Source organism: Nuphar pumila, chromosome 2 (genome assembly GCF_984573655.1).
Source record: "Nuphar pumila chromosome 2, dmNupPumi1.hap1.1, whole genome shotgun sequence".
Lineage (NCBI taxonomy): Eukaryota > Viridiplantae > Streptophyta > Magnoliopsida > Nymphaeales > Nymphaeaceae > Nuphar > Nuphar pumila.
This window is the reverse complement of record NC_143250.1, coordinates 101,464,242-101,519,633: the sequence shown is the minus strand read 5'-3', so window position 1 is coordinate 101,519,633 and position 55,392 is coordinate 101,464,242. Positions and strand designations below refer to the sequence as shown.

Genomic DNA, 55,392 nt, shown 5'->3' with positions numbered 1-55,392 from the left:
CGACGACATAATATCCATCGCTACTTAGCGACGGATATTATTCTGTCGCAAAATATGTCAGAACTTAGTGACAGATATTATTCCATCGCTAATTAGCGTCAGTGTTGGCGACAGAATTATTCCATCGTGAATCCGTCGCTAATTTTCGATGTAAAACGCCCATCTAGGGCACAAAATTATGTTTGCTCTCTCTCTCTCTCTCTTATCCGCACTGCTCGCCCCGAGCACCTACCGCTCTCCGACGACCGCCCCGGCCACCTCCCGCTCTCCAACGATCGCCCCGACCACCTCCCGCTATCTGGCGACTGCCCCATCCACCTTCCGCTATCCAACGACCACCCCGACGATCTCCGCACCTGCTCTTCCGCCGACCACCCCCGTGGTGCTCTCTGACGACCGCCCCAACCATCTCTGCCCCACCTTTTTCGCCGACTGCCTCCGCTCTCTGGCGACCCATCGATAGGAAAGTACGCCAATGAACTCGCCTCCCGTACCCGTGCCTCCCCTCTATCCCTCTTTCTAACTTGTCAGCAGGGGACCCGCCCCCCTATCGCTGTTATTTTTCGGTAGGGGATTCGCCCCCTGCCATTGTTTAAGCAAGGGCGGCATGAGATCGCCCCCCCCCCCCCCCCTACCGCTATTATTTTTCGGCAGGGGGCGGACCACCACCCTTGATTAAGCAAGGGCGGCAGGGGACCCCCCTTGTCGCTGTTATTTTTTGGCAAGGGATGCCGCTGTTATTTTTCGGCAGGGGAGCGGACTCCTGCCCTTGTTTAAGCAGGGGCAGCAGGGGATCCGCCGCCCCCTGTCGTTATTTTCTGACAGGGGGGGGACCCCCTGCCCTTGTTTAAGCAAAGGCGACAGGGGATCTGCCCCCCTGCCGCTGGTATTTTCTGGCAAGGGGGCCGCCCCTGCCCTTGTTTAACCAAGGGCAGCAGGGGATCCGCCCCCCTACCGATGGTATTTTTTGGCAGGGGGGCGGAGCGCCTCTGCCCTTGTTTAAGCAAGGGCGACAAAAGGATCTGCCCCCCTGCTGTTTTGTTTGCTCGTCCGGCAGGGGCGGGAGCCCCCTGTCGCTGGTATTTTCCAGCGGCAGGGGGATCTGCCTGCAGGGGGTGGTGTCCCCCTGCACTTGTTACTTGTTTAAGCAACAACGACAAGGGGATCCTCCCTCCCTGCCGTTATGTTTGCTCAGCCGGCAGGGGGCCTCACACCCTTGCCGCTGGTACTTTTCGGTAGGTGTCTCCCACCCCCTGCTCTTGTTTAAGCAATAACGGCAGGAGGATCCGTCCCTTACTGTTGTGTTTGCTTTGTCGGACTGGTACTTTCTTGTGTCTTTATTTTTGGCGAGCAAGAGTAATGTGCATTGCAGGTGCGTAACAGAGCAAAATGCGTGATGCTTAATGCTAAGCATCACATGCAACTTAAATTGCTATGCAAAAATAAATAAGCAAAATGCAAATCGGGTAAATACCCGTGGTGAGTAAGTGATGCAAGCGTATCACATGTTATTTAATTTCTTGGATGCAACACTTTTCTGTTCACACACTCACTTAGTTGTAGATAACTAAGACGGCTTTGATGGAGTTTGGAGATCATGCTGAACATGATTTTATTATATGAAAATGGAAGTGTTCTTATTTTGAAGTTCGGATTTCATGCTAGGCATGGTAGTAGTTAGCGGGATATTGAAGTGTGTTTGCTGCAGGTACATGTTTGACATTGTTTTGATATGAATGATTTGAATGTATTGCAATGTTTGATGTGACTGTATTCATGCTTGCATGTGAAATTGTGCAATGTATTGCAATGTTAATTTCCATTTGATTATGCCTTCCATATAAAATTGTATTATGAAAATATGCTTCAAATGAATGTATTATTTTATGGAATGTGTTTTCATATTTCTAAATATCCTCGTAATGTGTATAAATATGATGTGATGGTGTTACACACGAAAATATTGAATTATCAATACATGCATAATAGTTCATGGAATTGCATTTTATGTTAAACATGTTTGTGGTATAGAGGGGAAGAAAATTTATGCATTAACTGGAACAAAAAAATTGCTCACAAACAATCACCAAACAAGAATTAATAGATTAATTAGATATTTTTTCATTATAGCATTATTATGATTTTTTTTAACTGGTGATGATAATATCTGTAACATTATAGGACAAAATGGCTATGAACCGTGAATGGATGTACCGTAGGATAGTTGATAATGAAATATCACATGAATATATGGATAGTGTTGTCAGTTTTATTGAATTTGCAATGACAAGTATCGGTACAGTGGATCCCACCGGTCAGATCAGATGCCTCTGCATGATGTGTAAGAACAATTGATTCATAAAACCTTATGGCGTTAGACATCACCTATACATGAAGGGTTTTGTTAGTGGTTATCAGAATTGGATGCTTCATGGTAAAGAATTTTGGAATAATTTTGATGCAAGGGTAGATGTGGTGCTCAATAATCCATATGTGGATTTGATATTTGATGTCGTAGGACCAGAAATGAAAACTGCTATGGCACATAGTGATGCACTAACTGGGGTAGAGGAAGAAGCAACAAACGATGCAACTAGTAGATTTTATGACTTACTTAGATATGTTGATAAGCCACTGTGGAATGGTTGAAAGAGTCACACTATCTTGTCTGCAGTTCTTCAACTACTGAATTTGAAGTCAGAGTATAATTTAAGTCAATCATGTTTTGACTATATGTGCACTATTGTGAAGAATATGTTGCCCAAAGATGAGAAATTGCCAGAAAATCTCTACTGTGCGAAGGTTATGGTCAACGCTTTAGGTATGGGGTATCAAAAGATAGATGCTTGTTCAAATCACTGCATATTGTATTTCAAAGATCAAGAAAATAGCAAATCATGTCCGTCATGTGGGCATTCTCGGTTAAAGTCAAAGACAAGGGGAAATAGTAGTACAAGGACAAAAGAAGTGTCATACAAGTCACTCCGCTATTTTCTTCACACCTAGATTGCAACGACTGTATATGTCTTCAAGGACAACTAAACAAATGATATGGCATACAAATAAAGTTCGACATGATGAAGACAATATCACACATCTTGTTGACGTGGAAGCTTGGAGGCACTTTTATCGTATTCATCAGAACTTCGTAATGGAAGTGAGAAATGTTAGGGTAGGTTTATTTACAGATGAATTTAATCCATTTGGGGGTAGATCAACCCCATAGTCATGTTGACCGATATTTGTCACCCCATACAACCTTCCTCCAAGCTTGTGTATGAAGCGTCAAAATCTTTTCTTGTCTCTATTGATCTATGGTCCAACTTCTCCAGGCCAAAATCTTGATGTATATTTAAGGCCATTGATTGATGAACTGAAAATATTGTGGGATGACGATGTTCTCATGTACGATGCTCACAAAAAATAAAACTTCACTATGAAGGTTGTTGTTCTATGGACAATCAATGACTTCTTTTCATATGGTATGTTATCCGGTTGAAGCACACATGGGAGGTTGGCATGTCTGTACTGCATGGAGGATACAAAATCTTTTAGATTGACGCATGGAAGGAAGACGTGTTGGTTTGATTATCATCGTTGATTTCTACCCAGCGACCATCCGTTCTGATGTCAAAGGAATATGTTTCAAGCAGGCACAACTGAAATGAAAGGTCCACCCACAAGGTTGTCTGGCATAGAGATTTTAAAAAGATTGCAATACTTTCCATGTGGACTAACAGATGCCCGTAGTCTGACGCCCTTTCTTTGATTTGGGAAGAATCACAATTGGATAAAGAAATCTATATTTTGAGAACTACCATATTGGCCGACCTTATTGATACGACATAATTTGGATGTGATGCATGTGAAGAAAAATGTATTTGATAATTTGTTTAATACAGTAATGAATGTGAAAGGAAAAATGAAGGATAATCCAAATGCCCGTATGGATTTAAAAGTAATATGTAAAAGACCAGAATTGGAACTCAAAGAGTACAATGGCAAAGTATTGAAACCAAAGGCAAGGTATGTGCTTGGACCAGATCAAGTAAAGCAGGTATGTCAATGGTTGAGACAATTGAGATTTCCAGATGGATACGTCTTTAATATTGCTCGGGCTGTGAAGATAGACGAGAGACAATTATATGGGTTGAGAAGCCATGATTGTCATGTCATTATGCAATGGTTGATACCCTAGCATTCCATGATACGCTAGACAAACCTATATGGGGGGTATTGTTCAAGTTGAGTAGATTTTTTAGAACATTATGCACATCAGAAGTCGTAGCATCTGAGGTAAAGAATCTCGAAGATTCTGTCATCACTACTATTTGTCAGCTAGAGAAGATATTTCTGCCAACATTTTTTGATGTTATAGAATATGTGATCATACATTTGTCATATGAACTAAGGGTTGGTGGTCCTGTACAATATCGGTGGATGTACCCATTTAAAAGGTATATATATTTTTATATATTTTTCTTCAATTGTATTGATAAATTTATTATAATCCGAGGTGTATATTATTGATAGATGCATGTCTGACCTCAAAAAAAAGGTTCAGAATAAAGCAAGAGTAGAAGGCTCTATTTGTGAGGCGTACACTTTAGAAAAGATTTTAAAATTTTCATCTATGTACTTTGAACCTCACATTCCAACACGTTACACATGCCCACCTCATAATAATGATGGAGAACAATTTATTGTAGCTGACAAATTATTGATATTTCAAACACTTGGGCATGCATTTGGTAGTTGTCGGTCAAGACTCTTGGAAGATTGAGAGCAAGATGCAACACAAATCTATATCCTTTTTAATTGCTCAGCAATCGACCCATACATCGAGTAAGTATACTTAATATGTAACACTAAGTTCTATACGTGCGTACATGGTTTGGTAATATAAATATTTGTTAAGTGCAGACGATTTGATTTGGAGTTGCGAAGAAAACTTTCACATCTCATTGATGCAGAAGTACAGAAAGAACGGGAAAATAAGTTTGTGGCATGGTTGAAAGAGTTGGTAAGGATGATGACATACATTCTTTTCGTGTAAACAACAATAAGTTACTTAATTGGTCATGATCACAGTCATTGTTTATACTTGTAGGTCCGTCATGGTGATGTTAAAGATCAAGGAATATGTGATTTACAAAATGGTCTGACCAAAGTTGTTAAATGTTACAATGGGTACATCGTAAATGGTTATAGATTCCATACAAAAGACTACGACGTCAACAAGTCAACGATGAATAGTGACATGTGCATCAAGGGTAGCAGCTACGGTGAAAATGAACATGACTACTATGGTGTTATAGAAGAAATAATGAAGTTGACTTACTTAAGCACAAATAATAGTGTAACTTTATTCAAGTGTCATTGGTTTGATGATCCCACAACAACAAGAGTCGACAAAGCCTCAGGCATTATGGAGGTGAATCATAAATCAAGGCTTGGAACATATGAATCATTCATATTAGCCTCGCAAGCTCAACAAGTTTACTATACTTCATATCCGAGTACAAGGAAGTCAGATAAAAATGAATGGTGGACAGTTTGTAAGGTGAAGTCTAAACTATACCCCGAATATGATCAGTTACAGGAAGACAAGTTAACTGAAGAGAGTGATTACTATCAATCAGATGGTATGTATGACTTCTCTTATGGTCACGATGTCCCACATGGTCTGCATGTCACATCTCCATTATTCGATGACACATGTATGGAAGAATGTGATCCAAATGATATACCAAGTGGATGGGCACCCAATATAGAAGAAGACAAAGAGGACGAAGATGAGGAAGAAGAAGAATATGAAAGTGAAACAAATGATGAAGAAGCATACTCCATCTAGTGAAACACATGCTTGAGTGCTATGAATGATTTGAATGTATTGACATGTTTGATGAGATAGTAGTTAGCGAAATGCAGGTACATGTTTAACATTGATATGCTATGAATGATTTGAATGTATTGCCACGTTTAATGTGATTGTTATTCATGCTTGCATGAATATATTTTTGATTTGAATATGTATCCATGAAATTGCATATCGTGTAACTGATTTAAATAACATTTTTATTTGTTAGAATATGGTTCATGGAGGTCATAGTGGTCGAGGACCAAGTGGAGGCCGTGGGACATCATTAGGTAAATGTCTTTGTGTTTTATTTAAATATAGGCATTCATAATGTTCTTGCTTATATGTTGATATAAATATTGTTACTTGTTAATCATCTTTATAGGATCTCAGCTCAGTGATAGGCAGACTCAACCCTCATCTTCACGCAATGCTTCGATAGGTATATCATTTAAATAATTATATACTTGATTAGTTTAAATGTGCATTGTGTGAATTTCTAACTCATTATTCTGTAGGTGATGTTTTGCCCACTACAAGAAAAATGTTAATTAGCGACAAACATTTGCGACAGATTTTTTCCGTCGCAAATTTACGACGGATTAGCGAGAGAAAACTATATGTCGCTAACATTTGAAATATTTGCAAAATTAGCGACGGAAATATCTCCCTCGCTAATTCTGTCGCTGATCAGTGACGGAATTAGCGAGGGAATTTTTTCGTCGCCAAACACTGCAAGGAAAATGCTAATTAGCGACGGAATTAGCGAGAGAATTTTTTCGTCGCTAATCCGTCGCTAATTAGCAATGAAAAAATTCTCTCGCTAATTTTGTCGCTAATTTTTTATTTAAACAGTCCCATCAAAGGCGCAAAAATTTTCCTCTCTCCCCGTTCAAAATTTAAACCATCCCATAACTGGCTCTACTGCTTCCTCTCTCTCTCTCTCTCATGGACATGCTTGGCTTAATCCTCTCTACGATGAAGCATGCTGGAGTCTGTGCTTGGCTTAATCCTCTCTGCTACGAAGCTTGCCGGAGTCTTGGTCACCATCACTGTGGCAGCCAACATCTTGCCATTTCGGCGTTACCGAAAAAGGTATCTCCGACCAATCTAACCACCATTTTATGAATCGTCGGATACGCTCACCATTTTTTATATTAACTCTGAAGGTAACAACAAGAAGCGAAAATTCGAACTTCGATCAATTTAGTTCCTTCTTAGTTTGTGTATGGTACTTCTTTATGTGCTTCCTTTTTTCACTGTTATTGCAGTTGAAGAAAACAAATTTTTCTTTGGATTAGCCACGGCCCCTGCACATGTTGAGGATGAGCTAAATGATGCTTGGCTTCAGTTCGCAGAGGAACGCGATTGTGTGGAGGAGTCTTGGTCACCATCACTGTGGCAGCCAACATCCTATCATTTCAGCGTTATCGAAAAAGGTATCTCCGACCAATCCGACCATCGTTTGATGAATCGTCGGATACGCTCGCCATTTTTTATATTAACTCTGAAGGTAACAACAAGAAGTGAAAATTCGAACTTTGATCAATTTAGTTCCTTCTTAGTTTGTGTATGGTACTTCTTTATGTGCTTTCTTTTTTCACTGTTATTGCAGTTGAAGAAAACAAAATTTCCTTTGGATTAGCCACGTCCCCTGCACATGTTGAGGACGAGCTAAATGATGCTTGGCTTCAGTTCGCAGAGGAACGCGATTGTGTGGAGGCAGGATCTACTCAGAGCTCTCAACAAGTTGATGCATTAATGGCTTATGCATGAAGTGATGGTGGATCTCAGCATGGAGCATTGGGAACTCATGAAAATAAGAATAAGAGGAGGAAGCCTTTGAAGATTTTGATGGAGGCCGGAGAACGCGCCAGAGAGCGCACCGATTCTGTGCAAAAGACCCCGCAGTGGCGGGCCGCTCGAGTGCAACACATGTGTGGTGCGGTACAAGTTCGGCCTATTGCTGCCGAAATACCACTCGGTAGGGAGCAATTTTTAAATTTTTTTTTTAACTTTAGCGACGGATATTATCCATTGCGACGGATATTATCCATTGCTAATTTAAAAAAGTGACAGACTCACAACAGATCATATCCGTCGCTAATCCATCACAAATTTGCGATGAAAGTAGCGACAGATAAGTTATGTCGCTACTTAGCGACAAAAATTTTGTGATGAAAGCTATTTGTCGCTAATCCGACAGTAATCCATCGCTAAACTGTTTAGCGACGAATTAGCGTTGGATTACTAATGGATTTAGGTCATTGCTAATCCACAGGTTTCTTGTAGTGGCCTACACATGACCCACCTACACCAGCTATTCATACACATTATGAGACAACGCCAGATGCAGGGTCTTCTCAGTGTGACACACGATGATTCATTTAAATAGTGTATATCGATAGTCGATTGTAAGTATTTCATTATCACTTGTCCAATATTTATCTTATAAATAGTGTATATCGACAGTCCATTGTTAATGTGTATCAATTCATGTGCAATGCGAGGTTCGAGCAACAAGAAGTAATACGAGAAATTAGAAAGTCACTACTGCAGTATCTTCTAGGACCGGTCCCGCAATGGAAAGAGTACCCGACGGAGGTGTTGGACAGATTAATGTCCTCATTCATGGTATGCAATTGTTTATCATAACTAATGTGTTTCATATTTAATTTTTTGTTATACTCATGTGTACTAACTTTATGAAAGTATTTGTAGGCTTCTCATCGCTTTGCGACTGCGAACAAGGAGAAAGACACAAGAGTAGTATGGCAGAAGGTAGTTGCCAATCGATTTGCCGATATGTTGCACAATATGAAGACTGCAGCAAAAAAAACAACTGGTGAGATAGATGATCCACTGCAGTGGAAGGTCCATAGGCCTTCTACTATCAGAAGAGATTATTGGGAGGGCATGTGCGACAAGTGGATAAGCAATGAATTTCAAAACTGCTCAACAAAGGCTGCACAAAACCGAGCGAAGATGCCCAATGCCCATTTACACACAGGTGAATCTAGGACTTTTGGAAGCCACCAGAAAAAAATGGTAACTCATCAATATATACATATATTATCAAATTTATAAGTATTTCTGCATACTTATTAATTGATTTTTTTATCATTTAACATTACAGGAAGCAACAAAAGGAGACACTGTGTCTTACAAGGATGTGTTTGTTGAAACACATCAACATAAAAGTATGAGAGATTTTGTATCAGAGAAGGCGAGGGTGACATCGGTATGTATTTATTGTATTAATAAACATTATAATATACAAGTTACTATGAATTACGTTATCATAAATATTATAATTCTTAATTCTTAATTCATATTCTAATCATTACTTTGTAGGAGTCATACGAGCAACAAATGATAGAGCGATATGATGATGACTCTACTCAGCATCCGTCTTTTGATCCTACAGCATGGGTGACTGCAACCGGTGAACCTAAAAAGGGTTGTGTGTTCGGGTTTGGGAGTAACATGAACACCACAACAGTCATTGCCTCCTGCAGCTTTGGCTCTCAGAGTTCTCCCTCCAGCATCAACTCCCAATGTCTGATTGACCCTGTTATGTCTTGGGATAGTGTCTGTCAGCGTCTTATGTTCAAAATGCAGTACTTTTTAAATGAAGTCATTCTCAACATTGTCCATAATGAGTTGTGCAACTTTTTTTGGTATAGGAAAACTTCGTCTACATTCAACATGAGCTTCGGTGCTCATCAGGTATAAAGATTCATGCCATTTGTTTCATGTCGTTAGATTTCAAGCTAGTATATGCATGATTGCCTCACTATGATTTTTTTTTACACCTTTAGAACACATATATGCATGATTGATTCACTATACAATTTTTATGACACTCTTATAACACGTATATGCATCATTGAATCACTATGAAAGTTTTTTTACAACCTTACAACACATATATGCATGATTTTATCACTATAAAATTTTCTAAGTGTCTTATAACACATATATGCATGATTGAATCACTATGAAAGTTTTTTGACAACCTTAGAATACATACAAACATGCTTTCATCACTATGACAACTTTAGAACACATATGAGCATGATATTAACATATATGAAAGTTTTTAATGCCTTATAACACATATATGCATGATTGAATCACTATAAATTTTTTTTACTGCCTTAGAACATGATACACATGATTGAATCACATATAAAGTTTTTTTACTGCCTTAGAACACATATGAGCATAATTGAATCACTATGAAAGTTTTTTGACAGCCTTATAACACATATGAGCATGATATTAGCATATATCAAAGTTTTTTTACTGCTTTATAACACATATACGCACAATTGAATCAATATAAAAGTTTTTTGACAACCTTAGAACACATATATGCATGATTGAATCAATATAAAAGTTTTTTGACAACCTTAGAACATATATATGCATGATTGAATCACTATGAAAGTTTTTTGACAACCTTAGAAGACATATAAGTATGCGTGAATCACTGTGACATTTTTTTTTTCAGTCTTAGAACACATATCTGAATTCTGTTAATGTCCTTCAGTTTATTGCTAGTCTATGTGTCATTCAACCATTTACTTTGTTGCATTAGATTAGGTGCATTGCATATAATTTGTTTCATTATATTTTGTTTATAAATACTAACATTTTGGTTCTTTTATAGGATGTTGGAGATGATCAGCGTAGAGGAGCTGATGGAGGCATGGAGGGAGAGGCAGATCAAGAAAATGAAGAGGATGATGCCTAGAATCTTGTCAAGGATTAGATTCATGTATTTAATTTGTTTGACGTACTTGTAACTAATTATAACTTGGCAAGGATTGTATTTGGTTGTTAAAGTTGTTTAACTTAGAACTTGTGTTAAATTTGTTTCACCTGTATATGTATTTTTTATGTGTACTTTGTTTTTTATAAGGAGGTTATATGAATTGTATAACGAGAAATTTTCTTAAGTTTCAGAATATTTCAAAAAAAATTTATTTTTTTTTTAAAATTAACAGTGGATTAGTGACGGATATTATCCGTCGCCAATTTAAATCAGTCATTGGTTTACAATGGAATTTAAGTTGTCGCTAATGTCCGTCGTTAAATTGGCGATGAACGTTAGCGACAGATACATATCCCTCGTTACAAAGTAGCAACAAATTAAATTCTGTTGTATAACCAAATCAGTCTCTATTTAACGACGGATTCGTGACAGACATGATTCACTGCTAATTCGTCGCTAAGTAGCGATGAATTGGCGACAGATAAATTCTGCCGCAATTTAGCGACTAATGTTATGCGACAGACGCTATCTATCGCTAAACCATCGCTAATCCGTCGCTAAACACATTAACGATGGATTTTATGACAAATTAGCGACATATAGCATCCGTCGCTAATACACATTTTTCTTGTAGTGTAAAGGCCCATCACACTTTTGAAGTGTCAATTTTTTTCAACAAACTTCTCTTGCTAAGAATCACATAAGAGGCAATGGAGGAGAAAGTTCACAAATGTATGAGGTAATTCGGGTGCAAAGGTCAAGACATTCGCAAATGTGGAAGCATACAAGATGACATTATCAAATGTGTGGGAGAAAATTCATATATACAAGAGGAAATTCTCATATTTGGATACTTGAGAAGGAAGTTCGCATATAAGAGGAAACTCACATATGCTAAGGGTGAAAAGGTCCTTTTACAGTAAAAAAAATAGCGGTTTTGGACATGGACGGATTTTCAAAAATTATAGGTTTTTTTAGAAAACACATCATTTTTTCCATACAATATGATCATTTTTTATTTTCTTATATGAATAAATACCAATACATTTATATTTATATTTATTAAACTTATCAGATTATTATTTTTAACAATACATAAAATACTATATTAATATTCATTGTTAGTCTTCACATTTATCTTTAGATTATCTTTTTCAAAATTTTATTTTCTCAAAAAGTTGTCTTATTAAAGCACTTGATATGTCCTCCTCTTAAAAGGATGGCCTCATTACTTTTCCTATGGCGGTAAAAAAAATTGTAAGGGTGGTGATAAGAATGAGTATGATGATTACATAGCATGCATTACTTGCTAATAAAGTTAGGTTTGGGAGTCAGGTTTTGAGATGGAAACACCATTTTTATGTGTTGCCAAAATTTGGTTTTGCCAAAACACGGTATCGAGGATGGAGTTGCAAAACGTCTTTCATTGAATGGCGTTAAGAGGCAAATTGGTTCCACTCATTCCCTATGTTGCCCTTATATTCATACCCTTGTTGGGATTTTAATCAAATTGGACTCCATTGATGTGATCTACGTCATTCAAGTAGTGAATATTAAGTTGTCACTTAAATTGCTGTCTTGTGCAACATTTTTTGGTGATTCAAAAATCAATGGTTGACAAAACACAAAATCTAGTGATTAAAAAAAAAACCATATGTTTTTGTCAAAAAAAAATACAATCCAAGGGCCGATTCTTATTAATTAAATCGACTATGCTGAATCCATGTCTGAGGTCTGACTTGATCAAAACAACTTGCATCATAAAATTTAAGAGGGTACGATAGGGGATGAGTGGAACCAGACTCTTAAAAGGGAGAGTGGATCCTGTAAAATGCTGGGTGAGATTGCAGCGTTTACAACCACAAAACCCACCCCACTGTAATTGTTTCTCACCCCACTGTAATTGCTAATCTCATCCAGTGTTTTACAGGATCCACTCTCCTTAAAAGGTGGTGTTAGCTAGGGTCGTCATCCCAACTCAGTATTTTGGAAACACCACTGCTCTCAAACAGCAGAGAGCTTGGGAGCACTAAGGAAAACAGCAAAGCACCTTTCATTTAAGGCTCCTAAAGCGGGTAATATATTTGTATGTGCAATCAATTTAGGTTTTTTTTTCTCACATCTAACACCAAAAATGTGATCTACATGTTTTATTTAGTGGGAACTGACTTTTGGGTCATCAGATTCAGAATCTGATGTGTATACAAGTTTTTCTCACAATCCAAAAATCAATGGTTATAAAGGTATCGTTTTTTCCCGGATCATAAAAACATATTTTTGGGTAGAAAAAACACTACCCAAGATTTGATTCCTAATAAATCGAGCATACTAAACACATCTATGAGTTTAAATTTAGTCAAAAACAACTCGCATGATGATATTCCAACTCGATTGCATGTACAATCGTTTGTAGCAAATATAAATCCCCTAAAGAGAGCCTAAATGGTTGTCTTTTTTTTTTTTCATTCTGAAATGCTAATGTTGCTATCTCATAGATGGAAATGGTTGGTGATGATCATGATCGCAGCAGCGTATTGTGAGGTATGGTGTAAAAAGGGAAGTAAACAAAGCTGTCATGAGGCTGTCAAAAGGTTGTGTTTCCCATGGACCAGTGTTTACGCAAACCCGTCCAAATAAAAACCAACTGGGTTTGGGTACTCGACCCTAATCATATTTGTTCAAGAAAATGAATATGAAATCCAACCTGTATAATTTAAAGGTATTTAAAAGGCATGTTTCACTATAAAATACATGTAAAATAGGAGAGCAGATCAGGTGATCTGCCAAATCACTTTAAGGAAAGTGATTTTGCATCCTCACCCTCCACAAATTGCACAAAGACCGTGGATACTGGTGCGATGAGCAATGTACGGTGAAGATGTCAAAATCACTTTCTTAAATCTCTCGTAAAATTGGGCCAGCCAGATTGGGTCGAGTATCTGGAAAAAAATTTGTCTAAAACCCGACCTGCACGTTAATGGGGTCGGGTTCGGGTTGACCCAAATAAATTTTCTGGCAAAAAGCTTTCATGCCCAAACCCGAGTATTCGGGTCGGGTTGAATATATGCACAAAGCGACCCGTTGACAGTTTGACCTCTGCCGACACAAAGTTGTTCTTGATCAGATTGACTCATTCAACTTGAATATAGCATTAGTGACACAACGCCTATCTCTTCTAAATTTATTCTCTCTGTCCTGTGCTTGTGGTCCTACAAGTTGTTATTAAGAGAGAGAGAGAGTAGTTGGACTTGTGAATTTCCCATGCAAAAGTAACTCCTTTTTAGAATCTTATTTCACTTTATCGTTAAACATACATCACATCTAAACGAGTAAAAGTTGGCCAGGGTAACAATTATGGGTGAAAACGGGTCGGATCTTTCTAGATCGGAATTCGAATATGAAATAAAAACAACAGATTGAAACTCGAATCTGGATCTGAATCAGATCCGATGAGTTAAGGGTGAACCTGAATCCCAAATACAAGTGATAATACTGGACCCAGAAGAAATACAAGAGAAAAAAGGTTATTTGCATGTAAAAAAAGGCAAAATAGATCAGATTTTGATTTGGATCAATTTCAGATCCGAAATAAAATATCAACTCGAATCTGAAAGCAATCCTATTGAACAGATTTGAATCTGACCCGAACGCACATTAGGATTTTACTTAAAAAGGATCCAAATCTGAAAATAGTAATATGGACAGCTCGGACAAGATATTTAACCATGTCTGATCCATATGCAGCCCTAGTAACAATATGATTTGAGACGTTGAAGTTACAAAGCCCCTCTTGCTCGTGATTAATGCATGAATACTGAAAATGCTCCAACTGTTTTTAAGGGGGGACAGGGGTGAGTATTGAATGCCCTTTTCAAGTTGCACTCACTAGATCAAAAAATGGCTTATAAAAGGGACACTTCCCTAGCATATAAAACTGGAGCTTCAATTCTTTCTTGGTAATTAGCTTAGTCCTGCTCTTCCAGCACCTAAAGAAACTATGCCTCCACCGGACTGTCTTGTGCTGGTGCTGGTCGTTCTGTCCCTTGTTCATGTTGGTGCAAGGACTATCCCCGATGGTGGGAGCATTGTAGACAGTGTTCAGAAAGATGCATTCGGCCAAGAGCTCCACCAGCGACCTCGTCATGGACATTGGCCGTATGGCCCTCCTGACTACGGATACAACCCGAGGCCTTGCCGGTTTGGTGGATGGGGGCGGCATTGCGATAAATATGGTCGCGGCAGATACGGTGGTTATGGAGGTGGTCCCGGTGGTGGATACGGTGGTTATGGAGGTGGTCCCGGTGGTGAATACGGCCAGGGTGGTGGAGGTGCCGGCAGTGGTGGAAGTTTTGGAGGAGGCAATGGAGGTGGTTTTGGTGCAGGAGGTGGTGCTGGGGGTGGCATTGGTGGCGGTGGTGGGTTTGGAGGCGGAGGTGGTGGTGGTACTGGAAGTGGCATTGGTGGTGGTGTTGGTGCTGGTGGTTCTGGTGTAGGTGGTGGAGGATTTGGAGGTGGAGGTGGTGGAGGATCCGGACAAGGAGGGGGATTTGGTGCTGGTGGTGGCGTAGGTGGTGGAGCCGGTGGTGGAGCAGGTGGAGGATTTGGTGTTGGTAGTGGAGGAGGGTTTAGTGGTGGAGGTGGCTTGGGTGGTGGTGCAGGTATTGGTGGGGGATTTGGCATTGGTGTAGGAGTGAATGTTGGATTTGGTGGCGGAGTTGGTGGAGGAGCCGGAGATGGTGCTGGAGCTGGAGTTGGTGGAGGAGCCGGAGGTGGAGTTGGTGGTGGTGGACGATAAATGAAGGAGATAGTTCAAGCATTGTCTCAACAACAACATTATGGCTTGTAGTAAGGATGTGAGAGTGAAAAACAATGTTGTGATTCTATGTAGGTTTGTGTCTACCATGCCGCAAAGTCTTGTTTGGAGATTTATGTTGAGAACTGCATAAAATAAGCAACTTTTTCTGTTTGTTTTTTTTACTCAGATAAACCGCTCCAGGCGCAGAGACCTAGCGGCCCTGGCTCAACCTGTTTTACTTGTGATATCTGTCCATGTCAGATTAAAACTCCGAGGGCTAACAACTCGACCCCAATGAGTCGCCAAGCTTCTATTAAGCACAGACTAAGCCCATTTTTAGCTTAGAGTTAGCCCTAGGGTTGTCTGGGTAAGGTTTGACTCAGATCCCACCCATACCATATGGTTAGCGTTTGGCCACAAAGAAGATGGTTTGATTAAAATTTAGGACGGATCCTAAGGGCCCAATTATTATATAGATCCAGGTATGGTTTGTAAAATTTCATACAAGACTCGGATCTGGTTCAAGTTCCAACTAAGATCAATGATTTTTTTTAATATAAAAAAGAAAAAAATTATTTTACCATGCATGGACCGGGTCTTCTTCATGTAATTCTTATAGGACTCAGGTGTGGTTTTCTTATGGTGGATCCAATCGAAGACAGGTTCAGCCCTGGTTTCAGTACCACAAAGTCAAATCCGGGTTTAAACCCATCTGGGATCGACCCATTGAGTATTATTGTTGTTGTTTTGTGAATCAAGCTCCATAAATATGATCTATATCATTTAAAACATGTTTTAGAACATCTTAACATAAGCATATATATTAAAGGTTTCAAAATTCAATGTCCAATATGTAAAAAAATTCACAATGAGGAAATCGTGTTTTGACCTCAAACTACTCTACAAAAAGTGCATTCTCTAGCAAATGCAAATGGACTATGTTGAGCACATTGATTCTTTATTAAAAGCCTACTTTTCGAAGATCTCTCCCCTCTCTTCGGAATCTAACATCAATTGCAATGATTTGATAGGTGATTCCTTGGGATAAATGGATGGGCTCTCCCTGGAAACGTATAAGAAGTTTTCTCTTCGTACGGCTCGAGAAAGAATGATTCAATCTTATGAATATAAATCGATAATCCATGAAATCATGAATCTATGAGGTCAGCTTGATAAAATAAAACTCAAACATATGAATTTCACCAAAAGAGTAGGTACTCTAAGAGTGTAGTAGATATTTTTCCTTATTTAAGTATCATAATTACTCTGCTTCTTCGCCTCTACCTCTTAATCAACCTATCCATGCCCACATAAACATGCATATTTAGATCATGAAGGTCGCAACCTTTTTTCAGGCAGGCTAGCTCATAGTTGTCTGAGAAGGGTACGATAAATGGTACTAGTACTGGTACTGGTATGGGTACGTGAAGCTCTCAAAAGTTTGGGGTACGTTTTGATTGAAACTAACTAAAAAAATGTTGGTACGAGTTTCTAATAAGCTTTGATACAAGGTTCTGGTAAGTGGTTTTCTTGAAAATTATATATCAGCATTTATGTTATAAGAATAATTATATATTATATTATGACAAAAGAAATGCATGCTAAGAAAAACAAAAGAACTAAAAATCAAAATATCACCTAGTTTCAAAATAACTATAGCAATGAGCCAATGTAGCAAAAATACTAAAAGTAATATGTTTTAAGACAATAACTAAAATAAAGAAAAACAGGGAATAATTTCAAGCTAATGATATAAGGGTTGTCATTTAAACCTGCATCACACAATTGTTTAACTGGCTTATGCATCTTTGAGTATGGTTCACTTGTATAAGAAACTAGTTTCCTACATTCTTAGGGACGAGTTTCATATGCATTTAAAAACGAGTTTTTTGGTGTTTCTGAAACTGGTTTCAATATTTTTAAAACCAGTTTAGTATCAATACCATGTAATAGTACACCTCAGGGCCACAGAATGCATAAACACCCATCCCAGCGCCCAGATTCCAAACAGGCCCTAAACATTCTTAATCAACCTCTCAAAGTTCGTTAGATATTAATAGAATTGGGAGTTGGCGCATATTTATAAGCAACATGCAGTAGCTTTTAGAGGTGAGCCACGAAAGGTAGGTTGGTCGTGGGGCCCTACTTAGGGTTTTCTTGATTGGGTAAGGGTTTATCGTCATAAAAAAATATAAAAAAAAACACAGGGACAACACATGAATTCTTTTGTGGGAGTTATTTTTGCAAATATGGTGTAGACGTGTTCAACGGGGTTGATTTGCTAAATACTCAGATCAGTATGCAATTGTTTTGCAAACTTGATCGTCAAGATGTATTCAACATGGTCAATTTACTAAATACTGTCATTTTAGGTTATTTTTCTTTGATAAAAAATGGACACTCGCACGTATAATCATTAATTTTATATTAATCAATAATAAAATTGTATTTAAAATTTTAAGAAATAACAAAAATATACCTTTTTTTTTAGAGAAAACAAAAATATACTCTTTAAAAAGTAAGAAAAGCTCGTCCTCAATGTCTTATTTTGCAAAAAACCTTCAGAACACCCGTGTCAAATTATCGTCACGAGTCGGGTCGCACCCGTATCTCTGTGAATAGCCCAGTGAGCTCTCAAAACAAAGCCTCCAAAACCCTACCCCTACCCCCTCTTTCTCTCTCTCTTCTGCTTCGAAGGCCAGTTTCTCTCTCTCTCTCTCTCTGTCTCTCCTGGTTCCAAGGCTAGCTTTAGAAAATGGGGGACGTCGTTCAGTACAAACTAGAGCGGATGGTTGATGAGCTCGAAGACTTGGAGAGGAGGGGCCTCTTCACCAAGCAGGAGATCAAGCACATCGTCAAGAAGCGGAGGGACTTCGAGTACCGTCTGAAGCGGCCCTCCCCTCTGAAGCACGACTTCATCGCCTACATCGACTACGAGATGCAGCTCGAGACCCTCAGGAAGCTCAGGAAGAGGTCCATCATTCGCGCCTCCAAGGACACCAAGAAGAGGTGGAAGAAATCCGTCTCCGACGTCGCCAGCGTCCTCCGAATCCTCGAGATTTACCGGAAGGCGGTCACCCGCTACAAGGGAGACCTCAACCTCTGGTTCCGGTACCTGGAGTACTGCAGAGAACAACGCCATGGCCGTATGAAACGGGTAATTGCTCGATTCATGCCCCAAGAAACGTTATGCAACTTTTTTCGCTATTTTGGGACATCCAGAAAGATTGAATTTCGAGTGCCCACCATGGGTTTTTTTGTACAGGATGAGGAATTTGATGGTTTTGCCGTCGTTGAAACGGAGTTATGAATCATGATTTTCGTTTTGTCTATTTGATCTGTTGAAATTTGATTTATGGAGACAGATTGGATTGGAAAGAATCATCATTGGGGACTTCGGGGGATGTAAGATTACGATTTTCTATAGTTGCAGGTTGGAGAGAAGGAATATTGAATCCCAAATTATCTTTTGCTTTCTAGTTTTTTTGTCTGATATGGTTCACTTAGAGCACATTGACGATACAACTACAATTGATTGGTACATTTCGACTTAATGTTGCACCATTTTGGTTAAGCTTGCTTTTTGATCCGCTTTCTTGATTATATCAGTCTTCTCCTTTAGATTCTTTTGTTGCATTTTTATATTGAATGTGATAGCGGGATCGGTAGGGTCGCATGGTTTTGTCCGACGGGTATTGAGTTTGAACCACACTAACCACCCTGCGCTTGCCTACGGAAAGGAGAAAGAAAAGTTCCTGTTTTGAATTTAATTTTTCTTACCCACTTTTCCTTTAAAAATCTCGATAGAGGCAAAATTCTTGGTTTGAAGTTGCCGTAGATATTGTGTACTTGCCAGTTAAAATAGTATCTGGACCAGTAGAGTTTTGCTATCTTAACTGATTGGTTTCAGGTTCAAATTCAAATTCAAATGCCTGCTGTGCATACTCTTGCGCTGCCTAGCACGCCTGGACATGCACACCCCTACACATATGCATACACACACGCACATAAGCGCAGACACTCACATGCTTGTGCACGGACACACATTCAAAGTCCGTTTGCTACATTTGATGTATGTGATTTGAATAATAGATTAGAAATGTTATCTGATTGAATCCTTTTGAAACCCATCATCTGTTTTCAGCATAATCAGTTTCTAGGTTATTTATCTGGTATTGGATGGATATGGTTGGACTTCATATTTGTTTCTATTTTCTATATCCAGCTTATGTAAGTTGAAAGGGTGCCAGCGGTTGAACTTCCATGTCCAGATCTATTTTCCTAGATTTGTGGCATATATGCATGTGTACTTGCAGACAAGCGTGTATTTTCACTTGTGATTGGTTGAAGTCTTGTCTTGTCACATCTGTATGTAGTATTTGCTTATGAGTTTTTTTCCCCCCTAAAATTATGCAGGCCCTTGCTGAAGCACTTCGCTTTCATCCAAAAGTTCCTGGTCTTTGGATTTATGCTGCAGCTTGGGAATTTGACCACAACTTAAATGTGGCTGCTGCTCGTGCTTTAATGCAAAGCGGATTGCGAGCTTGCCCAAAATCAGAAGATCTATGGGTTGAATATCTGCGAATGGAGCTTACTTATCTACATAAGCTAAAGGCTAGGAAAATTGCTCTTGGTAAAGGTCAGGGTGTTACAGGAAAAGTTGGTGGAAATGATGAAAAAAAATGGAAAGATGAAAATGGAGATTTATTTATGTCACTCAATGATGAAAGATTGGCTTCTAATGAGACAGATGACCAGGAACTCGATTCAGAGAACGAACTAAATGTACTTAGAAAGAATGGATCTGACATGTTCCGAACAATTTATAATGAAGCTGTTGAGGCTATTCCATCTAGCATGAGTTTGCATCAGCGAATTTTGGAGATTCTCGATACTGCTGATGTGTCTCTGCGAGATGAAATAAGAGAAGAGATTATGGGAAAGATGCGTGAGATTTTTTTGGGAGATGAGAGCTACTGGGATTGGCTTGCTAGGATGCAAGTCTCTAAAGAGAAAAGAATGGACATTTCAACAGATGTTTCTCAACTGAGGAAAGCTTCTCAGGTAATTCATACACTGATATCACGAGTATCTTATCTTTCTAACAAGCAAAGTATTTGTTTTACTTGTTAGTGTTTAGGTTGGAGATTTTATTAAAATGGATGATAGCTGATGATTTCTCTGTACTATTACTTTACACTGTTATGCACTGTGGTTGATTGGAAATATTGATTTGGTTTCTTGGGCTATATTGGGTAAAGATATTAGATGTGTGCCATTTTCATTTTTACTTTTGGCTCTATCTGATAATGTTGTTAAACTGAAACAAAGTGAAGTTTGCAACATGTGTGCCTTGCTTGTTGATAGAGCATGTAGCAGTTGTATATGGTGGCCATTTGATAGATGTAAAAAATCTCTCATTTATTTGACAAGGATTGTGAAATATGTTGTTCAATGTTTTTGTATAAGTTGACATCTATTGGTTCATTCTTTTGGAATTAGAATTTGTCAAGCTTGTTTACAAAGTTCATGCAAAAGTATAGCAAACAACACTAATATGAAAATTGCTTGAAGTGATTTTGACTATCACATAAACTTTATAGCATATATTAGCCTAACTATCACAAAAAGTTCTGAACATTTGTAGATTTGAGTACCATGGATTGAATAGAGGAGGGTTAGGAAGTAAATTATGAGTCAAAATTTATACCTGTTTATTCTTGGCTGTTGTTTTTCACAATATATTTTTTCTCCAGATCTGCAGTTGAACATAATGTTTTTTAAAATTTGTGCTCATGTTTGGATGCGAATTTGATTTTATTTAATATTTTTTAGAAAAATTTTGATAAGAAAAAAGACTTTAATATCTAGTTTAGGAAACTTCACCTGTATTTCTTTTTCCCTTTTTGCAGATTTGTTTATTTTGGCCTATGTAATACTTTTTCGTTTGACTTTTGACTTCTTTAAAAGGCGGTCCAATGATGTTGTCAAACTAAGAGGACCAGTCTTCCTTTTATGTATAAATATCATGTTCTTAGATTCTCATGATTAAAGATTATGGTATGACATTACATGTGTGTTTTTCTTTTTGGCATGCTTCATATTTAATCGCACATGATTAAGAAAAAGCTTCTATATCTTTGGTTTAAAAAGGAAAAATATGACACCAGGATGATTTAATTGTGTGGTGATGAAGTGGTCCTGGGTACATATCTCAAAATCTTTTCATCGAGAAAAATAAACTTCATGAGTATCAGTTACAGAAAAGGAAAATCAATTGCAATAAAATCATGGAAAGTAAGTTAAAGGAGTGAATTTGCTCTCCTGCATATTTAAATAATATTTTTAGCCTTTCTTTAAGCAAAATTAATTACTATCAATAATATTCTGAACAAGATTTGGTTTTCAGTAAACAACCAACAATCATGAATATAATATGAAAATGAACAAGTCACAGCTAGCAAACTTGACTTCTAGTTAAGATTTTTTTCGTTGAAAAGGTTAAATTTTTTAAGAAGTTTTGTCTCTAGATGCTTCTATGTTATATCTACATGAAAATGAATTGAGGAAAAATTGGGAAAATGGTGGCAGATTTTGGTCAAACTATCTCCTTGTCTCTGCTTGGGAGTGGTTGAAGAGTGATTTGGTAAGCTGGGAAGGCTTTGGCCTTATGTTTGTTTTTAAAAAGGAAAATCCATAGGTCTCTTCTAGAGGACATCTTTATGGATGCTTCCTAAGCGAATATATTTATGACCCCTTTTAGAGTATGTTGAAAGCATTTTATTAATTACAACAATGGAGCTCTCTTCCATAATTATGTTCTCATTATAAAATTGCAAAATCATAAAAAAAAAGAACATAAAGGATGTTACTAGTCTCAGCACCATGGTTGTGTGGACTATGTCAAATGTTTGTAGCATGGGAATAATTTGAAATATAGTGGTTTTAAAAGGAGAAAACCTAAATCATCTATGCCACTCCGCTTGCACTGGATTACTCATCTAAATGGACAAGGCTTGCATTCTTATATGACCTTTTGAACATTGACACTCATAAGCATATAGATGCAATATTATTCCAATTGAACTTGCTTAAATACCATCATAAATTAATGATCACATTGATGTTACAATTTTTTTTGGGTGAAGACAAAGACATTGATTGACTACATCAAAGTTATCGGAGCCTATATAGAGAAGAAACTCATGACAAATAAAGCAAATTTTGTTTGTATGAGATTGTTTTGCGAGTTTGGTATACTTGTGGCAACTCATGTCATGGGGAAACCAGAGTTACCGGAAGCGCCTAGGCAAAAGGGGAAGCGCGAAACGTCGCGCTTCCGAAGCATGAGGGGAAGCGTCCCCCTTTTTTGGGAAGCGCGCTTCCTTTTTATGGGAAGCGCTTCCCCCTCGCTTCCCCATTTTTTTCATTTTTTCGCTTCCCCTCGCTTCCGGTTCGCTTCCTAGGTCGCTTCCGGTTCGCTTCCTAGGTCGTTTCCGAGACGGTTCGGAATTTTCTTCTAAGTGGTCCCACGCTTCCCCGCTTCCTAAATTTTTGAAAGTGCCTCGCTTCCCGCTTCCCGTATCGCTTCCCGCTCCCGCTTCCTCGACTGGTAACTCTGGGGGAAACACCATTTTGGCAGCATGTCCCTGGTGACATGACTGGACATACTATGATACACTATGACATGTATGGACATTATTTTATTATTTTCTGATAAAATTCTGGTTGATTTTTAGTACTTTTTTGAGAGAAGGTTGATTTTTAATACTATTCCATTAAAAAATGCATTTTATATGTTAAACTCTCTAAGAATATCTTTTATTTATTAAAAATTTAAAAATAATGTGTCCTCATATCCTATTTTTAAAATTTTTTACAAACTTGTGTCACATGTCAGGCCATACATGTATCTTTGTGACTTAGGTAACGTTCCATGGACATATTGCTTGAGAGCCTAGTAAATTATTGACATTGTCTTTTATATTTTTTCTATATTTCATTGATTAGCGAAAAGATTTCATTGTTGCCATAAATATATGTCCATACTTATTTAATGAAATCATAGGTGCATGTGGATAATGTTTAAGAAAATATGCTCTAGAAGTATGATTTTTTTATTTATCGAGGAACTTTTAATCCAACAAACTTACTGAGTTTATTGATTGTAAAAGAACTTATGTCACAGGGACTCGACATACAGGCCGCCGCACCCGTGTCGATGTGATGCGACGCGGGCACCGGTGCAGGTGAGGGTGCCATACCCGGTGCGGTCAATGTGACCTTGGGTGTGGTCAACCCGCACCCAGGGTTATTTTTGTCCAAAATAGTTACACAAAAATAAATAAATTATTTAAAGTTTTGTCTCATATACAAAGCTTTGAAAGTTTGAAAAGTTGTGCATTAAATGTTTTGAGCCCCATACATTCTTTTACGGTTTTTAAAAAGTTTTGTCATAAAAAGTTGAGCCATTACATTCTTTTAGACTTTTTATAGAGCTTTGTAATAATTGCATTAATAGAAAAAGTGAAAACTGCATTGGAATGAATTTCTATATTCAATGGGGAGAATCGAGTAGGTTGGATTCTGTATTAAATGTACTTTACTTTTGTATTAAATGGGAAGAATTGAGTAGGTCATACTTTTGTATTAAATGCATTAATAAAAAAAGTAAAAAATGCATTGGAATGGACTTTTGTATTAAATGTATATAAATCCAAATCTGATTAAGCAATACCCGATTAAAAATTTGATTAAGCAATACTTCTAATTTTTTTATTCTTTCTGGTGAAAAACAGATTTTTTTATTATTAAGTTATATATATATATATATATGTATGTATATATACCCTCCCGCACCCCCGCACCCAAGTTTTTTTAAAGTGCCGCATCGCCACACCCGCACCCGCACCTATGTGACAGAGAAAAAAACCTAGTGCACTTTTTAAAAAAACGATGCTGGCCAGGAGAACTACAAGGTAGCAGTCGATGATGCTATAGTTTCAATCTGTATGTTCTCATTTGAATTTTCATCCTTGTTTTTTATTGCTTGCTCATATATTTGAGTGCCTAAAATTTTGTCGTATTCTATAGCTTTCTGCTTATCAAATCTCCTGTCATTAGGTGTACGAGCAAGCCTTAACTGTTGTTCCTTCCACCAAGATGTTTTCACTCTATGCGAGGTTTTGGTCCAATATTATTGATCCTGAAGAAGCAGAATCAGAAGACTTGTGTTTTAACAGCATCTCTTTTGATATTATGGAGTTTATCCCAAATTTATTTAGAGTTTATGAAAGAGCTTGTTCCTCTAGCTGTATAACCGAAGATCTTGCTAAGCATTATGTCTCATTGTACCTCAAACTGGGAAGACTAGAGGAAGCCAGAAAACTTATTGCAAAGCTTTGTGTAGAACTACCTAGTGCAACTTCATTGTCTATCATGAGGATTACAATGGAAATGAAGTATGCCATGGCTAAATCTGCTTCTGTTGGTAAGGAGGAGCTACAGTATATGTATGAACTCTTTAGTGGCATTTTGACAAAAAGAACAATTTCAGAGCATGAAAGCTTATGGTTGATGGTACAGATTTCTACCACTTTCTTACTCATGCCTTTGTTCTGTTTACTAGGATATTCTTTTATTTGACAAGGAACTGTGTCCTCTAGTGTATGTAATCTTTATATGTGGTGTTTAGTTTTCATGATGGTAGTAATAGGAACCGTGTCCTCTAGTGTATGTAATCTTATCGTGGTGTTTAGTTTTGAAGATGGTAGTAATATTTTTATTTTGAACTAATCTTCTCATTCCCATCATAAGGTTATTGCTGCTTGAAGCTTGAAGACATTCATAACATTTTTGAAATGTACTTTGGTACATATTTTTTTAGATAAAGCCCTATTCTTGATACTAGCAGGATATTTTGGTTAATGGACACTTGAGTTTCTTCTACATTGATTTATTTCTGTTGGAGCATAGAGTATCTGATATCTTTTATACAAATGTGTGCTTATCTGTTTTCGTATCCTATCCAATGCTTGTGAGAGGTAGTCAGTCAGTATTCAAACATGAGTCATGTACATGGTTAGGTACTATTTTCTTCTGCTATTTTTTCATTTCACAATCTTCAAATGATGCTCTCAATACTTAATTAATCCTGTAGTTGCAATTAATGTATGGACCATATATTAAACCAATAGTATTTCAAAATTTATAAAGGGCACCTAATGAATTTGTTAAACAGTAGTGTCTCCAATGTTTATGCCAGTGTTGTGACAATGTTAACATGGAACACACTTTAACTGAAGTATCCTTTCGACATGGCTAGCAGAGTGCACTCACACACACACACAATAAGTTGGTGAACACTTCAATGTATTTGGTAGTTATGCATTATTAGTTGCCCAATAAAGCTGGAAACAAGTGTAGCTGAACGTACTCCAGCAAGGGGCCTCTCCTTCCACTACTACTGGCTTTTGCTATAGCCAAATACCCTCTTTGAATGGGTGCATGGAACATTTGTTAGGGGTTGGGGAAATTTTCTGTCTTGACAACCCAATATCATCGCCCCTCTGGCTATTACCTTTTTGAAACAAGCTGATGGTTTATCTTCATCAAGGCTGTAAAGTACGTGACTCATTAGTTCAGTACTAAAATCAGTGTCAGGTGTCACTGAAACAAGTGTGTCAAGACGACTTGCACACACAGGCTGTGTCTCGTTGTGGTATTAATTGCACTAGCAAAAGGCTAAAAGAATTCTGTAGCAATATCATATTATTTGGTGCCATAGTAATTGGATCAATCTTAGTGGAGCCCTACATGCTTATGTAATCTTGACGCATTCAAATGGTTAAGGAAACTATTTAACTTCTCATCTCTCCTGTCTCATGTCAAAATGGATTTAGAAGAATGCCGTATGCGACATAGGTTGAATATTTGGTACAATATGATGTTCTTAGATGCTTGTGTTATCAAGTTTGGACAAGTTGTAGCCGGCTACTTTAAATGTTCTTGTTTGTCATTTACTTGTTGAATTATGTTTGTTATTTTCTGCTGCAGGGTTTTAAATGTTTCTCAAACCAGAAAGATTACTTTGACAAGCTGGTCCAGTTATTTTTGTCATTACTGGCTGGTGGCAGTGGAATGGACAATGCGGGTGTGATTTCTTGTACCATGCTTGTTTCAGTTCTTCAAACAAGTGGAGTTCATCATGTTAGAGAGATCTACAAGAGGTATTTTACAAATGTTTACATGAGAACAACTTGTATTTCTGATTCCATCAATTGGCCATGTTCAGTGGCAAAAATGATAGCCAACCTCCACAAAAACAATCAAAGTTCCTCTCTCTCTCTCTCTCCATATATATATATATATATATATATATATATATATATATATATATATATATATATATATATATATATATATATTTCACCACCAAACGAGTTTGAAAATGCTATATGGCATTTCCTAAATTACCCTTCAAATACTTGAAAGTCTACTAAAAATGGCCTAGGATTTTAAGGTTGCACGATAATGCCAGCCAAAGAGGTGGACTTATGATTGAGAAATCAATTAAATTCATGGACTTTAGAAATCCAATGTTGCTTTAGTGTTCTGGAAGCAAAAGGGCTCTTAGAATTTTTAGCTGGCAATGTTTCTTTATATTATCTTTGCAGGAACTGCAGTGCTTTCATTGATTTTTGAGATAATTCCTCACTTCCCAAAACATGTTGATTAATTCATCTTCTTCAGATAAGGTATGAAAGCATCATGAGTGCTACACTAATGGCTGGCCTTCATAAGGCCCACTAAGTGTTACCTTACTTGGCACAAGTCACCATTTCTTAACCAAACTGGTGGGCTATCGCCAAGAGTTTAAGCTAGTATTTGCATCTAATGCCTTAGGTGTCTATATGTGTCTATTGAGTAGATTCTGCTTCAGTGAATGAGCTTAGTGAAATAACTGATTGGATGAGAATGGTTTTTTCTGCACTCCTAGTTGGAGGTTTCCATGTTTCTAATTGTTTCAAAATTTGGGGATATGTGTGCTTATGTACTTGTTGCGTATGAATATGTGACCTGCATCTCCACTTATTAAAATCTAGAGGAATTCCATATGGTAACTTCATGTAACTGTGCTTGTGCCATTCTACAAATCCTTTTTGTAAATTTGAAATTTGCTTTAAACTTGGCAAATTTGCATTTAGCGGCACTCTTTGGACGGCACTATGTTTGCTTAATTTGTTTAGGTAAAACTGAAAAGATTTCCTTTGAGCTGTGCTGAAACACATGCAACAATTTAGTCCATCATGGTAAATGAACTCACTTGATGAAACTTCCTACTGCAGAATTTTGGCTTTACCTCATCCAAGCCTTGCAATTTATAAGCACTGCATCGAGATAGAGTCAAACCTTGCACTTGTGGGTGATGATGAAGCTTTATCTAATGCACGCAAGTTGTATGAATCTGCACTTAGTTTCTACGGTGAAAATATCGAACTGTGGCGGAACTACTATTCTTTGGAGCTAAAGGTCTTTGCCTTGAGACTTGAAGTCACTTTTGTTGAATACTATTCTTACAATTTTTTTAAGAATTGTGGCTTCTTACCGATGATGGAACTTTACAGGTTGGAACATCTAGCAAAGCTAGTGCAATCTTTTGGCGTGCAAGGAAGGTTCTTCAAGATGAAGCAGATCTATTGGTTTTAAACAGATCTTGATTTTTTTCCTTGGTTGCGAATCTGTATCCTTTTTTGTCATCTTGTTATTCTTGTCATTTTTAACTATATTTATAGAAAAGTATGAGTAGAAAAAAACCCATTGAGGTTTTCTGGCGTGTATACGTGAAGCTTTATTAAAGTTGTTATTCATAAAATTGGCCCCTCATCCAAAGCCAATCTATTCAAAACTCAGGTGAGGTATTGATGGCCTTCACCTTGGGTTAGACAGCAACACCAATCAAAACTCAGGTCGGATGTGGGCATTACCGAATCTGACAAATTGGACAAGAGATTATTGAAACCGAATCCAAATCCGACCTGAAATCTGCTTAAAGGTGATTTGGATCATATTCCCTATTCGTGCTTATAACATTAGCCGCTAACCACCTAAGCACTTCTGCACTTGTGAGGTTAAGGCTCAAATTTTATAGATGCCCTATTTTTGTTGAAAATATATATGCTGTGATTCACCTGTGAGAATACAATAGGATGTCGGTAAAATACCGATTTGGAGTCCGAATTCAATTGTACAAAACTGAATCTGACCCGATTTCGTAATTGGATTCAGTTTTTTGTACCAAACCTGACTAATCGGGTTTGGGTTGGTTGGATATCCGACCCAAAATTGATCTGTTGACATCCTTAACTACAAGTAGGGATTGTAAATAAGCCGAACAAACTGAACCGGGCAAGTTTGGGCTTGGCTCGTTTACTAGTGGATTGAGCTCGTGGCTCTTTTCGTTTACTAGTGGATTGAGCTTGTGGCTTGACTCGTGTTCGTGTTTAGACGAGCTAAGCTCGAGCTCGGTTTGTCCTTGAATGAGACATGCCGAATACAAGCTGGCTCGTCTAAAAACATTTCATATTATTTATACATAGCATATACATCTTTATATATTATATTTAAATATATATAAATAACTTTTTAAAATTACATTAATAGCCCATATTTTATGTATATATTTCTCGTTCATCCTTCATATATATATATATATATATATATATATATATATATAATACATTATTTTTTATATATTACACAAAATATATATTATCCATAAAATATATATATATATTTTATCTATACGAGCACTCTCGAGCTGAGCTGAGCTGAACACCTTGTGTTTGGGCTCGACTTGACATCTATGCGAGTTCGTGACGAACTGAGTCACGAGCTGCTCGGTTTGTTTACCAGCCCTACCTACAAGGGATTTGCACATTGGGCTAGGTGGGTCAGCTTAAGGTATTCAAGCTGAAGGACGTCACAAGTTCGATACCAGGGCATGCATTCCTTGCCATAAGGCCAAAGTGATGAGGAGACTTTCCTAGTGATTAAGGAGGGGGTGCTCTGCAGATCTTTACTCCATGGCCACCAAAATACAAACATGGTCAATGTGGCACCTCGCATTCCAGGATGTCCTAACCAATGTTGTCAGCATCGTTGCGTATCAGCAGAAAATCGATACGCTTCACCCCTGAATCAGTTATTTTTTAATAAATGTAAAAGCTACTTAAAAATATTTATTAATATTATTTTAATGTTTTTAACATGTGTTACGTTCTGATTGACATGTAATATTTTTTAATTAGTTTTGGCTGATTCAGAAGAACGATTCACTTGAGTATAGATATGGGCCGATTCACCTGAATCCGTCAGCCAAACGATACGAGGCCGATACTGATACCCACAACATTGGTCGATGAAGAGGTAACACCACCACTCCCATCTCCCTTTCATCTCGGGCTATCAAACAGAGCCTAGTTGTAGAAGGTGATGTTAGATAAATAAAAGGTGCAAAACACATATGTTGAATTTTATAAAAACCTATCAAGTTTTCATTAGACAATCAGTGGGAACTCGTAAGGTCTTAGGCTCTATTTTGTAGTTGGTAGTGTGATGAAGCGTATGGATTTGGAAAAGTGGAAGCTATCAATTTTTTAGAATTAGCAACATGAGGTGGTAGATACAAAATCCTGTTTTGAGTGCAAATTCCAAAGGGAGAATGTCTAATCTCCTTTTCGTTTCTATAAGATACCTTCTCAACGTGGTTCTTTTAAATAACGATCACCATCAGTAGTTTGAACAAAATTAAATCCAAATCTTCAACTCCTATCCCAGCTACCATCTCCCAAACAGAGTCTTGCTCTGTTAGAATGAATACCAAAGATAATACAAATTCGACATAAGATTCAAACTTCATCAAAATTATGACTAAATCAGGATCGAGGAACCAATTGGATTCTCATTGGTTATGACCCTTTTAAATCAGCCTGCGTTAGTTCAAACTAAACCCGACCCATTTACATCCCTAACCAGCTAAGCCCAATGTTGCTCCAACTTGGCTTTTTGGCAGCGTGTAAAACTTTTACATTGGATATCAGCTTCCTATATTAACCAGTGACATATCCCCAATATTTTCAACATATCATAAATAAAAAAGAACATGGTATTTTAGGTGAATGTTTTAAATGGCTGACACGTTTTTTTTTAGGCAGAGAGAGTTGGGGTTAGGCAGACCCCCTACCAGTTATACACACCCATACCATTTGTGGTTCGAACTTGCAACGTCCCAACACAAGGTGACGTGCACTAACTGCTCCTGCCAGACAAGCTGATTCCCCGTTGGTAAATGGCTAACACATTATAGTGAAATTCTGTGGAGTCACAACATATATGCAGATGATGCTCTCTTCTTTTATTAAATATGTGGGGAACAATTTGATAAACTTTCACAAGTCCAACGTGCCTCATGGTTGCTTATTACTAAAGAAAAATCTATTCTTATTCCATTTGATTAGCTTCTTAGTTCTTTTTTTTTTTTTAAACATGTTCTTAGATATTACTGTCAAATGAGTACTCTCAGTCTTATCTTGATTCATCCTATCATCTTCTTGCATACAGTGTGAAATGAGCTCATTAAGAGTCAATTTCTCTTTTGCCAGTTATAACTAACCTTAAACCGACTGTATTGTGTAGGAAGAGATATCAAAACAAAGCGCAGAAGTAACTCCTCAGATAACTCTAACCTTAGTGCCTTAAGTTTTGAAGCAAGATGAGACATCTTCATGATGTACTCCTGAATGTTTTCTTTACCCTTATACTTCATTGAAACAAGACTCGAAAGAAGAGTACTTGTCTCAGCCTTTTTGTTTTTCGTAAAACATTTTTTAATTTCTTTAAAAAAACATTTGGCATTTGCTTCTTCGGACATGGTGCTCCTAAAGGATTCAGGAATTGTGTGTTTCATGATCATGAGACTCATCTGATTAGATCGATCCCAAAACAGTTGATCATAATGTTTTAACTTGATGGGGATCGAACCGGGACCAAACCAAGTCAGTCCATAATGCCTAACCCGGCCTGGTCCAGGATGGATTGGCTGGATGGCACCAAAGCAGTTGGTTGAACTGGCCTCAGCTCGATCGGCTTTAGACCAAACCGGCCTAGTCTAAAAGGTTGAATCGGTCCTGCACCGTTGTCGCCGGCCCTGGATGTCGCCGAACCCAGATTGCACGATGATGGTTGTAGCTGGCCCTGGATGCTGCATAACCCGGATTGCACAGTGATGGTCGAAGTCGGCCCTAGATGCTGCAGAACTCGGATCACACGACGATGGCCGTAGCCGGCCCTGGATGTCACCGAACCTGGATCGCTCAGCGATGGCCGTAGCCGGCCCTGAATGCCGTTGAACTCGGATTACACGGTGATGGCCATAACTGGCCCTGGATGTTGCCAAATCCGGATTGCACGATGATGGTTGTAGCCAGCCCTGGATGCCACCGAACCCGAATCGCTCGGCGATGGGCCGGCTAGCAAATCACTGCAATGGCCGGACTTCTTTAAGGTTTCTGATTCTTGATGATCGACAGCCAAACTGAATGTCGTCTGCCATCAACAAAAAACCGAATAAAAAAAAATCACCATCGACCCTGGAAACGACGGGTTTGGATTGGTGACTGCCCTCCCGTCGTCCGGTAATCAGAAGGAGGAGGACCCTCCACCACCCTCCGTCTGGCTATCCGATGGAGGAGGAGGGCCCTCCTAATGTTTGGTAATAGGGGGATAATCGGGCGGGAGGGCCAATCGGCCCTCCCATCCGACTGTCTTAAAGGAAAAATGGTGAACCCATTTTTGTCGGCGATCGGAAGATCTGAACGATGATGACTCACTATCAGACTTTGGGTTTCTGAATAGGCAACTCCGCCCCCTTTTCTGTTGCCGATGAAAGGAACGAAACCCCTTTTGCTCGTTCAACGATAAGGGTAGACAGTCCAACCGAGTGGGAGGGAGACCATACACACACACTGTCTGTCGTCCAGCCAAAACCAAATGAGAGGGTCGATTGGCCCTCCCGTCTGTGCTTGGTGATCCAAAGGGAAAGGGTCGAAGCCATTCGAGTACCACTGAAGCGCATAGATGGACACCAACAATAATAAAAAAATAAAATAAAATCATATTTTCAACAATTCAATAGGAGTGTTTTGATACCAATTGTTGAATTTATAAATTCATCGAAAACCAAAGAAGGATCGAATTCATATTCTTATTAAACCGTCGAAATCAAATCTAAAATAAAACTTAATGCGAAAATGTTACTTGAATCCATAGCGCTTTGGTAGATCGTTGATAGTATAATTTTTCAGAACCTGTATATCTGGTTTTTTTTCTTTCTCTAAACCTAATGAGAGATGAATTTAATTCTCTATCTGACTTATGGGGAATCTGAAGAGTGAGACTTTATATAAGGTTTGGGGCCCATAACATAATGTGTTTAGGAGTCTGTCTTCAATTCAGCTCATTACAAAATTGTAGACAAGGCAAGTATCCACATAATGTTTCATATCATATGAGATACTATAGGGCCCATCCAAATTAGATCACATAAGCTGGGACTGGACCTAAAATAGTTTTAGGTGTGGTTCAATACAATTTTCTAACACACTGGTCTCAGTCAAAATCCAAGTTTCAGTGCATGAAAATGTTAGTTTATTTGGGTACACCCATGTGTAACAGATCAAGAACTTCTGCAGACTTGAACACTCCAAAATAACATAATGAGCGACATGCACCTATAGTAAAGAGAATGGATCTCAAATAAAGCTCAAGCCAAGGGTTGAGGAAAAGTGGAGTGTTAGGCATATCAGCCATCAAGAACTGGGCATGAAGATATTGTACCATCTTCTGCAACATGAGATCAGATTATGCAGCTTTCTGAGTGGCATGTTTACAATGCCAGGAGGGTTTTCCACTGGGTAATGGAACATATTAACTAAATTGGATATACATGCATGCCTGCTGTTTAAGACGGAGAAAAGAAAAGTCTTTTGCATCTAATCAAATGAGAACAACATCATAAGAAACCATAAATAGCCTCTCCAATTAAGGAAAGCTCTAAACAACTGTGTTGGAACTCCTATATACACTGTGGGTTTTCATTTTTGTGAAGGACCTCCAATCAATTTGCTCTTTCCTCCCACTTAAAGATCAGAATGTATGACACCAAAGAATTTTATAAAAGATATCTTCCAATGGGTATGTGCAATATCATCTCAAAATTGTGACATTTTTCAACACATTGATATGTGTTGAGATAGAAAAACAAAAGCATCAACCAAATTGGGTAATCAATCACAGGGCCTTGTAGAGACACAAGCCAAGAATTAAAGAAAAGATCCTGTTCATTGCTGGCATCACAGATATGTAGAACACAATATGCTATGCTTCCTGTAGTTCCAAGTCATGACACCACCATTGCTCCAATCCATGAGCCTCCAAAACTTCTGCGCCCCCCTGGACAAATTAGCTACCAATTGCCCTTGCTCTTCAACCTTTGGCTTGTCTGGACGTCAACATCGCCATTTTGCCCTTCAACTGTGCCTGCTGGATTAGTGTAATAACAATATATATAGTCGTTGTTCACGTATAGATGGGGGACCTGATGCAGGAGCGGAACTATGCATATCTGGGTTCACTTCTTTCATTGGATCATTTGAGATCTATTTTATAGTTTGAATATTTTCTTATTTTTGAATCATTGTAATATATAATGAATCTTTATAATTGATTCATATCTTAATTAAGATAAGTTTTATTTTTTTAAGAGTTTATTAAATTGGGTAGTTTACTTGGATTAGAATTTGGGAGACCTCATCTATAAAATGATGAGAGCTAGAATTTGGAGTGGATTTGAGATTGAATTTAGTATTTTCTTATTTCAGTTAAATTTTTTGTGATTTTTCCTGCTTTTTTTATCATTTTCTTGTATTTTCTTCTTTTTTATCATTTTTTTAAATAAAAGTAGCGTAACATAGTTTTTCTCATAAATCGAGCCCCTTCGATTTACATCATAAACCCGTTCATCTAGTGGTGTTTTTAGCTGTTGTATATGTGTGTCCCAATCACCACTTACACACAAATTAATCCTCAAGCATCTGAACAATCGAGAAAAGGAGAAGAAAACAAAAGGAAGCATACAAACAAATCTCAGAGTCAGACTGGACAGTACTCGTATAACCCAATCTGTATCAAGAGAACAAAAATAGGCAGTGTTAATGGATCGGGTTTCATTGAGATAGCTGGTGAATCGGTTCTGTTTTAAGTGTATTTGGTAAGCACAGGTCCGAGTTGCTGAACAGTAGGACCTGTTTTGCAATTTCCACATCCTAATCAGGAAAATTTCAAATCCATCTGAAACGCTTGCAATATAATTGTAAAGGAAAAAATCTAATTGGATCTGGTTCTGATAAGTGGATCTCCTTTTTCTTATCTGAATCCGCATCTGATTTGGATTAAAGGGTTGGATAATGCCTGTCTCCGAATCCAACCAGACCCGTCTAGTAAGTGGTTCTCAAATTTGCATCAAAATCACTCTGAAGTCTTGACTCTTGACCACAACCTTACAGATTAAAAGAGAAAATTTTCATGAGTAGACCCAACTTTTTGCCTAAAATTCTAAATTAAGGACCACCTTTCTTAAAATCTGAAAGACCGAAATCTTTTTTATAGAAAATACCAAAGATGGATCCATGGTTACTTGTATTCATCTCATGTAACTTAACTTTTAACATCACCAGATAACCGAATCATCGTTAACTTTGTAGAAGGGGTGCCAACCGTTCGGATCCGGAACGGCTAAACACATAGGGATTTGGATCAGAATCGGATCCAGAACAGCTAAAAATTACAAAACCTCCATCCTGGATCTGACCCATTTGCAACCCTACTTTCTAGTAATTAAACCAACTTTATCATAGCAATTAGAGATAGTTAAGTCATTTCACAACAGTGCCACAAATCTTGTTTTCTAGGAAAAATGGCAATTTATGTAAAAAGACAATGTAAATAAAATAATATAAGACAATGATTTTTTATTGAGTTAATATTAGGATAAAAAAGCAAGTAATATATTTTATATGTATATGATATGTATTATATATATAATGTACATATTATATTTGTTATATATATTATCATATATATTATATGTATTTTACATAAATTATATATATATATATATATATATATATATATATATATATATATATATATATATATATATATATATATATATATATATTATCAATCTTAAAAACACTTAAAAGTAAGTCTTTAAAGGAAACGAGCCAGCTCATGATTGGCTCACCAAGCTTGGCTCATAATGAGCTCGAGCTCGGCTCGTTTGGCTCATTTACCAGCCCTAATATCACCTAGATCGCGAGAAGGGGTGCCAATGAATTTGGTTTGACACAGATCCGACCCATACCAAACCCTGGTCAGGGTTTGGTGATGAAGAATAAGGTCCTATTAGAATCTGGATCAGGCCCAAAGGGTCCGATTATTATATGAAACCGAGTATGGTTTGTGACGTTCCATGTCAGACTCGGGTCTGACTTGAGTTTATATCAGATATGTGATTTTCAACGTAACAAAGATAAAAAAAATATTATTTTACCAGGTATAGACTGGGTCTGATTTATGTAATCCTTATAGGATCCGGGTATGATTTTTTTTATGAAGGATAGGTTGGACTCGGGTCTGGACCTGATACCGGCACCTCAAAGTCTAAATCCGGGTTCGGTCCTACTTGAGTCCGAACCAGATCCGACCCGTTGATTGACGATTTAGTTTTCCGATATTTAACTCAAGGTTAACCAAAGAGGCTGGGAGGTAACCATGGGTCATCGTGCTTGACGGATTTATATCAACAGAGAGGGATTCCCTGTGAAAAATTGAGTAAAATATCATCTGTTTGAAAATCTTCGTGCCATAAGAAAAACTCTCCAGGAAATCAAAACCCCAGAAATCACGTTATAGAACCAAAAACTTTCCCATGTCCAGAGAAGGGAAGTAAGAGTCCGTCGGGTAAGCGATTCGTTTTTTTTCTTCTCCGGATTATTTTTTCCGATTTATCAGTTAATTTCCCTCGATGGATCGGACGAAAAAGAAGAAGGTGCTGTCTTTTCTGTTCTTCTCCGTTTGATTGATCTGTTTTCTCCGACTGGGATCGGGAAATCGGTTTTTCAAATTTCTCCTGTTGAATCCGGGAAAAGGGAAAGCCTCGATCTCATCTGTGAAATTTGATTTCTTCCGGTTGGACAAATGGGAGTTTCTTTTCTCTAGTGTTTTCGATTCCTGGATTTTTTTTCTTTTTTGTGATGACAATTTTGGAGTTGTCTCCTCCATTAGATCACAAAAGCTCCGATTTACAGGGAAAATAGCGAATGCTTTTCCGAGGGGAACTTGGATCACGAATGCTCCAGTTTTCCTTAATATCCTCGATTGGATTTGCAAACACGCAGAAGGAAAAAAGATTTGGGAAAAAAAGCGAGTGTTGTGTTCATGGCCTTAGTTTTGGAAAAAGTTTGCAATGAAAAGATTTGCGATTTGCTAAATGTTATAAAAGAAAACCTTTCCTATACGACATTATTGAATTTTATTTGGGCGATATTTCGTCGGAAAACATATCATAAAGGAATTTGATTCCAAACACTCCCCAATCTGAAAACTCTTCTGTAGTATTGAAGTATGAGGTCATTTTTTTATGCAGCAGCGCTGCATGCTTAGCATGAGCTCTGCTGTTGTTGACCATCCATCTCAACATTTCTCGAGATGGACACCGCACCCATCTCGAGAAATCCCACGGTTGTCAAGGAGGTCGCTGCATGCCGACCAGCAGCGACGCTGCATATAATGTATTGTGAACACAGTATTGAAAATGTGTACGCAACTTTGTTAACCTTTACATGGGGCTTCCAAAACTGAGAATTTTGTATGGAAGCTACGGTGGAATGGTTTTCTTGACATAAATTTTCTCACAAAATTATCCTGAGTGTCCTTAAAATGTGGAAGTTTTGATAAGAGTTCTTTTATGCTTCTTTTTGTATGTTGAACTTTTTTCTTTTTTTCCTTTGTTGTATTTTGCTTTTATTGGCTTTTACAATCCTGTTGTGTTGGTGATGACAGGAAGGAGCAGAATTTTGTTCATGGGTGTGGAGCTTTTTCATGTTAGCTCCTGAACTAGTGAAAGCTCACATTGGATTAGCTCAAAGCAGTAGAAAATAAGACAGCCGAGAGATGTTTTCATTGTTCTATGGACTGTGGAAGTATATCTTCAGCAAGACAGAGTTTCATGTCCTTATTCTCGGGATTGACAAAGCTGGGAAAACGGTAACACATGCCTTCCTTTTTACATCTCATATGTATGTTTTTTTTTCTAAATGGTTTTTTACTAATTAATCGGAGTAATAGTATGTTGATATAATGTAGCTTTTCTGCAAGTTTACCTTATCTTGGGCTTTTATTTTTAGAATTCTCAAGTTATGCTCATTCTTTTGGAGATGTTTTTCTTGCTTGATACTTGCTGAAACTATTCCAAATGAATATGCTAATTGTGGACAAAAAATGAAATTGATGATAGTCATGTCTTCTAGATTAGCTGGGCTGCTACTAATGTGTTTGCAAAGTGAAATCAGCTGTGACAACATTTCAGTTTAATTAGTTGAGTTGGTGAATTAAGATCTGCATAAGTTTTAGACGTGGCTTGTCACTCTCTGTGCATAAGGGGAATGTTTGCATCCATCAAGAGTGGGACTAAGAAAATAATCGCACAACTTGTAAGAGTGTTTGTGAGCATGCACATGCAAAGATGCATTCATGTGTCCATGCAGACGCTCACGAACACTCCTGCAAGCTGAGACCATTTATTTTCTTATGTGCAGAGTGGGAGGGGCAGTGGAGAAAGCCTGCATGGAAAAGACAGTGAAATATGGTTGTGATTCACAGTTCACATGGAACCTGAAAAATGGAAACCTTGAGATCAACAATACCTGCTAACCTATTTACAGGCTGAATCAGTGTTGTGAGAGGCGTACGCCTCAGTACCTGAAGCGTACGCTTCAGAGGCGAAGCGCACGCTGAAGGTACCGAGGCGTTGCAGTGATGCGCCTAAGGTAAATATTGAAATCAGGTACTGTGTAAAAAATAAACATATATTAAAAAATATTGAAATCAGGTAGGCGTACTTCAATATTTTATCTGCCCATACCCTACGAGGAAAAAAAATGAAAAGTGTAAAAAATAAACATATATTAAAAATATTGAAATCATCTCATGTTGTGAGAGGCTTACGCCTCAGTACCTGAGGCGTACGCCTCTGAGGCGAAGCGCAGGCTCAACGCCTTGCTTCGCCTCATCTTATTTAACAACCTTGGGCTGAATGGCAAAAAAAATGGGCCTAAAAATGAGTAATTTGGATTGCCATGATTAGGGATGGCAAATGAACCAGACTTATTGTAACTTTGCTTGGTTTGGCTCGGCAATAAGGCTGTTCAGGCTCAAAAAATAAACCCCAAATTCATCCCATTATTTTTAATAATTAAACATATAAAAGGGCTGCTTGGCAAGGAAATTCTGAATACTTAAGCAAGCTGACTAGAATCCCTTTCACAGCTGTGCTTGGTTGAGACATGAACAAGAGAACTTCTGTTGAGGAATTTTTTCACATGTTGCTTAGTTAGGATTAAAAAAGACATAAAAATGCAATTTCTGCAGGCTTCATGTCCCCTATCCTGATGAGCAATAATTTACACCTGTTCAATTTAGAAGTAGGTTGCAAATATGCACTTTCCAGTTTCATCCTTTACAATGGATACCTTGATGATTCTTTGATTGCTCCCCTGCTGATGCAGTAACTTGGGGTGGTACGTTTTGGGCACACGAGAGTGACTAATTGGGCTTTCATATTTAGTTGATTATGCAGAATGATTTGATGCTTAAGAAACTCTTCAAAACAGTGCTGTATTGAGGGGCGTACTGTAACTTTGTGACAAGAATAGATAAGTCCACATGAACGTGATTGGTCTGACTCATCTCAAGAAGGAACCTGAACTGAAAAAGCCACTTTTCTATGGAATTTTTCCTAATCTAAGCTTATCTAGGCTTCTGTGGTTAGTGTAAATTCATCTAGGTGGTTGTTAATGAATTATAGAAACTGGAATTTCTAGCTGTGGCTCTACTTGAATGCTTTGCTCAGTATAACCAGTCTATAGGAAAAACTAGACAGACATAACACAGTCTTGAATCGGTCCCAATTTTTCCTTCCCCGTGCTTGGTGGTGGTATGCCCTCGTTCATCCTCATATTCAATTTATCCACCCATTCCTGAATTGCACTTTCCTTTATGCTTCTTATTTCAAATAGCTACAGTAGGAAAAAGAACTCTGCATATCAGTCTCTTCTTTGTCCTAACCGATTCAAAAGTCTGTCTTTTTCTGAATAACCAAATTGTCAGCCATTCACCCATCTTTTTTTCAGTTCTACTGAAGTGGCATAAGTGCAAGCCTTGTTGGTAGCCACAAAACACTATTGTGGTGAATGATTACAAAATGAGAGGATCGTTGATTGTAGTGCACAGGGTTGTTCTCCCTTGTCAAAACTTAAAAGTCTCGATCAAAGACAACCAAGTATACATCATGGTTACCTTTTAAATCAATGTATTCTTGAAAGAGAGGATTGGGAAACAAAATTTCGAGAAAAAAATTAATTTGTCTTAACATCAGCCCAGCCATATTCAAAATCAAAGTTTGTAGGGAAGGATTTCATGCAGCACAGTGTTCCTCTCATCCCAACTTAGCTTCCTAGTGCTGCTGTTGCCATAAGAACTGATCATAAGTTTACCCAACTCAGTCTTCTGTCACTGGCATTGGTTCCTTGCAGTTCTCCCTTTGATATCAATTCGAGATAGCTCCTTAAAAATAAAAACTAAAACACGAATGGTAGATAGGAAACATGCTGTCTTAGAGCGTTTTGAACTGAACTCACATGCCACTTGAATCGGTGGACAATCAAGCCCTAGCTGTGTTTTCTCCCACCAATCACAAAAGGATTTTTGTCTAACATGCAAATGATTGCATAGAAGGGGACATCGATCACTTTTGTTGTTCCAATAATTCAAATGAAGCTTTGTCATTTGTTTTGTTGGTAAGGATGAACTTAAAGTGGGTCTTTGATTGCATGGACAGGGTTGTGTAGAATACTACTGTTTGGACATTGCTGGCCAGGCACAAAGGTATCTTGGGCAAGCAGAGTTTTTGTCCCAGCTGTTTCACTCTTTTTTACTTTTTTGGTTTTTGTCCCAGGTATTCCGAACACCACTGCTCCAAGGGGAGGGGTGGAACAACGCGGGACATCTTTTCCACAAAATGCGCAGGACGTCGTGTTACAGGTGTCTCGCACGTCTGCCATTTGTGTAGGGCATGTGGGGTGCAGATGGAAGCGACCTGCGAATGCTGCTGTCCGCATAATCAAATGGCCCTAAAGGGGACGTAAGGAGCTGCAAAGTTGTTCTTGGATCACGTTTGGTTTCCCTTCAGATTCCCCTTCCCCATAATTTATGATTTAGATTTGAAGGCTTGGGAAACTTTTAGGCTTGCCGGTAGGGTATCATAGACATTTCACTAAACAGGTCTATGGTGTTTAACCCACTGATGGATGACTAGACTGAGGTGCTGAAGTATATAAAAATAGGATCCACCAAATTGGTTGCAGGCATGACTTAGGTATGAGGCATTTCACTAAACAGGACTATGGTGTTTAACCCACTGATGGATGACTAGACTGAGGTGCTGAAGTATATAAAAATAGGATCCACCAAATTGGTTGCAGGCATGACTTAGGTATGATGCGCTGGGAGTTCATTTCTTCACTTTACCATTATTTGGAATAACAATTATTTAAATGTATGGAGGAGTCTGATTATTCTCTCTGTTCCTCTTTAAAATAATACATATTTTCCCGGATGAGTCAGCTCGTGCCTGATTCAAGTTCGTGATAAGTCAGCTTCCGCTCAAGCTAGTATTAAGCCAAAGCAAGCAAAACTTAAGCAAGACAAGCTGGCTTCATTTGCTTTGTTTACCAGTAGTCCTACCAACATAGTTGATAACTATATTCTTGTTGATGTAACCTAGGTTTGCCGTTTGTTGGGGATTTAGGTGGATCTCAACGTCCTATTATAATGACACATACAAGTGAGTCCTCTTAATGAGAAAATGTAATGTGTGTGTGTATAGATCCATACGTCATTACATTCCATGCTGGGATTAGGAATAAGCGTAATTGGACTTGCTTTTTATATATCTTTCGTTAAAAAAGGTATCATATTCTCTTCTTTCTTTGGGCTTCCATGACATCAAGAAAGAGGCTTGATTGTACATCTAAAGGATAAGGCAATGTTTTAACTGACTACAACTTCCATTGCGGCCACTACAAAAAAAGAAAGGTGACCCCTATTCAAACCGGAAGAAGTACCCTACATCGTGAAGAATAGATGGAGCCAACAAAAGGGATTGGTTTGGTTTTGTTTCACTAACAGAAAAACCTTATTTAATGGTCGGCCTTTAGGGGGGTGTTTGATCGCGCGTCCCGGGATGCCGCGCCGATCAAACTCTGGATGCAGCAGATGCACGCAATGTGCATCCACTACATCCGTGGAACGGTAAAACTGTAATGAAATATGTGGAAAAAAGAAATACAAAGTGCACAAGAACTATTATAAGTCCAATAAAGAACAAAAAACAAAAGCACTAAGGCATTATACAAGCACAAAGTGCTCATAAAAGACTTCAAAGAGTCAAAATAATAACACAAATAAAAAATATCATCTTTATTGAGTAGAATGCTTAAAAAAAGCATTAGAAACAAATGGGGGCCTATTTATACACAAGAGAAACATTTTTTTGCATACTTGGATCCAGTTTGAGATCCATATTTAGAGCTAAATTCCATAATTTTTTGATAAACTTTCATAATTAGATCTAATATGACACTGATTAAAGCATATATATCAAAAAAAATATCAATTCTTATTTTTTCAAAAATTACTTAAATTTTAAATATTCTTTAGTCTTTTTGATCCAATTGGAGATCCATATCCAAAGCTAAAATCTATAATAAACATATCAAAACACTGATGTGGTTGGGCGAATTGAGTTGTATGATACAAAACGAAGTTATCCAACCCATTATCCATATGTGTCCAAGTTGTCCCCGCAACGTAAAAAACAAACACTAGACATAAGGAACACAACTTTTTATCCAGTTGAAACAAACGTTGGACGTAGTACAATTGTTATAGAACAGACATAACATATGTTCAGTTGTTCCGTCCAATTTTGGATGTGCCATCAAATACACCCTTGGGGTACACTTTTGGTATGCGTTGCAAACACTTTCATTTAAGGGAATGTTTGGAAGCGAGAAAGATGTATAAAATGTGATGCAAAATAGAAAATCCATACGGATTTTCCAACCCTTCCAAACGAGAGACTTTCTAAAAAGTACACTTTTTGATAAGAAACATTCCTGCATGGGTGGGGTGGGGGGGGGGTGGAGGAATGTTTCCTACCAAGAGAAAATTTATTTTTACACTCCCCACCACCCATCTTACCACCATCACCACTACCACCACCATCGTTCTCCTCCTCTCTCTCATTTTTTTACATTTTCTCACTTTGTTTTTCTCATGCTACAGAAACAAAAGAAAAACTTTCTTTTGGAGAACTTTTTAAATAAAAAACTCTCATGGGCAAAACTTTCTTTCCCTATGAGAGCTTTTCTCTCTTCCAAACGTGCCCTTAGAGCGTCTCATCTTCATTCTTTGGAGAAGCAAACATCAAGCGGATAGAGCAGATGGTCCAACTACAAAACTTCTTTTTTGTTACTTCCATGGTTGTGCCTCGTACCATAACACCCGTACTATTGAAATGGTTTGTTAGTAGAGATATTTTCCTATGTGCCCCTTTCAATAGCGTATATATATATATATATGTGTGTGTGTGTGTGTGTGTGTGTGTGTGTGTGTGTGTAAAGACCCCCCTTAGTAAAAAACTATAATATTTTTTGTACATCTGACCCTCTAGATGTGTTATACATGTTTGGGTTAGTAGACATTGGTGCTTGGATCATGTTATTCCATCATGTATGTAAGATTTTGTTGTGGTTGAAAAATCAACAACCTACAATATACCAAATTTCAACCCTCATAAAATCATATTTTTACGTCTAAAAAATATGATTCGAGTTGATTCCTACTATTTTGATCATCCTGAACACATCTATGGGGTTAGATTTTATCAAAACAACTACCCATTATGAGTTCCAACTAGGGGGTTCTTCTATCAATGGCTTTTCTTGATTTGCTTCCAACTTAGTGAGTTTGAATTGAGGCTTCGGAATAGAGCCCATCACATATCCCTAAAGCTTCTTGTTTTTTAGGTTATTTTTTATAGCAAACACCGACATTATGTAGTTGGAACCATTTAATTTGAATGAGAGATCTATTTTTTGTTCATTCTCCATTTTGGCTTGATAGAAGAAGGGAGAGAAAATATAGAAAGAGATCTTCCACCTTGAGTTCCACAAGCACCACCAACCTACAAACACTTTGAATGCTATCTCACAATCAAGATATGGCCACCTTCCAGAAGGACCAAGAGCAGTATGGCTCATACCATGTAATGAAGTATGCGGAATTGTAGAAACAAAGTGCAAAAGCACATACAAGTCTAATAATGGACAATACAAAAGCATAATATAAGCCAAAGAATGCAAAAGCACAAGTCCACTAAGGGACAATACAAAGAGCCAACAAAGGGCAACACAAACAAGTAAAAAATATATTCTTATTGAATATATGCTTGGAAAAGTATAAGAAGAATAGGGGAAGACCCCTATTTATACACAATCAAAACTAAGATAGAGGGAGACCCTTTGGGAGCTCCCAAAGAGTCGTTGGGAACTTTCAACGGTCACATTTGTGACTGTTGGGTCCCCCAACGATTCTATGCTCTGAAAAGACCATAGAGTCCCCATGTGGTCTCCCTAATTACATGTATAAAAATAAAAAAATAAAAATTGAAAAAGAACAAAAATATTGTTTTAATAAATAATATTTATTTACATGTGAAAAAAATGAAATGCCCCTATAGAGAATTTAACTATTACAAGACAAAAATAACTATATATGAATATATGTATATATACATAAGTATATATACACACATACATATATTTTAACACATGTTTGCGTTCGACCATCTGTCATCTGACGATCTCTCCAGCATGGTGGGCGTCTGAACTTCTTCTTCTTGTGCCTTTTTTTAGGGTTAGGGATTTTGGTGATTTTTTGGTTTTTTCAATTAGCATATGAAATTAATAATGACATTTGTTAGGACTTAGGATTTAGATTATTTATTTATTTTTTCTTAAATAGTTGCATGTCAATAATTAGGTTTTAGCACTTTTTGTGTTTTTTTTCAATTAGCATTTAGGTTTTTTTAATAAGATAGATATTTATTAGTTATTTTTGTAGTTTTCTTCAATCAACATTAGACATGATTCCACATGCTTTATTTTAGTTAGAATTGTGGGGTTTTGTTATTTTTTTGTTTCAATTAGCCTATGTATGAAATTATGAATTGTATTTGTTAGGATTGATGGTTTTTATTTAGTTTTTTTAATAGCATGAATATTTAATTAGGTTTTAGGGATTTTTTGAATTAGCATATATATGTGAATGGTGTTTATTTTGGATTTAGGTTTTTGATTTAGTTTTTATTTTTTAAATATCATGAACCATGAATATTTCATTCAGTTTTAGGGTTTTTTGTGTGTTTTTTTTTTCAATTAGCATTTAGGTATTTTTGTGTTTTTTTATTTCAATCAACATTTAACTTGATTCCACATTCTTGGTTTTAATTATAAACTTAGAATTTTTAGGGTTTTATTATTTTTTAATTATTACATATATAAATGATGTTTGTTAGGATTTAGGTTTTATATTTACATTTTTTTAAATGGCATGAATATTTAATTAGATTTTAGGTTTTTTTGTGTTTTTTTTAATTAGCATTTAGGTGTTTGATTTTTATTTTTGAAATGAGATGAATATTTAATTAGGTATTTTTTCGTTTTCATTTTTAATCAACATTAAGCATGATTCTACGTGCTTAATTTTAGTTAGAAACTTAGAATTTTAGGGATTTTTTCCAAATAGCATATACATGTGAATGATGTTTGTTTAGGATTTAGGTTTTTTATTTTTTTCAAATAGCATGAACCATGAATATTTCATTAGGTTTTAAGTTTTTTTTTTCAAATAGCATTTAGGTATTTCTTTGTTTTTTCTTTTCAATCAACATTAAACTTGATTCCACATGCTTGATTTTAGATATAAACTTAGAATTTTAGGGTTTTTTTATTATTATATATATGAATGATGTTTGTTAGGATTTAAGATTTAGGTTTTATATTTATTTTTTTAAATAACATGAATATTTAATTAGATTTTAGGTTTCTTTGCATTTTTTTTCTTTGTTACTGTGTATTTGTGCCCACCTTAGTTTAGATTCCTGGCTCCACCACTGCTTGAGACAGGTTTTTGAATGAAAATAAAAACCAATGGCTCACGATGTATCAAAATTAATGATTACAGAAACTTTGTCTGCATGTTGAAACAACTCAATCCAAAGCATTTCTCTTAGTAAAAGAAGAATAAAGACACCCCTATAGTTTGATTAACTAGTTGGTGACTTGACAATGCAACAATTGCTTTCTATTAGGCAGTATAGTGTCATCATTAGCACTAAATGTGTGAGTTTTGTGAAACACTTTTGCTGTACCAGGCATATCAACATTGTATTTCTTACATGTATTTGTGTCTATGTGATGTGGTGCGCATCAAGACATTTGTTTGTGCTGTTATGTTGCACATCTGATAATAGGAGAAATATGTATTTCATCTATGAAATCTTCAGACATTGCTTGAGAAGTTGAAGGCAATGTATTCAAGCTTGGAAGGGCTTCCACCAGATCGCATTGTTCCAACTGTTGGGCTCAACATTGGCCGCATGGAAGTGTCTAACACAAAACTTGTGTTTTGGGACCTTGGAGGTCAGGTATATGACCAATTACAACATGAATTATTTTTCCTATCTGTTTATCTTTTTGCTTTAGTTCGTCATTGAATTTTGTCTTATAAAAGATTGGCATGTTTCACTTCTAAAGAGAATTGTAATGCTAATTACATATCCTTTAAGGTTTTAAATTAAGGAACTTGACAAAATCAGTTCATTTGTCTTAGCATGTTCAAAGTAGGTGATAATTTGAAGCTGGATATTAGTTCTGTATTTTGGCCTTTAGCCTGTGACAGCTACTGGTCTCTCTGATTCAAATGATTTTTATCCACCATACTGGGGCCTTTTAGGCACCTATAGCCCATGAACCTGGTGAACTGTTCAGACAGCAATTTGATTTTGCTATAGCAAGATACCTCTGTATCTAAACTAAACGGCTTGTTACTTGAGAGGTTCTGGTTTGAATATTTATAAAGGTGACATGTAAAATAGAACATAAGGGAGCATGGCAGTTGAACAAGTTTGAGCCTATGCAGTCTTCACGTTCAGTCTTTCTCTGAACTGATCCATGATACTGGTTTTAAGTCTCTTTTCTAAACATTGACCAGTGGAGCATCCTTTAGCCAGACAATTGTATGTGCTAGCTCTTTCCTTCTCACACACACCCAGATGACCCTCTTGTAGACTTTGAGTGGCTCTTTTTCCTTTTTTTTGGGCCAATTACTTAGACCTTACAAAATCATCATGGCTCATTTCTTCCTTGATCTGTATGATGTTCTCTTCTCCAGCTTGAGATCCCCAATTACATATATGTGTGGGTGCAATTATTTGTCCTTGATAATTGCGTTGAATATTCTTGTGCTATATTGTGATTTACCTTTTGCAGAGTGGTCTCAGGACAATCTGGGAAAAATATTACGAGGAAGCACATGCCATAATATATGTCATAGATGCTGCTTGCCAACAGCGATTTGAAGATGCAAAATCCACTTTGGGTCGGTTCTTCTGCTCTCTTAATGTTTCAGTATTATTTTCTTATTTTGTCTGTTAAATAGACTAGGGATATGATACTTTATAGTAGCTGATGTCTTTAATTGTATTGGTTTAGAGAAAGTACTTAGACATGAAGATTTACAGGGAGCCCCGCTGCTGATACTGGCAAACAAGCAGGTACGATAATTAACGCATGTCATCAATATTATTAAGTACCTACACCTAAAGGCATGAGGCGTACGCCTCAGGGCGAGGCCTATGTTTCATGCCTTGAGGCGTATGGCAGAATCATAGGTGCTTCTGAGGCCTGCACCTCAGGCCATGAAGCGCACACCTCAACCTTGAGGTGCACGTCTCAGGGCAAGGCATGCACTTCAGTCATGCATAGAAAGTCAAAACTCCAGTATACAAAAGAAAAAAGGATTAAAATAGAGTGGGGTGGGGGTGCCCCAACCCTTGCATTACGGAGTCACCAGTGTCAGTGGAGCTGTTACCCATGTGTGCACGGACTGTCACAGCCATGCCAGCTACCTAAGTCAAGTAACTCTCTCTCTCTCTCTCTCTCTCTCTCTCTCTCTCTCTCTCTCTCTCTCTCTCACTGAGGACTGAAACTTGTCTGCGGAGGTGAAAACAAAGGATGAAAGAAGAGATCTGCTTCCCTTCCTCTGCAAACATCCTCCTTTCGTTGGGACATAATCCTTTTGCCCGCATGACATATAATTGTAATTTGGTTTGTCGTCTCTATGGGTGCAATATTGTTCATTATAGAAATAAAGGAAAGAAATTGAATAAATTTCTTATATTTAGGTAAAGTGCTGGAAATTATGCTATTATAACATCATGCCTTAAGTCTTAGATTTCTCTCTCTATATATAATATATCTATATGTATTGTTTGTTTGTTTGTTTTTCTTGTTATGCATGTTAGTACTGATCTATGTCACATGGGTGCGGGTGCAGGTGCGGGGGCGGGGGTGCGGCACTTTCAAAAACCTAGGGTGCGGGGGTGCGGTAGGGGCAAAAATGTAAAAAAAAATTATATATATATATATATATAATTTTGAAGTTTTAACAGTTAACATTGTCATAATATCATTCATCAATCATCATTCATGCAATATGTCAACCTAAATATCAATCAAATATGTAAAACAATTACATAAATCAACCTAAATATCAATCAAATAAGTAAAGCAGAAAAGAACTAAATTACATACCAAAGTATATCCTGATGAAGTAATTGATCTTATTTTCTTCTTCATCATCAAATGCATCATTAGAAGGAATACTGGTCAGCTAAATCCATGTTTGTTATGTTGAAATCATGCTCTCCCTCAAAGTCACACTCTTCTGGGTTTACATCACAAAATTTGGATGTTCCTTGTCTGCGTTACAAACCCAATTTGAAAATGTTAAATACAATACAAGTATATTTAAATGAAAAACTAAGAAGTAATCAAATAACTAAGAGAGTAAATTAGTACTTGTATTCATCTTTCTCTTCATGTTGTGAATTTGAGAATATGTGTTCCAATTTCTTTCACAACAAGATAAACTAGCAGGCTGCGATAGCAATCTTAATGCAAGACGTTGGAGAAGAGGTGTTTCTGATCCAAATGTTGACCACCATGTGATAAGATCTATATTATCCTCTTCTTTCACGAATAATGCCGGTCCATATAATCTCGAAGATGAAAATTTTTCAAACTCTTGTGTGACTTGATGTAGAAGATATGCTTCTGGAAAAAGTCTTGTTATACACATATTTCTGTCTTGATAGCTCTGGGTCTAAATTTGGAGGGACACGACCAATACCACCAGCCCGCTGCTTATTTGCATAATATTTTGGATTAAGAGAATGTGTCATGCAATGCAAAGGAGTGTTACTCTTATCCTCAGTGTTGTGAGAGGCATACGCCTCAGTACCTGAAGCGTACGCCTCAGAGGCGAAACGCACGCTTAAGGTACTGAGGCATTGCAGTGAGGCGTTTCAGGCTTGAAACACACGCTTCACTCATGTGAAGCGCACGCCTCAAGTCGAAACGCGCTTCGCTTCTAAGGCGTACGCATCATGTCTATCTCCTCCAACTAAACCCCAAATCCGACCTGTTTACTTTGCTAATGGGCGAAGGCGGCAAACCTCCGAGATCTTTGTCTCTCTCTCTAAAGATTTTGGTGTTAGGGTTTCTGGTTTGTTGGTAGTAGATGTGGAGGAGATCTGCGTCCTTCATCCTGGACAAGCAAGCCATGCCCCTTCCTCCCAATTCGGGTGCGGCGCCGCCTGGCATGGCGTAGCTCCGTCAACCCCCGGCCAGCTCCGCCTACTACCATACCCACACCGAGCACCACACCGTCACCAGCGATTGGCTCTCCCAAGCGGCCACCGCGTCGGACCGGATGTAGAGGGTCGGCCAACCGAAGCTGCTAGAAGACGGCGTGGGCACGGACGGAGACACGAGCTTCAGTGTAATCGAGGAGTTCAATTACTGGCAGAAGAAGCCGGATCTGGAGGAGGCCATCGCCGTGATCATGGCCCTGGCGGTCGTCATCCGGTCAAGCAAGGCGACGATGATGATGGAGCTCGAGATCGAGTTGAAGAAGGCCTCCGATTCTTTAAAGGTGGGATTTTTAGGGTCTAGTATATCCCCTTCTTCTTCTTTTTCTGGTTTGGCTGGGCGGTGGACAAACAGCTTACGTTCCGTATCGCCTGATGTCGACGGAGACGTCGCCGTGAAGTCGCTCTTCTGGCTCCTCCTCCACGGCTTCTGCTGCATCGTCAGCCTCGTCCTCGGCTTTCGCTTCTCCGGACTCATCTTCTACCTCCTCTTCTCCGCCTCTGCCACCACCACTGCCACCACTACCAATCCGTACGTTCATCCTTTGACCAACATTCAGACGGTGCCGCCGCCAGTGCAGAGCAAGGTGGTGGTCAGCCGACATGGGATCAAAATCTGGTCGTTCCCCCACCCGAATCCGGAGGAGGTGATGAGGGTGCACACTTTGATCGATCGGGTCCAGGCGGAGCAAAGGAGGATCTACGGCGTGAAGGATCAGAGACGGGTGGTGGTGATCACTCCCACCTACGCCCGAACCTTTCAGACCGTCCATCTCACCGGGTTGATGCACACGTTGATGCTTGTTCCCTGTGACTTGGTGTGGATTTTCGTCGAGGCCGGCGGGGCATCGAACGAAACCGCCTCGTTGCTCTGCGACAGCGGACTCACCGTCGTCCATGTGAGTTTCGAAGAGCAAATGCCTCTTGCTTGGGACGATAGGCATCGGTTGGAAGCCTGGATGCATCTGCATGGCCTGAGGTAGCACCACCACCCTTCCCTGTTTGCTCATCTCCTTTCTTTATTTCTTCGTTCTTAGATGGATTCTGATGAGTTTTCGGCATGATGGTCGATTTGATTCTATAGTTTTTCTTCTTAATTTTTGCGATTTCGAGTAAAAATGACGTTAAAGCTCTAGTTTAGACCAATGTAGAGGGAAGCTCTAGGTTCAAACTCTGGTTTCTCAAAGTTTCACTACGAGGATTTGGAACTTAATTGATCTTGTGAGGACACAATTTATTTTATACTGTCATTTATTAGTAGTTTTTATTTAAAACTTTTATTATTTTATTAATATTATATATTTTATTATTTTGATCATGAAGCTTACGCTTCAACGCCTCGCTTCATAACAGGCTCAATGCCTCGCTTCGCCTCATCGCATTTAACAACCTTGCTTATCCTATCTTCTGACTAAAATTGAATGAATATGATTAAAAAATTCTGAATCATCCAATGCAGGAATTTTTTCTTCATGCTTGAAAACTATAGCTTGTATTTTTTCAATCATATTATCCCACATTTTATAAACTCTGTGAAGCATGGGCTCATCCTTATCAACTTCTCTTAACATTTCCCAAATAGGTTGCGTAAATTGAATGAAGTATACCACTCTGTCCCAAAACTCATCATCAAAAATGAATTTTTTAATTTCTTGAGCCTTGATATCATCATCAACACGATAGAATATTTAATTTTCATCAGTCACCATGTTAATCAAATCATTCTTTACTCTTTTAATCATCTTCACCATCACAATGATGGACACAAAACGCGTTTCAACGACCTTCAACAATTTTAGGTCAGAATGCTTATTAAATATAGCATTAGCATGATGGTGGTTAACAACAAAATTCCTAATGCTTTTGACATTTCTTTCTAAATCTTCAATCCATGAACATAAAGCATATGCTTGTGAATTTTCTTCTTCTTTGGGGTTGCAGATGCTCTTTAAGGCCAGATTTAAGTTGTGGGTTACACAGGGAGTCCAAAAAATATGAGGGTACTCACTCTCCACACTGAACGCTGCACTTTTACAAACTGGTGCGTTGTCAGTAATAATTTGTACCATTTTCTGATCACCCACTTCTTTTATGACTTATATAAACAATCCCTTTAAATACTCTGCATTTTTATATTCCTCAGATGCATCAACTGCTTTTAAGAATATTTGGTCATTAAGCGAACAAACAATAAAATTGATCAGTGGACGCCTTTGAATATCTGTCCATCCATCAGACACAATAAAAACTCCATTTTGCTCCCATGAATATTTTTTAATCTCCAGCAACATTTCCATATTTGCCCTCTCTTTTGCAAGAAGTGTGGTTCATATTTTTTCTGAACTTGGAGGCATATAGCCACTCAAATTACAATTTGCCAAGGATGTTACTAAATCCTTTCAATAAGGATTTCTAGCCGCATTAAATGGGAGTGAACTAGAATAAAAATACCTCCCAACTTTTCTATCCAATTCTTCTCTCCCATATGTATTGAATGTTGCTTGTATCGTTCATCTACCACCTACATTGACTTTTCCTTTTTTTTTCAGCATCTTCTTGGTGGCTTGCAAATGGCACACTAACTGCAAAAGAATCGACCATTGTCTTTCTCTTCTCATATTCTTCTTGTATTGTCTTTGCATTGCCTCATCAACTTTTTTGCATCCTGAAATACCATGTCTTGGTATCTTCAACAAATGAGCCTTCACTCTTATGTAAGACCCAACAAAATCTCTTTCGCAGAGCTTGTATCGAAATCTCTTGTTTCCACCACCTTCTTCTCTAGTTTTTGTAAGTTTATCTACATGTACTCATAGTGGCCCCACATCATCAATCTCACTACAACTATCAGCAAAACTAGCAGCAGAATTCACATGTTGGGATGAGGATGATGCAAGTCCTTTTCTTTTATTCGTCATTTTTATCCTAAAAACATGAAAAAAATACATTCAAAATTTCAAATCAATTATACAAACATTATCTTGATATAAAAATATATATAAAATCAGGAGCAAAGATGGAGGATCTGCCCCTTCCCTGCCAAAAACAGGGAGGGACTCAGCCCCTCCCTTGAAATAAGAGGGAGTAGGGACGGGGGCTCGACCTCCTACCCTGCTGAAAACAGAGGGAGCAGGGGGGCTCAGCCCCTTCCCTGACGACCCAACAAGAGAGCGAGAGGGGGGAGGTGCTCCCCGGCCGACCCGACAAGACAGCGAGAGGGGGGGCTCGACCCCTCCCCTGCCAAAAAACAGGGAGGGGCTCAGCCCCTACCCTGCCGACCCAACAAGAGAGCGAGAGGGGGGGGGGGGGGGGGGCTCAGCCCGTCCCCTGCTGACCCAACAAGAGAGCGAGAGGGCTCAGCCCCTCCCCTTCCGACACAAGAAGAGAGCGAGAGAGGGTACGTACCTGCGAAAGGAGAGGAGGAGCCTAGGAGGTGGCGTCGGTAGGAGAGAGCTCGAGCTGAGCGGGAGAAGAGAGATTAGGGCAAATTTTTTTTTTGCCCTAATCCTCCTTTTCATCGTGGATTTTTTTTTAACGCCGAAAAGTGGATGAAAATGACCCTGGGTGCTTTTACCGGACCCAGGGTTGTGTTGACCCCACCCACACGCGCACCCGCGTCGCATCGACGCGGGTGCGGCACCTGTTTTGCTGAGTCCCTGTGACTTAGGCCGATGTGATATATCAATTTTCCATAGATCTTTCCATGCTCATGTAGGAATTGATCTAGATATGGACCTGGTGAGTGTTCATTTCTACAACCTGCATCTAGTCCACAGCGGATTCCTTTTACTAGGTAATGTATATTGTACTGATGGACCTACCAACATTTAATGGTTTTCTTCTGGTCTTTGGTTTGGTTAGATCCTTGCCAGATCCAGATGAAGCACCACATAGGATTGATCATTCTATGATCCACATGCTGTTTGACATGTTGAGCATTCTTGGGCGGACTTGACATACCTTCCTTCATGGAAAAAGAAGAAGCTAGAATCACCCTATAATTTACTTTAAAATTTGGTCATTTTTCATTATCATTTATTTTGTTAAGTGAATGACAGGACCTTTCTGGGGCTGTATCAGCAGAAGAACTGGCAAGATATTTGGATTTAAAGGAGTTGGATGAAAGATTATACCTATATGAAGCTGTTTCTGCCTATGACGGGTAAATTACAGTAGATTTCTTTAACTTGTTTAGTACTGCTTGAGGGATTTAAGCCTGGTACTGCTCTCTCTCTCTCTCTCTCTATATATATATATATATATATATATATTGTGTAGATGAAATATGACGTGTCATCTTACAAAGCACATTGTTCCTATTTTTTCTCTAAGTTGCAAACCATTGTGCCCACAAATTACTAAAGATTGTAAATGCTGTTCGTAACATTATTTAAAGACATCCATAGAGCATAGAAGATTTATCAAGATCAATTCACCAAAAGCTTAGGTTTTTGCAGGATGGGGATCAAAGAGGCCATAGATTGGTTGGTAGAGATTATGGAGAGAAGTAAACGCACAGAGACAATAAGACAGCGTGCAAGTGTAAACGGTCATATGGTTGCCTGAGACATTTTCAAGTCAATTGCTGTCAGATTTCTGTTGCTCGTCCTCTATACAGGGAACCTGCTGTAAAAATGAAATTGTTCAGTCTACCTACAGTTCAGAATGCAAATTTTTGTCATGAATACTCTGTTGGTTTCCCTACTATGTTTACAGTGTTTCATTTTTTCAAATGATTATTGGTTTTGTATCATCCCGGAAGAGCCATTGTGTAATGTTCAAAATGAATTGCTAAGGAATGTATTATGAAATGGTTAAAATATGTAACATTATTATGCCGTGTATCTTGATGAAAATGGATACAGAAAAAGATTAATCATGCATTTTTTGCTCCTGTTAACAAGTGAAAAACAATCTAACAAGCTTTCATATAGCAGCGAGGAGTTTGCATGAGATCAGTATCTATCTCTTTTTTTTTTGAAAGGCAAGCTGGGGTTAGGCAGACCCCCACCAGTTATTAAAGGTACCCCTGGGTTTTGAACCTGCAACGTCCCACCACAAGGAACGTGCACTGACAGCTCCTACCAACCACGCTGAGCCCCCTTTGGTATCAATATCTATCTCTTGCTTAATAAAGAAAGGACACATAATTGCAACGTTTCCTCTGCATAACTGTATATTTTGTCAAGAGAGCAGAAGGTATGACTGAAGAGAGGGTGTCCAAACTTGGCTTGTTTTTGTGGCGAGCCAAGCAGAGCTCGAGCTTGAGCTCATGGGAATCTAAGTTGAACGACTTGGCTATTTTACAAAAAAATACACTTCAAAATTGAAAATAATAGAATTTGGACTTTAAACCTACTGAACTAAAGTTCAAATCTGTCTCATTTACAAAATAAATATATTGTTTCAAAGTTGTAAGCAATAGGATTTGAACTCTAAGTTTACCGTACACAAGCCAAATGCAACCATCCACTTTATGAAATAAAATAAAGGTAAAATATATT

The 55,392-nt window shown here is 38.0% G+C and overlaps 3 protein-coding genes across 4 annotated transcripts; all 3 read left to right on the top strand.

The window, feature by feature from the left end:
* The first annotated feature begins 6,845 nt into the window (after positions 1-6,845).
* Positions 6,846-7,636, top strand: LOC149846417 (uncharacterized). The gene is made up of 3 exons (XM_089991190.1): positions 6,846-6,942; positions 7,132-7,299; positions 7,476-7,636. The coding sequence occupies exons 1-3, from the start codon at positions 6,846-6,848 to the stop codon at positions 7,634-7,636; spliced, it is 426 nt and encodes a 141-aa protein (XP_089847316.1).
* Positions 7,637-16,816: 9,180 nt separating this feature from the next.
* On the top strand, positions 16,817-28,264 carry LOC149846416 (U3 small nucleolar RNA-associated-like protein). Its single transcript, XM_089996346.1, has 6 exons — positions 16,817-18,592; positions 19,852-20,499; positions 24,559-25,014; positions 26,491-26,663; positions 27,783-27,966; positions 28,062-28,264. Exons 1-6 carry the CDS (start codon positions 18,191-18,193, stop codon positions 28,152-28,154), a joined length of 1,956 nt encoding a protein of 651 aa, XP_089852472.1. The 5' UTR covers positions 16,817-18,190; the 3' UTR covers positions 28,155-28,264.
* An 8,113-nt stretch (positions 28,265-36,377) lies between these two features.
* On the top strand, positions 36,378-54,771 carry LOC149846415 (uncharacterized). 2 transcript variants are annotated; one of them, XR_016430280.1, is made up of 7 exons: positions 36,378-36,516; positions 37,618-37,821; positions 46,463-46,603; positions 47,448-47,556; positions 47,670-47,731; positions 53,947-54,107; positions 54,346-54,484. XR_016430280.1 is itself a non-coding variant. In XM_089996345.1 (7 exons), exons 2-7 carry the CDS (start codon positions 37,729-37,731, stop codon positions 54,452-54,454), a joined length of 618 nt encoding a protein of 205 aa, XP_089852471.1. In that variant the 5' UTR covers positions 36,378-36,516; positions 37,618-37,728; the 3' UTR covers positions 54,455-54,771. The 2 variants fall into 2 exon arrangements, 1 of the variants encoding a protein (XP_089852471.1); XM_089996345.1 differs by having other exon boundaries at positions 53,947-54,050; positions 54,346-54,771.
* The last annotated feature ends 621 nt before the right edge of the window (positions 54,772-55,392 follow it).

Coding starts and splice junctions, on each gene's coding strand:
- LOC149846417 (XM_089991190.1), top strand. CDS start 6,846: ATGCTGGAGTCTGTGCTTGGCTTAATCCTCTCTGCTACGAAGCTTGCC. Junction 6,943..7,131: donor CAACATCTTGCCATTTCGGC/GTTACCGAAAAA, acceptor CTGTTATTGCAG/TTGAAGAAAACAAATTTTTC. Junction 7,300..7,475: donor TTTCAGCGTTATCGAAAAAG/GTATCTCCGACC, acceptor CTGTTATTGCAG/TTGAAGAAAACAAAATTTCC.
- LOC149846416 (XM_089996346.1), top strand. CDS start 18,191: ATGGGGGACGTCGTTCAGTACAAACTAGAGCGGATGGTTGATGAGCTC. Junction 18,593..19,851: donor GCCATGGCCGTATGAAACGG/GTAATTGCTCGA, acceptor AAAATTATGCAG/GCCCTTGCTGAAGCACTTCG. Junction 26,664..27,782: donor GTTAGAGAGATCTACAAGAG/GTATTTTACAAA, acceptor TTCCTACTGCAG/AATTTTGGCTTTACCTCATC.
- LOC149846415 (XM_089996345.1), top strand. CDS start 37,729: ATGTTTTCATTGTTCTATGGACTGTGGAAGTATATCTTCAGCAAGACA. Junction 47,557..47,669: donor AGATGCAAAATCCACTTTGG/GTCGGTTCTTCT, acceptor GTATTGGTTTAG/AGAAAGTACTTAGACATGAA. Junction 47,732..53,946: donor TGATACTGGCAAACAAGCAG/GTACGATAATTA, acceptor AGTGAATGACAG/GACCTTTCTGGGGCTGTATC.